General features: G+C 45.4%; 1 protein-coding gene across 2 annotated transcripts; it reads left to right on the top strand.

Moving 5' to 3' along the window:
* The first annotated feature begins 1862 nt into the window (after positions 1 to 1862).
* On the top strand, positions 1863 to 28904 carry LOC129817726 (cytoglobin-2-like). 2 transcript variants are annotated; one of them, XM_055873235.1, is made up of 5 exons: positions 1865 to 2231; positions 14850 to 14957; positions 18898 to 19018; positions 19428 to 19508; positions 25207 to 28904. In XM_055873235.1, the coding sequence occupies exons 1-5, from the start codon at positions 2071 to 2073 to the stop codon at positions 25327 to 25329; spliced, it is 594 nt and encodes a 197-aa protein (XP_055729210.1). In that variant the 5' UTR covers positions 1865 to 2070; the 3' UTR covers positions 25330 to 28904. The 2 variants fall into 2 exon arrangements, with proteins under 2 accessions (XP_055729211.1, XP_055729210.1); XM_055873236.1 differs by lacking the exon at positions 14850 to 14957 and having other exon boundaries at positions 1863 to 2231.
* The last annotated feature ends 33202 nt before the right edge of the window (positions 28905 to 62106 follow it).

Here is a 62106-nt window from a genome sequence, read left to right as displayed (position 1 = left end):
TCCTCTTATGTCCAGGCCAGTACATGAGCACCTTCACTGAATTTGGCTGCCTACCCCTCACCATGATGGTCCACAAAGTGGAAGGATGTACTGTAGTCAGGTCAGTAAAACAATTCACACCTACATGTATTTAATATTTTGCAGATTGAATTTGGTCTTATAAGCACTGATCTAGTATCAGCTTACCCTCCCCATATCCTTACCTAACCATTTGAGGGGAAAACCCCAAAACTGATCTTAGATCAGTCTCTAGGTCAACTTCATCCCACTTCTCTTGGCTGTGAGGATACTTTCTCTATCAATGTGTGTAACCCTATACAGTATGTGGAGACTCAAACGTTAAAGCTGGTAACTTTCATATAACACAGTGTTACAGTACATTGTTGTACTGTTTGAAAGTATTGTGCAGATTGTGTTGTGTAATGCATGATGGATTATTGTGAATTTGTCTATACGTGCCACATGGCAAATAAACTCAGCCTGTATAACATCCTCCTGGGCATCCAGTACCCTATGGACTTTGTCCCTCCTTCTGTAAGGGAGTCCTGCAAGAGGAGACTGGAGAGGCAGATGACTTCTTCAGTGCACTAGTCACCGGCCAAGGATCTTCCATAACGAACACCAAGAGAGTGCCTCAAATCACTGATCACATCAATGTCCGCCTTGTCTACAATCTGGCAGTGGCATTCAATGACTCCTCCATATTAAACCAAACACAGTAGGATGTAGAGATTATTTGAAACTCTAAAGTGTTAGTGGAGCAATGTGATCTGCACTACTGATATTCCAGATTGACAGTAAGATTAGAAGGGAGAGAGAGGAGTAAAAGGTTTCCCATTCCATCACTGTGTTTACTGTCACCACACGTTTCTCTGCTCTTACAGTGACTATGAAGGAAATAAAACAAGAAGGGTGACATATCGCAGTCACTTTTTTGCTCTCTTTAAAAAAAACATTCAGGCGGGTTACTCAATCCTAGGACCTTTCCATCATCTTTCATTGGGAAACACAATGATTACAATAACAGGAACTGGACATGCTGAGTAGGCTATATATGCAGTGAGTGATTGGTGATGGGAGGTGTTGAGAGGGGAGGAGATGTATACGTTTCAGGTGTGGTCTTTCCTCCTGAACTTTAGTTAGGTCACACATAACACCAGTGACAGAGATTAATTGAAATTCCAACAATAATTGAAATGGTATTTATTTAAGAGATGTTTCAGTTCTTGAATTGGAATTTGAATTCACTGAATTGAAATATAATTGATCCCAAACCTGTGAAAGCAACGCTTTTTTGCATACCTCTGTTTTTTTTATCATAAATCAATTTTGATTTTGATTTGGAAATGAAGTGCTACCATGTTATGTTAGCGTTAGAAAATATGTCAGTTAATTACTGATTAGCCTCTGCTTGCTCTGACTCGACTGCATGTGGGTTAAGTCCTTATTGTTTTTTCCATTGACATGTGCCCCAAGTCCCATGGTAGTGACATGCCAAATCTGATGTTGCACTCGCCCCAAGGCAATATTAAGGATGTGTGGCACAATTAATGATGCTGAAGCTGTGTGTGTTATACAAGACTGCGTGTGTGTGTGTGTGTCTACCATTGTACCGTTTTGAGTGATTTTGCACCTCACTACACAAATTAATAAAAATGTTTTTCAAAAGAGCTGTGTGGAACAAACAACAAAAACACGCAGCTCTCATTTACATACCTGCTTTTATGAGTTATTTGGTTCATTATATTTCAAGTTCAAGTAGGCCTGTAGTAAATGGAGGGTCTTTAGTAGGCTAAGAGTTGGATGGCGCAGCAAAAGAGTTAATGGTATTCCCTCCCTCCCATCGGCGCCAATAGTCTATAGCCTACATACATCTCCAGAACTCTTTTTGACAGTCCTGACGCGCAGATAGTCGACTCAATCCATGATCAAGGACCCTCCACGCGCAAAACATATACTTTCTGTAAAATAGTGAGGTTTCACGACTTAGTGTGATCATTTGAAAATGTGTCTACTTATTTGAATGTATTTTCACGCGTTTGTTATTGTTTAGTTGTTTTGTGGCCGGAGATGGGGTGCGCAATATCAGGCTTGGTACCGAAACAAGTCGGGGACGTGATGGACGATGTTCCCATTGTGCATCTAACTGACGAGCACAGGGAGATAATCAAAGAGACGTGGAAAGTCATCCAAGAAAACATCGCGAAAGTTGGCATTATTATGTTTGTTGGGTGAGTACATTTTAACTGTAGCCTACCGGCTGAATTGGTTTCCATAGGTTTTAAGAAATTGCACGCGTCATTCTGAATTTAAAAGCATGCCAAAATAAACGTAGCCCTATTACTACATCGAATGTCTAACATTGATTCGATTAATTCAAGTCATGAAATCTAACCCTCTTCTACTAGGTAATTGAACTGTTTGTCATGAACATAAATGGACACAGCAAATGTGTCACTTCACTGGTGATTGTATAGAACGTATAGCCTTGTCAAAATTCAATCAAGTGATTGTATATGATCGCATACAATGGAAATACAACGCCCTCCACAAACGTTTGTGTTTTGGTCACATTTTCCATGTTAGAAGCCTATAACCTATATTTATATAGCCTACATCATTTTCAACCATAGCCCTGTCTAATGAAATAAATGGATAGAGAAATAGTCTTCCATGTCCACACAACCTTTAAACGAACACAAAACTAATATTTAACTGTCTATTCCCAGTGGATTGACAATGGGACTCTGTTTAAAGTATCCTCCTTCTTAAATTAAGCCATACAGAGTTGCCTACAATTCAAATGTTATCCTCCGTAAGAGGCAGAATATATATTACAGCAAATATATGGCTAAACTCCAATGTACTGATAGAGGATACACCAATTTTGTTGCAGAGAATGTGTAACGAAAGTAGCATCTTTATGAATGACATTGTAAACAACTACCGTAAAATGATGTCACACAAGCAATTAATCAAGGTGTATGGAGAAGTAGGCGCAATACAAAATTACCAACTCATCGCCAACTCATCGCACCTCTGCCACAAAAATGGAAGAGGCAATTACTTACAAGAGAAAGAAATGAACTAGTTTGTCTGCCACCATTAACACATTTTAAATGGCTTAAAATTACCAATATTGCCTAAATCATAAAATGTATCATGTTCACTACTGTCAAAAGGTTTGACAACTAGGCCTACAGTCTTAGAAAAAAGGGTTCCAAATAGAACAAATAGTCCCCATAGTAGAACCCTTGTTGGTTCCAGGTAGAACCAAAAACGGTTCCAAAACGGTTCTTCGGCTGTCCCATAGTAGAACCTTTTTTGGTTCCAGGTAGAACCATTTTCAGTTTCATGTAGAACCCTCTGTGGAAAGGGTTCTATATAGAACCCAAAATAGTTCTACCTGAAACCAAAAGCGTTTTACCCGGAACCATAAAGGGTTATTCAAATTGTTCTCCTATGGTGACAGCCGAAGAACCCTTTTAGGTTCTAGATAGCATATTGTTTTCTAAGAGTGTATGCCGCATAAAGAGATAGTTGGGAACAGATTTTTTATGTCCCAATAACAAGGCATGATTGGCATCGGGTTTATAAACTGATATGTAAGACAACAATTGACCCTTTCATTTCTTTTAAATTTAAACTAGAATATAAAATTCTTGCTACAAAAAGAATGCTCAGTATATGGGGCATTGAACAGTCAGACCGGTGCAGACTGCCACAAGGAAACAGAATCAGTACTGTTCATCAGGGGCTTGGTTTTGGAGTCAGGTCCAGGAGTGGTTGTTATGTAAACACACACACACACATGATAATACGCACTATACCCACATGATAACATACACACTATACACACATGTAAACATGGATTTTGTGTTGTAGATATGTGGTAGTGGAGTATGGGCCTTAGGGCACACACTTAGTGTAGTGTGTTGTGAATTCTGTAATGAGTGTATTGTTATGTTTAAAAAAAATTATAAGCATAAATTTTGCCGGACCCCAAGAAGAGTAGCTGCTGCCATTAGCTGCCAAGGCTGCAGCTAATGGGGATCCATAATAAATATGAATACAAATGTCATAATATCAGGGTGCGGTTGGATCTGCAAACTGTATTGCTGGGGGATTTAAAGGACCACACACAGTCAACATGAAACCTCATTGTGCTGTTAGGTTAAATGTTTATTTATTTTTGGGGACATTTGGTCAGAAATGTTGCAGATGGGGAGGTTGAAGTCCTTCGTGACACACCATGGGAGAATGTAGGGATGTATTGGGAGAGGACATGGGAGAATGTAGGGATGTATTGGGAGAGGACATGGGAGAATGTAGGGATGTATTGGGAGAGGACATGGGAGAATGTAGGGATGTATTGGGAGAGGACATGGGAGAATGTAGGGATGTATTGCAGGAATAAATGGTAGAATGATGATGATTTACTGGGAAAGATAGGTTGATCTGTAGCTGTCTGATGGTTGCAATTAATGAATGTTGGAATAAATACATACACATCCACAGTATACATTTTTGAGGTCCATACAATCAGGGGTGAGGGTGGAGATGTGATGATTGTATGTTTTGTGTTTAGTTATGTGTGTTTTGTTTTCACGCTGTGAGCGGTGTGTGTGCTGGTTCTGGTGGTCATTGGTGCACTCGCTTCACCCTGCCAGCGTCTCGGGGCGGGTGGGGGCAAGATCAACCGCTGATGGTAGCAGCCATTCGTATTGTCGTTTTTTATTGTATTGTATTGTTGTTGTAATTAAAAAAAAATAATACTCTACATGGCCAAAAGTAAATGGACACCCCCTCAAATTAGTGGATTTGGCTATTTCAGCCACACCCGTTGCTGACAGGTGTCTAAAATCGAGCACACGGTCATGCAATCTCCATAGACAAACATTGGCAGTAGAATGGCCTTACTGAAGAGCTCAGTTATTTTCAACGTTGCACCGTCATAGGATGCCATCTTTCCAACAAGTCAGTACGTAAAATGTCTGCACTGCTAGAGCTACCCCGGTCAACTGTAAGTGCTGTTATTGTGATGTGTAATGTCTAGGAGCAACAACAGCTCAGCTACGGTAGGCTACACAAGCTCACAGAACGAGACCGCCTAGTGCTGGAGCGCGTACAAATCTTCTGTCCTAGGTTGCAACACTTACTATCGAGTTCCAAACTGCCTCTGGAAACAACGTCAGCACAAGAACTGTTCGTCGCGAGCTTCATGAAATGGGTTTCCATGGCCGAGCAGCCGCACACAAGCCTAAGATCACCATGCTCAAAGCCAAGCGTCGGCTGGAGTGTTGTAAAGCTTGCCACAATTGGACTCTGGAGCAGTGGAGATGTGTTCTCTGGAGTGATGAATCATGCATCACCATCTGGCAGTCTGACGGACCAATCTGGGTTTGGCGGATGCCAGGAGAACGCTACCTGCCCCAATGCATAGTGCCAACTGGTGGAGGAGGAACAGTGGTCTGGGGCTATTTTTCATGGTTCAGGCCCCTTAGTTCCAGTGAAGAAAAATCTTAATGCTACAGCATACAATGACATTCTAGACGATTCTGTGCTTCCAACTTTGTGGCAAGTTTAGGGAAGGCCCTTTCCTGTTTCAGCATGACAATGCCCCCGTGCACAAAGCGAGGTTCATAAACAAATGGTTTGCCGAGATCAGTGTGGAAGAACTTGACTAGCCTGCAGAGAGCCCTGACCTCAACCCCATCAAACACCTTTGGGATGAATTGAAACAGACTGCGAGACAGGCTTAATCGCCCAACATCAGTGGCTGACCTCACTAATACTCTTGTGGCTGAATGGAAGCAATTCCCTGCAGCAATGTTCCAACATCTAGTGGAAAGCCTTCACAGAAGAGTGGAGGCTGTTATAGCAGCAAAGTGGGGACCAACTCCATATTAATGCCCATGATTTTGGAATGAGATGGTCAACGAGCAGGTGTCCACATACTTTTGGTCATGTAGTGTAGATAAACAAATATATATTTTAGCTGTCACTGAGGACATTTGAAAACAGAACTTGAAGGCAACATACAATTTTATTTTTACAATGCTCCACTGCCCAGCCCCTGTCAAAATTGACCATGGTCATTGACTTCTGGCCTGGGGTCCAATGTGATATTCAGATGGTTCTAGTGTCTTGTTGTCAAAAAATCACGGTCTAACTGGTGGCATCCCATTGGTGTTAACATTTGATTTTGTTTTAAATTAAGCTATTTGTGACATGCGCTGAATACAACATGTGTAGATCTTACAGTGAAATGCTTAAAGCAATTTTTTATGCGTCCTTTACCTCTCTACCAAGACCTATGTGCCCTATGTTAAAATAGCTACCTGTTTACAATAGCTCAGGGTATGCAAATATTATCTTCAGTTATGATGAAAACATTCAAAAATATATTGTTTATTGCAGGAGCCAGGGGCAAAAAGCAAGCATCAAAATACATTCTAATCAAATAATTGGTGGCTGCCTTCTGAGTTTTCCTGGGCCCATATTCATAAAGCTTCTCAGGGTAGACTGATGATCTAGGATCCATTAGAACTTTTTGATCATAATGAATAAGATCACATGGACAGCAGGGACCTGATCCTGGATCAGCACTACTTATCTGAGATACATTATGGTTTATAAATGTTTAGCAAATCAAGTGCATTTTTTGGTTTACTGGTTTGATATTTATACAGATAAATCTCCCTTCCTTTAATCCAATTAAACAAGTAGATTTAAAATCTATATACATTCTCATTCATATTGTCCGTTTCAAAATATTTGATGACAAAGTCCAACATCACAATGCAAATCTCTAGACTGTATTACACTGTCACGTTGTCAGTGGCAACCAACCTATTATTTTAAACCACGATCTCTGTCTTCATAAAACTACCAATTTCAATCCTCAAACCGAAATCTACCTCCCTCCCTACTGAAGTACCACTAAAAATAGAACTAACCCACTCCCCCTCTTTAAAAAAAAAAAATTGATATGCAAACCTTCCCTCCCTTTTCTCTACCTTTCAGCATGTACCATAGGTCTGTCTGTATCCCAAATGGCACCCTATTCTTTATAAAGTCCTCTGGACAAAAGTAGTGCACTATGTCTGGACGAGGGTGCCATTCAGGATATAGTCTGTCTGTTCTTAATGAGTCAATCAATGCAAAAAGGGACAAGGAACGCAACCAATAAACTTCTTCTGAGGCCCATTTAAACCCCAAACACGAAGGCTGTGCTGATAAGGCTTTAACAGGCTATTTATCAGTGGCCCTCGCCATATCAGTTAGGCCTTTAATGGGCTCTGTCTGTGGACCGAGCTGTCAGCTGTGACATGGGGCCTGCCGCCACTGCCTGTTTTGGCACCAGTGTGATGTACCCATAGGTAAGTGTCATGCTATACATCACACAGCCATCCATCCAAACATTGGGGGTTGTGGTGTTTGTGTATACTGGATTCTGTAGAGGGGTAGAGGTGTACTGCAGAAGGTTGAGGGTTAGAATTGGACGTTTTATGAGGCGAGAGATTGCAGCTTGAAAGATTGGTTGGTTGGTGGGTTGCTGCTGACAAGATGCGGCACAGCAAGACTGTCATTTCGGCTACTGTCTTGATGTGGTACATTGGACAATATTATGAGTGAGAGGGCGAAGTGGAAAAAATGGCTTTGGCTTTTTTGAGAATTCCCATATCTCAAACTTTGAAAAGTACTGATATCCATTGATATCAGACAGTATAGGTGATGTATTGAAGATTCTTAATTACTTACCGTTCTAGTCTTAGATGTAATAGGAATCCAATTTAGCAACTCAAAGTGAGACTCCCAGTGTGGTTTTAAGTCAATTCTTCACAGGGACACCAAAACAGGTGTGAATAAAAAACACTGTTAAAACCTCTCTGGGATATGTGGGACGATTGCGTCCCACTTGGCCAAAAGCCAGGGAAAATACAGAGCGCCAAATTCAACTAAAATGATATAAAAATCAAACTTTCATTAAATCACACATGTAAGATACCAAATTAAAGCTACACTCGTTGTGAATCCAGCCAACATGTCAGATTTCAAAAAGGCTTTTCGGCGAAAGCATAAGATGCTATTATCTGATAATAGCACAACAGTAAACAAAGAGAGTGTAGCATATTTCAACCCTGCAGGCGCAACACAAAACGCAGAAATAAAATATAAATCATGCCTTACCTTTGACAAGCTTTTTTTGTTGGCACTCCAATATGTCCCATAAACATCACAAATGGTCCTTTTGTTCAATTAATTCCGTCCATATATATCCAAAATGTCAATTTATTTGGCGCGTTTGATCCAGAAAAAAACAGCTTCCAACGTCACTACAAAATATCTCAAAAGTAAACTTTGCCAAAACATTTCAAACTACTTTTGTAATACAACTTTAGGTATTTTAAAACGTTAATAATCGATCAAATTGAAGACGGGTCTATCTGTTTTCAATACAGGAGGAAAACAAACTAATGCTACTTTTCTAGTCTTGCGCAACTCTCAAACAGTACACATAATGTTACACTGATTCAAGATGGCCGTACTTCTTCATTTCACAAAGGAATAACCTCAACCAATTTCCAAAGACTTGTGACATCCAGTGGAAGCGGTAGGAACTGCAAACAAGTCCCTTAGAAATCTAGTATCCCAATGAAAACTCATTGAACAGACAGTGACCTCAAAAAAAAAATCTGAATGGTTATCCTCTGGGTTTTGCCTGCTACATAAGTTCTGTTATACTCATAGACATGATTTAAACAGTTTTAGAAACTTCAGAGTGTTTTCTATCCAAATCTACTAATAATATGCATATCTTATATTCTGGGGATGAGTAGAAGGAAGTTGAAATTGGGCACGCTATTTATCCAAAAGTGAAAATGCTGCCCCCTATCCTAGAGAAGTTAAAGGGAAGGTTTACCCAAAATCCAGAAAATCCCATGTGATTCAATAAATTGAAACTAGTTCAGTGGAGTTTGTCCTCTCTCCCTGTAGTGCTGTACGAAAACAGATGCAAAAACGGGTCACGTCTCACGTGACTTGTGACGTTGCTGGATGCAGGCCTCGCTCTGCTTTGTTGCCAGTGAATTTATAACCGAACGTAGCAGTCATAAGAGAAACTCCTGGGTGGAGTTCCCACATCCGGTTTTCAGCTGAAAAATAAGCTTAGTTTAAATTGCTGTATCTCTGAAATCCGGAACATTGTTGGTAATATCCTTATTTTATGTAACCGAATGCCGCAGTCGTGGAGATGGGTAATAACTGCGCATGGGCCCTCTCGGGGGAATCCCTGCTATGTAGACATGGCACGTTCTTCCCTTATTCACAGATGTCACTCTTTTTCAGCGGAGATGTGAAGACAGCGTTACCCATTAGTTATACAAAGTAAACAACAACCTACAAACATGTCTGACGACAAAAGACTCGCGAGTGATGAAGAAAACTTCGGAGCCCCTCCAGTAGTTATCGTCGAACCGTATTTATTTGAGCCTGAGTATTCAGACCAAGAATTGAGGCAAATTGAGGCCGTTCTAGGCATGGAAGCCGCAGCAGCAGCTGGACCACAGCCCCAACCCATCCCCAGGATCAACACAGACTGGTGGTGCAGCTGTGGCAGTTGCACTCCAATGCCAACAGATGAATGTTTGTGCTGCAGAGAATTCGAATACGTTACTACAATTCTTACAGAAATGGAGCAACATAATGACGAGGAGCAGTTATTTTGGTTTTGCAAGCACAGGGGATTTTTCTGCCCACATAAACTCTGGTGTCCTGAAGAATAAGAAAAATCTGTATTCCATAAACTAATTGAAGATGCAACCCTGGGCTAAATAGACAGCTATCCAATGAGTAAATAGCTAAACTTTACTTTATTGAATACATTGAGCCATAAACCTCTATGAGCATTACTGGGTTTACACTGAGTTTACGAAACATTAGGAACACCTTCCTAACATTGAGTTGCACCCCCTTTTGCCCTCAGAACAGCTTCAATTCGTCAGGGCATGGACTCTACAAGGTGTCCTTTTGGTGGTGGACCATTCTTGACATACACAGGAAACTATTGAGTGTGAAAAACTCAGAAGCATTGCAGTTCTTGACAGACTCAAACCGGTGCGCCTGGCACCTACTACCATACCCCCATTCAAAGGCACTTCAATCTTTTGAATTGCCCATTCACCCTCTGAATGGCGTACATACAGCACATAATCTCACAGGAGGTTGCTGACGGGAGAACAGCTGATAATCATTTCCGGAACGGAGCAAATGGAATGGCATCAAACACATGGAAACCACGTGTTTAATGTATTTGACACCATTCCACTGATTCCGCTCCAGCCATTACCACGAGCCCGTCCACCCCAATTAAGGTGCCACCAACCTCCTGTGCAATCCATGTCTCAATCATCACAAGGCTTAAAAATCCTTCTTTAACCTGTCTCCTCCCCTTCATCTACACTGATTGAAGTAGATTTAACAAGTGACATCAATAAGGGATCATAGCTTTCAGCTGGTTAGTCTACGTCATGGAAAGAGCAGTTGTTCCTAATGTTTTGGTCAGTGCTCACATTAGCCCAAAACACTATATATATATAGCCTATGTTTATTTATCACAATGGTTTTTGGATATTCTATTCTTCAATGTAAGGTGACACAATGTCTATTGTCTCCTCGACCCCCCTGTCATAAATAGATATGGCACATACGCTAACCTGTAGATCACTTAGGCCTATATTTCTACAAGAACAACTCGAACTTCAAGGATCAGGCTAAGCTTGCTTTGTCGCTTTCTCTTCTCAAGCACGCGCCTTTGTTTTGGCACTGTGCCAGATCCAGTCCATGGAAATACAGTAGTAACAGCTGTATCTTAACATCCAGCGCTTTTCTGTCCCCATCATTTCAGATGATCTCGTTCCTATGCATCATCACTGAAGTGCTTGCTACACACACAGGCGATGTAAGGTTGGCTGCAGGACTATATACTTATTTACCACTTTGAATTGCAACTAACCATCTATCTTATGCATCTCTCCGTATCTTTTATCGGGAGAAAACAGTGAAATTTGGTACCCTATTACCTGCAGCCAGTGACAGAATACCAGCTGCTTTTGCTGCCTTCTCTTTTTCCACTTGGCGTAACTAACTTTACCTGCGATGTGCCTAACTCTTATCAACTTTCACACTACCTCCTTCTCCTCCCCCCAAAAGTCATCTGTGAAGCCAATCAAAGATGGGTAACCAAAAGTAACATGGGCTATATGTGAAAGTCAAAGTTTCACTTAAGTCTTCCATTTACATCAATGCATGACAAAGTGAAAACTGGATATGACACTTTCTCTCAAGCTGAAAAGTGAACAATGGCAAAGTTGGGCTTTATTGTGTTAAGCTAAAAGCGGGTAAAAGAGAGGTGTTAGCCTGGATATCTACCGAAGCCAGAGTTACCAGACAGGCAGTGGAGGAAATATTGAGTACTTGCAAAGGGTTTGCGAAAATGGAAAAAGGAGGGGTTACTGGGTAATTGAGTTCCGACGTACACACAGTGTGATGCTGATCAAACAGAAGTGATGTAACAAACTCTTTGACAGTGCTGCAAACATAGAAAGAGGTCCTCAGAAATACCACGACTTAGATACAGGGTGTATGAGGGGATCAGTTAGAGCAAGGCACTAAGCTTCATCACTCATTCATGACAAGCCAAGGTCCCTGCTTCATCTATTGTCATTATATCACCAAAGACAAATGCCACCCTTAATGTAATCAATAGTTACTCTGCCTACCAAAAACTGCTGGCTGGGAAGAAAACATATACAGAAGATCAATACACTTAAATAAATAGATCTGTGGAAAAAGGTGTAAAATAGGAACTTGAAACAATCTGTTTTTACCTTAAACTGATCTTCTACCATCATCATGAGACAACTCTGGACGAGTCACGTAGGCTGCGTTCCAAATGGCGACCTATTACCTATAGGGACCAGAGCCCCATTTGTCAAAAGTAGTGCGCTATGTAGGGAATAGAGTGCCATTTGTTACGCATCCATAGAATCTTGTAACCAAACAAATGTGACTCCATGCATGCTTGGTATGAAGGACGTGCTTGGTCTGAAGGGCGTGCTTGAGTTCATTAGCAGAGGAAAGGTGGTGGTACGCCCACCATGGCCTTTACAGCTTCAGCCCTCACAGCGCAGCACAGCAGGGCTTCTCTATAATGAGAGAAGATGTACCCAAGGGCCTTTTCTTCAGCACAATCAGGCCTATTCTAGTTTAAGGAGAATGGAAAGATTGTGTAGGGTCAAGTTCATGCTGAGAAATGTCATTCAGAAGCTCCAATAATAGAAAACTACAACGGCTTAAAAAAAAAAAGAGGGAGGCATTTTGGCCCATTTGGTGTTTCAAACAACATTGTGTGCATATAGGATCACACTATTTGGAGCATTTCTTTGTTATTAAAAGAAAATGTGTTTAATATTAGATGTAGAATATAAAGACCATGAATTGCCAAATTAAATACATTTTAACTAGACTGAGGGCCAGTCTTGGACCAGGCTACATTTGAGTTTGAGCTACAATAAAAAAGTGCAGATTAATAATGAGGTTTGTGGCGGACGTTTCCTCCCAAAACCATCGACAAGTGTATCCAACCCCCTAACCCAATTTAAATTGATGTGATTAATCAATGTTATAGGGGGCGGAGGGTTACTTTGACAGTCTTGTATGACTAGTCCCTGTGCCCATGAACACTAAGGTAACCTGCATAAATGACTACCAACCCGTAGCACTCACGTCTGTAGCCATGAAGTGCTTTGAAAGGCTGGTCATGGCTCACATCAACACCATTATCCCAGAAATCCTAGACCCACTCCAATTTCCATACCGCCCCAACAGATCCACAGATGATGCAATCTCTATTGCACTCAACTCTGCCTTTCACACCTGGACAAAAGGAACACCTATGTGAGAATGCTATTCATTGACTACAGCTCAGCGTTCAATTGCATGGGTCCTCAGATCCTCAAAAGGTTCTACAGCTGCACCATCGAGAGCATCCTGACTGGTTGCATCACAGCATGGTATGGCAACTGCACGGCCTCTGAGCGCAAGGCACTACAGAGGGCAGTGCATAAGGCCCAGTACATCACTGGGGCCAAGCTTCCTGCTATTCAGGACCTATATGCCAGGCGGTGTCAGAGGAAGGCCCTAAAAATGGTCAAAGACCCGGTACCGGATCACCAAGTCTAGATCAAAGAGGCTTCTAAACAGCTTTTACCCACAAGCCATAAAACTCCTGAACAGATAATCAAAGGGCTACCCAGACCCCTCTTTTACGCTACTGCTACTCCCTGTTTATTATCTATGTATAGTCACTTCAACTATACATTTTACCTCGACTAACCGGTGCAACTGCACATTGACTCTGTACTGGTACCAAATGTATATAGCCTCGCTATTGTTACTTTACTGCTGCTGTTTAATTATTTGTCACTTTTATTATTATTTTTTACTTAACACATATTTTTCTTAACTTCTTAAAGCATTGTTGGTTAAGGGCTTGTAAGTAAGCATTTCACTGTATTCAGCACTAGCCTTTAAGGCAGAGTTGCAAAGAAAAAGCCATATCTCAGACTGGCCAATAAAAATAAAAGATGGGCAAAAGAACACAGACACTGGACAGAGGAACTCTGCCTAGAAGGCTAGCATCCCGGAGTCGCCTCTTTACTCTTGACGTTTAGACTGGTGTTTTGTGGGTACTATTTAATGAAGCTGCCAGTTGAGGACTTGTGAGGCATCTGTTTCTCAAACTAGACACTCTAATGTACTTGTCTTCTTGCTCAGTTGTGCACCGGGGCCTCCCACTCCTCTTTCTATTCTGGTTAGAGCCAGTTTGCGATCTTTTCTGAAGGGAGTAGTGCACAGTGTTGTACAAGATCTTCAGTTTCTTGGCAACTTCTCGCATAGAATAGCCTTCATTTCTCAGAACAAGAATAGACTAATAAGTTTCAGAAGAAAGTTCTTTGTTTCTGGCCCTTTTGAGCCTGTAATCAAACCCACAAATGCTGATGCTCCAGATACTCACCTGGTCTAAAGAAGACCAGTTGTATTGTTTCTTTAATCAGAACAACAGTTTTCAGCTGTGCTAACATAATTGCAAAAGGGTTTTCTATTGATCAATTAGCCTTTTAAAATGATAAACTTGGATTAGCTAACACAACGTGCCATTGGAACACAGGAGTGATGATTGCTGATAATGGTCCTCCTCCTACGCCTATGTAGATATTCCATTAAAAAAAATCACCCGTTTACAGCTACAATAGTAATTTACAACATTAACAATGTTGTACACTGTATCTCTGATCAATATGATGTTATTTTAATGGACAATAAAATGTGCTTTTCTTTCAAAAACAAGGGCATTTCTAAGTGACCCCAAACATTTGAACGGTTATCTATCTATCTATCTATCTATCTATCTATCTATCTATCTATCTATCTATCTATCTATCTATCTGTTACAGAACAATATATATATATATATACACACACACAGTATATTATTATTATTATTCACTATTATTAACCACATGATAAAACACAAATTAACCCCATAAAACATAGATTTAGCCCCATGATAAAACATAGATTAGCCCCATGATAAAAGAGATTAACCCCATGATAACATAGATTGGACAGCGCTTCCAAAGCGCAGTTGTGCATTTGAAACCCATAAAGAACAAAATCTGTATTTTCCCCACTGTGTGTTAATAGCCTACAGAGCAATGTTTGTGAATCTATTAAATCGCAACCTCGAGTGTGCTCACAAGTAGTGCCCGTTGTCATGGTAACAGGTTGTTTGAGACCCATCCAGAATGCAAAGACGTTTTCTTCCTGTTCCGAGACGTGGAAGACCTGGAGAGGCTGCGGAACAACAAGGAGCTACAAACTCATGGCCTACGGTCAGTGACACCCTTCGCCTCCTCCCTCAACCTCCTATCTCATTTCTCCCTCCTGCCATTCTACCTCCTCCTCTCACCCTCTCATCATCACCCACTTGTCAGCTCCCAGATAAACTCTGAGCACATCCAGAGACGCCAGTGCAGAAGCTGTGAGGACGGTGGGCCCCTTATTTCTTATTGTCTTGGTACACTGACAACACAGCCAACTAGATTCAGAGATGGCGTGAGTTGCACCAAGAGATGTAATTTTTTTTGTAGAGTAAATTAATAAGGTTGGGTCTAGGAAGCACAGCTGTTTGTTTGTTTATTGTGTATTGGGATCCCCATTAGTTTTTGCAGAGGCAGCAGCTATTCCTTCTGGGGTCCACAAACAACACAAAACATGACAAGCAACAAACACTGATAGACAAGGACAGTCACACACATATATAATACAACGATGTACAAACAACAATTATACAAACAATAAAACTACAAAAATGCTGTGTGTGTTAGTGCGTCTGTGTGTGTTAGTGCGTCTGTGTGTGGTAGTGCGTCTGTGTGTGTTAGTGCGTCTGTGTGTGTTAGTGCGTCTGTGTGTGGTAGTGCGTCTGTGTGTGTTAGTGCGTCTGTGTGTGTTAGTGCGTCTGTGTGTGTTAGTGCGTCTGTGTGTGTTAGTGCGTCTGTGTGTGCGTGTTTGTCAGGAGCTGGTTAGAATATGAGATGGCACTCCACAGACCACATGCACAGAATACCTTACTATGCATTCACGTGATAGCCAAGTTTACAATGTAGTATAACTAGGATAATCTCATGCAGCTTCGAGTGTCATCATCGTCAGGCATAATACGTCAGTCGGTTTCCTCATACAAATTGGTAAAATGGTGCCAACGGATGACGCCTCGAGCAGGTTTCTACTTTTTCTAGTGTTTTTTCTAGCATTTTTCCTCAAATTGTATTACTTGTTTCGTGCAATACTTCATAAACCCGGGCAGACCAATTGGAATATTAACCCCCATCGCTCCCATCTCTGAGATTTTCACTGTACCGTGTAATTACAGTACACCTGCAAACCTGTACATGTGACTATTAAACTTTTAATCTAAATCTAATTTAATATGCCTGTTCTTGAGGTGAACGTGAGTGGACTGATATCACTTGTCTTATACCTGCTGCAGCCCTGGCAAAAAGGAGACATTTAACCCAGTGTCTGTTGTCTACGTTCCCACAGTGACCCACAACACACCTCGCCTTCTAAAGCTCATGGCGCTGACCTTAAGCGAGACATCAAATGGTTGCCAATGCTAACGCTAGAGTTAATTAAGCCTCAGTGAGGGTTGTGGCTATTAATTCAGCAACAGGGTGCCTCGGAATGTGAGTTGTGACTAAACTCGAGGTCGACCGATTAATCGGAATGGACGATTAATTAGGGCCGATTTCAAGTTTTCATAACAATCGGTAATCAGCATTTTTGGACACCAATCATGGCCGAATACTTTGCACTCCACGAGGAGACTGCGTGGCAGGCTGACTACCTGTTATGCGAGTGCAGCAAGGAGCCAAGGTAAGGTGCTAGCTAGCATTAAACGTATCTTATAAAAAACAATCAATCTTAACATAATCACTAGTTAACTACACATGGTTGATGATATTACTAGTTTATCTAGCTTGTCCTGCGTTGGGTATAATCGATGCGGTGCCTGTTAATTTATCATTGAATCATGGCCTACTTCGCCAAACGGGTGATTTAACAAGCGCATTCGCGAAAAAAGCACTGTCGTTGCACCAATGTGTACCTAGCCATAAATATCAACGCCTTTCTTAAAATCAATAAACAAGTATATGTTTTTAAACCTGCATATTTAGTTAATATTGCCTGCGAACATGAATTTCTTTTAACTAGGGAAATTGTGTCACTTCTCTTGCGTTCTGTACAACAGAGTCAGGGTATATGCAGCAGTTTGGGCCGCCTTGCTCGTGCTTGTGTGAAGACTATTTATTTCTAACAAAAACACCCAACTTTGCCAAACGGGGGATGATTTAACAAAAGCGCATTTGCGAAAAAAGCACAATCGTTGTATGAATGTACCTAACCATAAACATCAATGCCTTTCTTAAAATCAATACACAGAAGTATATTTTATTAAACCTGCATATTTAGTTAAAATAAATCCAGGTTAACATGCAATATTAAACTGGAGAAATTGTGTCACTTCTCTTGTGTTCATTGCACGCAGAGTCAGGGTATATGAAACAGTTTGGGCCGCCTGGCTCGTTGCGGACTAATTTGCCAGAATTTTAAGTAATTATGACATAACATTGAAGGTTGTGCAATGTAACAGGAATATTTAGACTTATGGATGCCACCTGTTAGATAAAATACGGAACGGTTCCGTATTTCACTGAAAGAATAAACGTTTTGTTTTCGAAATGATAGTTTCCGGATTCTACCATATTAATGACCTAAGGCTCGCATTTCTGTGTGTTATAATTAAGTATATGATTTGATAGAGCAGTCTGACTGAGCGATGGTAGGCAGCAGCAGGCTCGTAAGCATTCATTCAAACAGCACTTTCGTGCGTTTGCCAGCAGCTCTTCGCTGTGCTTCAAGTATTGAGCTGTTTATGACTTCAAACCTATCAACTCCCGAGCTAGTTAGCGGGATGCGTGCTAATAGCGTTTCAATCGGTGACGTCACTCGCTCTGAGACCTTGAAGTAGTTGTTCCCCTTGCTCTGCAAGGGCCGTGGCTTTTGTGGAGCAATGGACGCTGCTTCGAGGGTAGCTGTTGTCAATGTGTTCCTGGTTCGAGCCCAGGTAGGGGCGAGGAGAGGGAACGGAAAATATACTGTTACACTGGCAATACTAAAGTGCCTATAAGAACATCCAATAGTCAAAGGTATATGAAATACAAATCGTATAGAGAGAAATAGTCCTATAATTCCTATAATAACTACAACCTAAAACTTCTTACCTGGGAATATTGAAGACTCATGTTGAAAGGAACCACCAGCTTTCATATGTTCTCATGTTCTGAGCAAGGAAATTAAACGTTAGCTTTTTTACCTGGCACATATTACATTTTTACTTTCTTCTCCAACACTTTGTTTTTGCATTATTTAAACCAAATTGAACATGTTTGATTATTTATTTGAGGCTTAATTGATTTTATTGATGTATTATATTAAGTTGTTCATTCAGTATTGTTGTAATTGTCATTATTACAAATAAATAAATAATAAATAAAAATAGTTCGATTAATCGGTATCGGCTTTTTTTGGTCCTCCAATAACCGTTATCGGCGTTGAAAAATCATAATGGGTCGACCTCTAGGCTAAACACACACTGTTGAAAGCTAGGTTTGCTACCTCCAGCGTCAACTTCAGTTGCTTCTCAGTATGACATGTTTTTAAAGGCTCTCTGGTCTCTTTCTTTGACTGAGGTAGAAAATGTCTTCTTTCCTTGACTGTCTATTCTAAAGAACTCAGACTATAACTTGGTGGAATGGATACTGAAGAGTTCCTTGAGATCTTCTGATGATGAAATATTTCTGATGGCTCGGTTAGTTGAAGCGTGGTGCTAGCATGGGGAGGGGGGGGGCATGTAACTAGCTACATTCAAGTCTTTATCCTACAACCTAGACATGTGTACTGTGTATTTACCTATTTAGTTTTAACTGCTGGAGAGCATGGTGCATCTAACCTGACCAGCATTATCATGAGGTACACTTGGTGCCTTCAGGAACACAAACACATGAGTGTCTGCGCTAGTTAATCAGTTGCTAATGCCATAAAACTAAACAGATGTCTCATTCCCCCTTCCATACATTTCCCTTTAGCTAACAACACAGAAGCTTGCTACTTTGCATTGACCGATGTCACGGTTCGACTGTGTTAGTGTCTGCCTTTCTACATCTGATCTTGTCTACCTCTGACAATGGCGTTTTGTTCCATGTCTTGAAGGATAATGCACTTCATTGAGAAAAGCGTGGCCAGACTTAATCAGATGGAACGACTGGACCAACTGATCCTAGATCTGGGCAAAAGCCACTATCGTTACAACTCCCCTCCGAAGTACTACATGGTAGGTGTTCAGTCTGTACTACTCTGTAGGTTTTCTGGCTAACGTAATCTTGTCCACGTGATCTTGTTCATTTATGATCTTATAGGCAAAACTAATCCTAGATCAGCACTCCAAAATATTTCATGACTAGAAAATACGGTTCCAGTACTACCTTTGCTTAACAACAGAGCGTGGATTTTCACAGAACAATCATCACTACAGGACTAGGGATGTGTGGAGATATCCTTGGAATCCATCCAGCTTTAATCTTCTCTGTCTAGATAATAACTGCATGATAACGTAATGGAAAATCTGGCTTGTTATTTTGCTGGATGTTGGATCATCAGATAATTCTGAGTCTATTGCTCTCTGTTTATCAAACATTTATGACCTTCCAGGGCCCTAATTATGTCCTTTGGGTTTATTCCAGTACGTGGGGGCAGAGTTTATTCGAGCCGTCCAGCCAATCCTGAAGGACAACTGGACCCCAGAAGTGGAGGAGGCTTGGAAGGTAAACAATTGATGGGAACATTCCCATCCTAGATAGCAACCATGGTGTGACCATGTCCATGAGCCGCCCGTCTGTTCCTTTATCTCTGTGGAGAAGCTATTTAACGGTTAAAACAGTGTAACACTACTTTATAAGGCCTTAAAAGGTCCATCTGGGATTTGGGACATGCAGTTTTGGACTTTTAAATTAAATACAGTTTATATAGCCATTGATTCTTGACAAAATATAACATATTCATGCCTCATAGGCTTAGTTGAACTGTCGTACCCCATCAGAATCCAAAATATAAGCTTGCTTTACTCAATTTGTAAACAATGTAATTGTGAAGACAATAGCTTTAGAATGGGTTTAAACCATAGAGATCCTATTAAATGACATGTAATTAAGTGTTTAAAACTATAATTTTGATTGCATGGATCGTCTGTCCTTGTATACATAGCTCATTTCTTCAGCTCTATCTCTTAGCCGATTACCCAAAAAAGTGGCAGGGTGGTTTGTGGTAGTTTGAGTGCCAGATTGCCCTTTTAAAAATATGAAATATTACACAATTCTTTGCTAACTATTTTTACTGGATTATGGGTAATTCAGTAGCATTGCAACAATGGTTATTGACATGTACGTAGTTGTAGAATATAGTGGTAAATGCACCCTCCCCATTTCCGCCTGTTTGCGTCCGTTTGGTTCCTAGTGAATACACCAGTAGAGGCTGCTCAGGGGAGGATGGCTCGTAATAATGGCTGGAATGGCGCAAATGGAATGGCATCAAACACATACAACCCATGTGTTTGTTACCATTCCACCCCTGCCGCTCCAGCCATTACCACGAGCCCGTCTTCCCCATTTAAGGTGCCACTAACCTCCTGTGGAATACACACCTGCTTTTCAGCACATCTGTAGGAAAAGGCTCAAAGCAATCTGTTCAATACACCCAGAAAACATTTCAAACTGGTTGATTGCTGAATACATGTGCCATCGGCCCACCATCTTACAGTGCTAAGTATATACTCTGAAGAGCTGTGGTGCTTGTTGAAAGTGCAATAGTATCATTTAATGCTGCAATGTGTAACTTTTTGAGCAACTTGACCAAATTCACATAGAATGTGAGTTATAGATCTGCCATTCTCATTGAAAGAAAGTCTAAGAAGTGGTATATGTGTTCTATGTGCTCTATTTCTGTGCTTCCCGTTCTTACATTTTGTTTTTGCATCTTTTACTTTCCATTTTGTACACCAGCTTCAAACAGCTGAAAATACAATATTTTTGGGTTATTGAAAAGAACGGTTTAGACGGTTCAATGATTCTTTACACCATTTTTGTTTTGTCGCATAAACTGAAATTGGGGGACTATAAGAATGTTTGCAACCAGAAAATGGTGGAGTTTCTGCATATTGTACTTTTAAATAGAACAGGAAAGACATACAGTATGACAGTGACCTCTAGTGGATTGACTACATACATTGTAGGCAATGTGAATTGTGAATGAGGGTTTAATATTTTCCTGAAAATCTACACATTTTCCTTCCCGAGAAGAAAATTGCAAGAAATTACCAGGCAGTATTCCTGTTCAAACCGGAAGTGCTATTTAAAAATGATACCAGCGAAAAAAATCAGACGTGAATATAGGGGGCTCCCAAGCGGCGCTGCGGTCTAAGACACTGCATCTCAGTGCTAGTGGTGTCACTACAGACTCTGGTTGTTCTGCCCCTGAACAAGGCAGTTAACCCACTGTTCCTAGGCCGTCATTGAAAATAAGAATTTGTTCTTAACTGACTTGCCTAGTAAAATAAAAGTAAAATAAAAAACACGTAAGCTAATAGTAGCAGAGATTCAGCACTGTGGATTGTGCTGGGGTTGATCAATTGCCCTTGAATCTAAACCCGCCGTGCGCTCGCTTCTGTTAGTGTAACATCATGAAACAATGTTGTAAATCCAGCTAGTTTGGAGATTTGAACATAGCCGCGGAAAGTAGGGGTGCTGAGGGTGCTGCCAACCCCCCTGAATAATTACAATAAAAAATAAACAAATGTTCTCACAAAAGTAGTGCACTGTTCCTGTATTAGTGGACCGATATAGCCGTCTGTAGCGCAAGCTAAACAAATGATCTGCTGAATCCCCCTCTCTGCACTTACCTCACTATGTTGGGGGTGTTGGCCTGCATGTCAGATCAATCCTACACCTGTCTAACCACCGGAACATGTTATTGTGCGCTTGTAGATTTTGCATTCTGCCTCGGTGGCATTTGCCATACGGCAGAAGTGTAAAGGAATGAGCGTTGATGATTAGCAGATCAGAGACGGCTGTAGTAGAGAAGCCAGATTTAAACATTACATATAATTTAACAGCTCCATTTCACGTCACACTGTTCATAGAAATAATTAATTATAATTGACCAGTTTCTCTCAATTATTTATCTCAGGAAACAGGTTTCTCCGTAGCCCGGTTCCCGCTATTAAACCCTGATGTGAATATGGTTGTAGGCCCACAGTTATCTACTTTAGCTATCTCCTTTTCTCCATATCCATTTACCAAACGCAACTCACTATGAGAAAAATGTTTCACCACTTAGACTCATAGGCATACAATGTCACCTTTGTCAGCTATTTACCAGATGTAACACACTAATAGAAAAAATGTACACCACTGTGGTCGTGTCTACACTTGACGCTTACATGCGACTTCTGCTATCAGAATACGAAGATCACATTGAAAAGACGGGTCTAGATGCACAAAAGTGTCTTTGTGGTCTGTTTGTGTTCAGGTCTATCTGACCACTTCAGGAGGTGGTCAGGGATACATTGTTTGTGAATTTATTATTTGACCCTGCTGGTCATCTATGAACATTTGAACATCTTGAAGATCGATCTGGCCTTAATGGCCATGTACTCTTATAATCTCCACCAGGCAGAAGAGGACTGGCCACCCCTCAGAGTCTGGTTCCTCTCTAGGTTTCTTCCTAGGTTCCTGCCTTTCTATGGAGTTTTTCCTAGCCACTGTGCTTCTACATCTGCATTGCTTGCTTGCAGTGGGCAGCGTCATCAGCACTCCTCGCACAAGTCTCCTAAAAACTTGTTTATTGGGACTGAACAGCACATTTTCATTATAACGTTGAAGGAAATATGTTCCTAGCGTGTGAGGAACATGTTTGCTGGCCTCATAAATGCTAGCTAATGCTGTATTTAGAAACATGTTTTTTTGATTGGCTAGAGTTAGGCTAACCCGTTTGCAATCTCTTTAGCGTTCCTTGAAAGCTTGCTGGCTAGCTACAGAGGTTAGCTGGCTAGTTAGCTACAGTAGTAAGCTACTGCCATCAGTTGTTGTGTTACTATCATATTTGGCCTATTCCACCATTTGTAGAATGCATTCTGGCATTTGAATATAGAGCGGGAAAAGAGAATTCAGACACACTATCACAAAACACCTGGGCCTGAATAGCTTTAGGCTAGGGAATGATGGATGAAATTATACAAGATCGGCATCTTCAGACATAGACCATGCATCCACATGATGCTTCTGGAATTTCAATTAGCACTTGAGACTGAATCTTGTACTGTACTTGTTCTTGTCTCAACCAATGAAATAGAGACAGAAAGACACCATTTAGTAACACAATTACACTGAACAAAAATATAAACTCAACAGGTAAAGTGTTGGTCCCATGTTTCATGAGCTGAAATAAAATATTCCAGAAATGTTCCATATGCACAAAAAAGCTTATTTCTCTCAAATGTTGTTCACAAATTTGTTTACATCCCTGTTAGTGAGCATTTCTCCTTTGCAAAGATAATCCATCCACCTGATAGGTGTGACATATCAAGAAGCCGATTAAGCAGCATGGTCATTACACAGGTGCACCTTGTGCTGGGAACAATAAAAGGATATTTTAATATGTGCAGTTTTGTCACACAACACAATGCCACAGGTGGCTGAAGTTTTGAGGGAGTGAGCAATTGGCATGGTGACTGCAGGAATGTCCACCAGAGCTGTTCCCAGAGAATTAAAATGTTAATTTCTCTACCATAAGCCACATCATTTTAGAGAATTTGACAGTACGTCCAACTGGCCTCAAAACTGCAGACCAAGTGTAACCACGCCAGCCCAGGACCTCCGCATCCAGCATCGTCTGAGAACAGCCACTCGGACAGCTGATGAAACTGTGGGTTTGAACAACTGAAGAATTTCTGCACAAACTGTCAGAAACTGTGTCAGGGATGCTCATCTGTCAGCTCATCGTCCTCACCAGGGTTTTGACCTGACTACAGTTCGGCGTCGTAACCGACTTCAATGGGAAAATGCTCACCTTCGATGGCCACTGGCACGCTGAAGAAGTGTGCTCTTCACGGATTAATCCCAGTTTCAATTGTACCGAGCAGATGGCAGACAGCGTGTATGGCATCATGTGGGTGAGCGGTTTGCTGATGTCAACGTTGTGAACAGAGTGCCCCATGGTGGTGGTGGGGTTATGATATGGGCAGGCGTATGCTACGGACAGCGAACACAATTGCATTTTATCGATGGAAATTTCAGATACCGCGATGAGATCCTGAGGCCCATTTTCGTGCCATTCATCCACCACCATCACCTCATGTTTCAGCATGATAATACACAGCCCCATGTCACAAGGATCTGTACACAATTCCTGGAAGTTGAAAATGTCCCAGTTCTTCCATGGCCTGCATACTCACCAGACATATCATCCATTGAGCATGTTTTGGATGCTCTGGATCGACGTAGACAACATTGTGTTCCAGTTCCTGCCACTATCTAGCAACTTCACATATCCATTGAAGAGTAGTGGGACAACACTCCACAATCAACAGCCTGATCATCTCTATGTGAAGGAAATGTGTTGCGCTGCATGAGGCAAATGGTCACATCAGATACTGACTGGTTTTCTGATCCACGCCCCTACCTTTTTTTAAGGTGTCTGTGACCAACAGATGCACATCTGTATTCCTAGTCATGTGAAATCCATAGATTAGGGTCTAATGAATTTATTTCAATTGACTGATTTCCTTATATGTAAAATCTTTGAAATTGTTGGATGTTGTGTTCAGTGTATACTGTAGTATCTTGAATAGGCTGAGCCCAGGCTTATATCTCCAGGATGTTTAAGGCCCTTGCCCTTGCATTTTTTTCATAGTTGCAGGCCTTTATCAGCTTGGCATTTAGCTATAAGGGCACATTTGAAATCCAGCAGAGTTGTGCTGAAAACATGTTGCCCGTATGATGTTTTATTTTTCTGTGTTATTCACTAAGTAAAAGGCTTTCTAAGCTTTTTTGTCTTCATTAACAAGAGCACCAGGAACATCCAGGGGAAAACTGTAATCCCTGAGCATATTCAATGTTGTGCTGTGCTAATGGGACAACAGAGAGATGTTCAGTTTTTGACTAAAATTCATTCAGACATCTTAAAAGGACTGCCATGTATACTGTATACCAGTTGTTCCCAACCTTTTTCAGTTACTGTACCACCAACTGAATTTTGCTCTGCCCAGAGTACACCTGAAGTACCCCCTCATGTACATTTTATCAGTAAGCCTATGTTCTCATGAGTCTTCTCATGTACCCCCTGTGGATAGGCCAAGTACCCCCAGGGTCTTAGTATCCCTGGTTGGGAGCCACTGCTGTATTTACCCTATAATAGAGCAGTAGATGTCTATTCCATGTCTTATGTGTTGACCTTCATGTTGCCCCACAGACGTTGTTCCTGTACATCACCAGTATCATGAAGCAAGGCTATGTGGAAGAGGAGAAGAACCAGAGGAACACCATGGCCAACACCAGTAGAGAGAGACCAGAGAAGAGGCTCAATGTCATCTAGGAGCAGCCTACTCTCCAGTCAATGTGTACAGGGCATTCGGAAAGTATTCAGACCCCTTGCCTTTTCCACATTGTGTTACGTTACAGCCTTATTCTACAATGGATTAAATAAATAAAAACATCTCATCAATCTGCACACAATACCCCATAAGGACAAGGCAGAAACAGGTTTAGAACTTTGTGAAAATGTATTTAGTAAAACAGAAATACCTTTACATAAGTATTCAGACCCTTTGCTATGAGACTCGAAATTGAGCTCAGGTGCATCCTGTTTCCATTGATCATCCTTGAGAGGCTTCTACAAATTGAAGTCCACCTGTGGTAAATTCAATTGATTGGACATGATTTGGAAAGACACACACCTGTCTATATAAGTTCCCACAGTTAACAGTGCATATCAGAGCGAAAACCAAGCAATGAGGTCGAAGGAATTGTCCGTAGAGCTCCAAGACAGCGCTGTCCTTAGGTACAGATCTGGGGAAGGGTACTAAAAAAGCTTTAAAGGTCCCCAAGAACACAGTGGCCTCCATCATTCTTTAATGGAAGAAGTTTGGAACCACCAAAACTCTTTGTAGAGCTGACTGCCCGGCCAAACTGAGCAATCTGGGAAGAAGGGCCTTGGTCTGGGAGGTGACCAAGAAACCCGATGGTCACTGTGACAGAGCTCCAGAGTTCCTCTATGGAGATGGGAGAACCTTCCAGAAAGACAACCATCTCTGCAGCACTCCACCAAGCAGGCCTTTCTGGTAGAGTGGCCAGACGGAAGCCACTCCTCAGTAAAAGGCACATGACAGTCTGCTGGAGTTTGCCAAAAGGCACCTAAAGGACTCTCAGACAATGAGAAACAAGATTCTCTGGTCTGACGAAACCAAGATGTGACGCTTGGCATTCAGGGCAAAGAGTTCTGTCTGGAGGAAACCAGGCACCATCCCAACTGTGAAGCATGTTGGTGACAGCATGCTGTGGTTATGTTTTTCAGCGGCAGGGACTGGAGGACTAGCCAGTATCGAGGGAAAGATGAATGGAGCAAAGTACAGAGAGATCCTTGATGAAAACCTGCTCCAGAGTGCGAAGGTTCACCTTCCAACAGGACAACAACCCTAAGCACACAGCCAAGACAACGCAGGAGTGGCTTCGGACAAGTCTCTGAATGTCCTTGAGTGGCCCAGCCAGAGCCTGGACTTTAACCCAATCGAACATCTCTGGAGAGACTTGAAAATAGCTGTGCAGCAACGTTTCCCATCCAAGCTGACAGAGCTTGAGAGGATCTGCGTAGAAGAATGGGAGAAGCTCCCCTAATACAGCTGTACCAAGGTTGTAGTGTCATAACCAAGAACAAGGGTGTAATTGCTGCCAACGGTGCTTCAACAAAGTACTGAGTAAAGGGTCTGAATACTTATGTGAATGTATTCGTTTTTTATTTTTAATAAATTTGCATAACATTCTGTGGGCTATTGTGTGTAGATTGATGAGGGTGGAAAAAACGATTTGAATCCATTTTAAAATAAAGCTGTAAAGTAACAAAATGTGGAAAAAGTCAAGAGGTCTGAATACTTTCCGAATGCACTGTATATGGGTTCATTAAGACTCAAGTAAAGCATAGACCAACACTACCAGGGTCATATTCATTAGGACATCCAATAGAAAACGTTTTGAAATGTTTCGCAATGAAAAATTAAAATTAGTGTTTCCTATTGCAATCTCTGCATATTTCAGTCCGTTTTCCATTTTCTGCCTAATGAATATTACCCAGATGTCTGATAGATGGTGCGTTCAAGACAACTGGGAATTAATAAAAAACAAACTCAGACTGGGAAAATTTGTGACGTCAGTGATCTTCAGGTTGGAGAAGTCAGAGCTGATGATAATTCCGATTCGATGCGTTGGGTGTCTGAGAGATTATAGCCTATGCTCAATAGGCTCTAATTACTTAACCATGAATGTGCACTTTTCAAAATATATCTCCAGTCAACGTTGTTGCTAGCACGTGCACCCAAAATATAGTGTACCCTCATGGTTAACTTGGTTTGAGTTTACGAAAACAGATTTAATACGACCACTAGTGTCATCCCAGATGAGGAATAAAACACTATTTCGGGGCACATGTAGCGTAATCTCACTCACTTTTGTACATCAACTTGGTCCGTACAATTGACCTTATTTTAGCTCCCCAAAAGCGTAATACTTCCAGATCAACTGTAATGTCAATACCATTGTAAAGCACAATTTCTCCCCTTTCCAACAAAATTAATGACATGACCTCCACGCTGCCTGTTTCTGCATGATTCAAGTAGGCAATGAGCCCCGTCGGGTCTTTTTAAAAATTGAGGGTGGGGAAGCGAAACTAATGCGTGATAGTGAGAAGGAGAGGAGATGTGTGTGAAAACTGCTTTTTTTCACTCGATCTGTCCAACTTATCACCTTATCGCCTCTAAAATGTAAATAAAACACTATAAAGAGTTTATATAATGTGTCATTACATACCTATTTGAAGGTTTGTGTCAAATTTGAATCGTGTTTTTAGGGCGGTGCTAAAGTGATCTTCAGAAGTAAACAGCGACTTTGAAAGTAATGATCGCTTACAGTGATGACGCAAAAAATGACTAGGTATCCCCCCCTTACCCCCGTCACTGTCCATTTCTTGTTTTTAAACGATGAGAGAAGTGCTACACCTGGTGGAGAGAGGCTTTAAGACAGAAATAGTTGCTTTATGCGTGCTGTACGTTACGGCATGACACGTCACGATGTAACGGAGGGTCAGTTTTTTCAACTTTTCTCCAATACTATAGAGCCATTACCATGCCGATCAACGCTTGAATAGAAACGTAGTTCACATCCCAGATTTTGAAGTCAACACAGTCGCTACAGTCCCATTAGTTTTCTTTGCAGCCTCGTTTGAATGTCGCGGTTGTGCACATTTGTACGGAATGGGGTGAGTTTACGTTAATGTTTGCCAAAGTACAAAGTAATTACACACGCACTCTACACACACATGGATTTTGTATTGTAGATATGTGATAGTAGAGTAGTGGCCTGAGGGCACACACTTAATGTGTTGTGAAATATGTTATGAAATGTAAATGTCATGTAATATTTGTAATTGTATAGATCTGCCTTAATGTTGCTGCACCCTAGGAAGAGTATGGGATCCTTAATAAATACAAATGACTAGTTGTTACACAGGAGTTAGCTAGTTAAAATGAAGTGTATCTTGAGGAGTAATTACTTGTAATTAATGTTTACTTACACAGTACGTTACCCGTTCTGACAACCTTGCCATAATTTTTTACGTTTCTGGAAGTGCCATCCAAGTCGGACAATAAACACACTAGTGCACCATAGAGTACATTATTTTCTTTAGAACTATAGAGGAGGAAATGTAAAAGTAGTAAACTACTGAAGTAGTACTTAAAGATTTGTATCATTTCAGCCAGTAGTTTTGAAAGTGGAGCTCATGAGCCAAAAAGTGGTTCCCGTTGTTTGTATACTACGTCATCAAATTGTGCCTACGTCATCCATGTCGTATGATATGTTACGTCCTGCAAAAAAATAAATCATAATTTTGTGTTTGTGCAATTCGTACGATATGTCATAAATCCAATTTGTGCTATACTGTATGTTACACATTTGTTGTGCTTATGATCCTGTAGTGCATTTTTAAGTACCCGGTACTTTAGTTTACACCACTGCCGATAGCATCCAAACAACATGTTGCAGCCTGCATAAACATGATCTGCGTTAGCCAACTGAGAACCGATCTCCTCATTGACACAACTCTGCTTACATCTCCAGGTAGTAAGTTAACGTTGGTTGTTTTGTTTACTAGTTTAGCTAGCTGACTAACGCTGTCGCTTCTGGCAAGTACTGAGCTAGCCTAGCTAGCTAGCTAGTTGGCTGATAATGTTAATTATACGTACCTTCGTAATCGGTTAAATAGGACGACATGTAGAATTTAAAGCCCGACTCCAATTAGCTTTTTTGGTACACGGAATCTGATTCCCAGGACCAGGTCAAGCTTTTGTTTTAAATTCATGGAAGCTTATTAGCGCAATGGCAAAAACGGCTTCACAAATGTTTCACATTTAAAAAAAATAAAAAATATGTAATTGCTAAATAATTTTCCTGTGTATTTGACATGTGTATTTGGGTCAAATGCTTTAACTATCTATTAAACATTTTTAAACATATGAATAAACTGTTATGGTTAAAATTGTGAGATTGGTTGAATAATGGTTTATAAATGCACTTAAAATGGTCATAAGACTTATTCTTCATGTAACCTTGCACTGATGAAGAATATTCTCAGTTTTGGATGTCAATCAATCAATCAATCAATTTTATTTTATATAGCCCTTCGTACATCAGATAATATCTCGAAGTGCTGTACAGAAACCCAGCCTAAAATGTGATGACATGCATTCATTCCAATACAAGGAATTAAAGCTTAATGTCTGCCCATCTGCACAACACACTTGAAATAATGATGACCTCAAACGTGTCTCTTTGTAAAAGAACAGGGTCGAGAAGGACAGTGTGCAAAATCCAGACATGATAGATTGGTGTGTAAGACAGGAAGTGTTGTAGACGACACAAAAAGGTCAAGACAGGAGAGAGAGAGAGAAAGTTTTCCATGCCGTTTGTTTAGTTTTGGGGGGGGGGAATACATTAATTCTGCTGGATGATTTAGCATAGGAAGTTAGCTATCTAGCTAGTATTTTCCAGCTACCTAGCAAAGTTCTGGCTAGCTAGTTAGCTAACTGCAAAGCCATATATTGATCTGGCTAACTGTGGTTAGCTAGCAAACGTTAGCTGGTGTTTTTTTAGGCCTACCAACTAGGCTAGCTAGCTAGCTAGTTACCATAGCACATTCTACAGAATAGACTTTCCATGCAATCTGTAGCGTTTTGTTTGTTAGCAAGCTAGCTAGGTTTCTAACATTGACTAGCTAGCTAGCTAAGTTACCTAACCTAAAGCTGGCAAATACACTACATGACCAAAAGTATGTGGATACCTGCTCGTCAAACATCTCATTCCAAAATCATGGGCATTAATAGGGAGTTGGTCCTCACTTTGGTGCCAGAACAGCCTCCACTCTTCTGGGAAGGCTTTCCACTCGATGCTGGAACATTGCTGCGGGGACTTGCTTCCTTCCATTCAGCCACAAGAGCATTAGTGAGGTCCGACACTGATGTTGGGCGATTAGGCCTGGCTCGCAGCCGGCGTTCCGATTCATCCCAAAGGTGTTCAATGGGGTTGAGGTCAGGGCTCTGTGCAGGCTAGTCAAGTTCTTCCACACTGATCTCGACAAAACATTTCTTTATGAACCTCACTTTGTGCACGGGAGAATTGTCATGCTGAAACAGGAAAGGGCCTTCCCCAAACTGTTGCCACAAAGTTGCAAGCACAGAATCGTCAAGAATGTAATTGTATTCTGTAACATTAATTTATACGTCGTACTGACATATGGTGAAGCGTGATTCATCACTCCAGAGAGCTCGGTTCCACTGCTCCAGAGTCCAATGGCGGCAAGCTTTACACCACTCCAGTCCGACGCTTGGCATTGCGCATGGTGATATCAGGCTTGTGTGCGGCTGCTCGGCCATGGAAACCCATTTCATGAAGCTCCCGACGAACAGTTCTTGTGCTGACTTTGCTTCCAGAGGCAGTTCGGAACTCAGTAATGAGTGTTGCAACCGAGGACACATGATTTTTAAGCGAAATGAGCTTCAGCACTATGCTGTTCCGTTCTGTGAGCTTGTGTGGCCTACCACTTCTTGGCTAAGCTGTTGTTGCTCCTAGACGTTTCCACTTCACAATAACAGAGCTTACAGTTAACCTGGGCAGCTGTAGCAGGGCAGAAATTTGATGAACTGACTTGTTGGAAAGGTGAAATCCTATGATGGTGCCATGTTGAAAATCACTTAGCACTTCAGTAAGGTCTTTCTACTGCCAATGTTTGTCTATTGCAAGGCTGTGTGCTCGATTGTATACACCTGTCAGTAACGGGTGTGGCTGAAATAGCCGAATCCACAATTATATATATATTTTTTAACTAGCCACGTCAGTTAAACAAATTCTTATTTACAATGACGGCCTACCAATGATGCTGGGCCAATTGTGCGCCACCCTATGGTCGCTAGCTAGCTGGGCTCACCTCTGAAGCTAGCCACCGTTTACGGTTCGCCTTCATAATAAAAGTCCCCAATTGAAAGTGACACAAATGGAGCACATCCAGCATGTTAACGTTAGTTAGCTACGTGTGTCAAGACACACTATGAGCAACATTAGTTCATTTTCAATTTAGCTAAACCAGGGGTGTCAAACTCATTTCGCATTGTGGGCCACATACGGCCTAGGGAGATGTCAAGTGGGCCGGACCATTAAAATTATACCATACTCTGCTATAAATAACCAAAATATCATGTCTTTCCTTTGTTTTGGTGTAAATAAGCACAAGAACATTAGGAAAATATTGAAATTTAATTAACTATCCTTTTACAAAACATTTCATGAAACACCTCATATTTCCTTAGAAAAATGTGCAATTTACTTTTATCATTCACAAATATGCATTGCAACTGATCCCACTGATTGTACAAAGGCACAAAACTTTAATTGGTACTGAAAAATATAGTAATGCACTTTAAGATTAAATGAGACTTTTAAAGAAATGAATTTTTAAACCACTTACACATACGCATATAAAATCTAAATGTAATCCCTGCGTACACCTTACAAACTAAGGAGAGTGATTTTAAATGTGTAATGAAGAAAGTGTTCGCCTGTCCTGTAAATCTGTAAACTTCATACATGAAACATACATACACATACAATACAGACTGAAAATTTATGGAGTTGTATGAACAGTAGAATTCCATCACACAACTTTTGTTTTGAAGCTGCTGACTAACATTAAAGTGCACATTTTTTAAATCACCACAGTAAGGATTCATCTTCACAGAGCTGTATTCTTTCAATGCAAACAGTATCTAAGGCAGCATTTTAAAGGTGTTAGTCTAGTCTGGACTTGTATTTGTTCCTGAAACTTGGCATCTTTTGGCCTGTACAAGTGCATCAACACCAGGTGTCATGTCCTGACTAGCTGTCACTTTCAGAATGTCATTTAAGTGCTTGTTTGTGAGCCTTGAACGCATTTTTGTTTTATTGATATTCATCACTGAGAAAATTTGTTCACAAAGGTAGGTTGTCCCAAACATGCACAAAATTTTAGCAGCCAGGGCTGTTAATTTGGGGTACCCTGGTAGTAGATACTGATAAAATCTGTCCAGACCTACAGAGGCAAATTTGCCCTTCAAATCTGCATCACACTGCAAATCAATTATCTCTAGCTGAATTTCGACCGGCAGATCAGAAGCTTTAACTGTGAAAGGTGAGCGAAAAACTGAAAATTCTGTCTCAAGTTCACCAAATACCTGAAAACGTTTCTCTAACTCCCGCAGTAGTCCTGCAATTTTGTCTTTGTACCGTTTCATGTCCGCATCAGGTCTGGTCACACACACATCTCTCAGACAGGGGAAATGAGCAGGGTTGCCATTTGCCAGTTGCATCTCCCACAAAGTCAGCTTCAACTTAAATGCATGTATGTTGTCAGAAAACTGTGTGACAACTTTTTTGCGGCCTTGCAACATTTTGTTCAGATTGTTCAAGTGTTCAGTAATATCAACCAAGAATGCAAGGTCCCGTAGCCATTCCTGAGATTGTAATTCCAACACCGGTTTTCCTTTTTTCTCCATGAACTGTCCGATTTCCTCTCGTAGATCAAAGAAATGCCTCAGCACAGCGCCTCGGCTTAACCATCTCACTTCAGTGTGGTATGGCAGGCTGTGGGTAATGTTGCTGTCGCTGAGAAGTTTGTCAAACTGACGATGGTTCAGACCTCTGGACCGGATGAAATTTACAGTGCGAACAACCACCTCCATGACGTGGTCCATTTTCAGCGACCTGCAACACAATGCCTCCTGGTGCAAAATACAGTGAAATGTCCAGAAACGATCTCCTCCATTAAGGGCTTGTACTTTGTCTTTGAACTTTGTCGCGACACCTGCTTTCTTTCCGACCATGGATGGCGCGCCGTCTGTAGCCAGGCTGACAGCGCGGGACCAGTCCACTCCAACTCTGTCCAATGCAGCAACGACAGAGCCGAAAATGTCCTCGGCTGTTGTGGTGTCCATCATTGGCACCAACTCAAGAAACTCTTCAGTAACAGTCAATGTCTCATCAACTCCTCGAATAAATATGGCCAGTTGGGCCACGTCTGTGATGTCAGTGCTCTCGTCAATTGCCACGGAAAATGCAATAAATGACTTGACTCTCTGTTTCAATTGACTGTCTAAATCTGCCGATAGTTCCGAAATCCTCTCTGCTATAGTATTCCTCGTCAGGCTAATATTGGCAAAAGCTTGTCGCTTCTCGGGACATACAAGTTCAGCCGCCTTCATCATGCATCGTTTAACAAAGTCACCGTCGGAATACGGCTTCGATGCTAATGCTATTTCGCTAGCAATTAGGTAGCTGGCTTTTACCGCTGCTTCACTGACTTCTCGGCTCTGGATGAAAGTTGACTGCTGTTTCCTCAGACCCGCCAGCAATTCGTTAATCTTATCTCTTCTCAGTTGTCCTTGCAAGCCGTCATATTTTTCGCTGTGATGAGTCTCGTAGTGGCGTCGAATATTATATTCCTTCAATACCGAAACTTGTTGCAAACACACCAAGCACGAAGGTTTTCCGTGCATCTCTGTAAATAAATAGGACGTGGTCCATTTTTCTTTGAAAATTCTACACTCCTTATCTACTTTTCTCCGTTTGGATAACGACATTTTGGCTAATGAGGGTGTAGCGGAGAGGTAGAGACCAAGGTATTAACAACGTCGTAACAAGCAGCAGATGGCGCATTGATACCGTCTGCTGTTTTCAGTCTGTCTCAGTGATGCGGCTTGTCTTCTACTCTGATGGAAAGAGTGCGCCCCTTAGCGGATAATCCATGAATTGCAGCGAATTAAAAATATTAATTCCATGTCTTTTATGCATTTTTTCCACTTTCAAATTATCCTGCGGGCCTGATCGAACCTCCTTGGGGGCCGGTTCCGGCCCGCGGGCCGTATGTTTGACACCCCTGAGCTAAACACTAAGTAACTTATTAGCGTTAGCACAGATAGAACAATGGTCCAGATGTTTCACCGGAAGTACACTGCTCAAAAAAATAAAGGGAACACTTAAACAACACAATGTAACTCCAAGTCAATCACACTTCTGTGAAATCAAACTGTCCACTTAGGAAGCAACACTGATTGACAATAAATTTCACATGCTGTTGTGCAAATGGAATAGACAAAAGGTGGAAATTATAGGCAATTAGCAAGACACCCCCAAAAAAAGGAGTGATTCTGCAGGTGGTGACCACAGACCACTTCTCAGTTCCTATGCTTCCTGGCTGATGTTTTGGTCACTTTTGAATGCTATCGGTGCTCTCACTCTAGTGGTAGCATGAGACGGAGTCTACAACCCACACAAGTGGCTCAGGTAGTGCAGTTCATCCAGGATGGCACATCAATGCGAGCTGTGGCAAAAAGGTTTGCTGTGTCTGTCAGCGTAGTGTCCAGAGCATGGAGGCGCTACCAGGAGACAGGCCAGTACATCAGGAGACGTGGAGGAGGCCGTAGGAGGGCAACAACCCAGCAGCAGGACCGCTACCTCCGCCTTTGTGCAAGGAGGTGCACTGCCAGAGCCCTGCAAAATGACCTCCAGCAGGCCACAAATGTGCATGTGTCAGCATATGGTCTCACAAGGGGTCTGAGGATCTCATCTCGGAACTGCACTACCTGAGCCACTTGTGTGGGTTGTAGACTCCGTCTCATGCTACCACTAGAGTGAGAGCACCGCCAGCATTCAAAAGTGACCAAAACATCAGCCAGGAAGCATAGGAACTGAGAAGTGGTCTGTGGTCACCACCTGCAGAATCACTCCTTTTTTTGGGGGTGTCTTGCTAATTGCCTATAATTTCCACCTTTTGTCTATTCCATTTGCACAACAGCATGTGAAATTTATTGTCAATCAGTGTTGCTTCCTAAGTGGACAGTTTGATTTCACAGAAGTGTGATTGACTTGGAGTTACATTGTGTTGTTTAAGTGTTCCCTTTATTTTTTTGAGCAGTGTATAAATGTAAAGCATCCGGTTGGAGTTTCCTCTCCTCACCATATGGCAGTGGGAGACGAGTGGCTGGCAGTGGGAGACGAGTGGCTGGCAGTGGGAGAGGAGTGGCTGGCAGTGGGAGAGGAGTGGCTGGCAGTGGGAGAGGAGTGGCTGGCAGTGGGAGAGTATGGAGAAGAGTGGCTGGCAGTGGGAGAAGAGTGGCTGGCAGTGGGAGAGTATGGAGAAGAGTGGCTGGCAGTGGGAGAGGAGTGGCTGGCAGTGGGAGAGTATGGAGAAGAGTGGCTGGCAGTGGGAGAGGAGTGGCTGGCAGTGGGAGAGGAGTGGCTGGCAGTGGGAGAGTATGGAGAAGAGTGGCTGGCAGTGGGAGAAGAGTGGCTGGCAGTGTGAGAAGAGTGGCTGGCAGTGGGAGAGTATGGAGAAGAGTGGCTGGCAGTGGGAGAGGAGTGGCTGGCAGTGGGAGAGTATGGAGAAGAGTGGCTGGCAGTGGGAGAGGAGTGGCTGGCAGTGGGAGAGTATGGAGAAGAATGGCTGGCAGTGGGAGAGTATGAAGAAGAGTGGCTGGCAGTGGGAGAGTATGGAGAAGAATGGCTGGCAGTGGGAGAGTATGAAGAAGAGTGGCTGGCAGTGGGAGAGGAGTGGCTGGCAGTGGGAGAGGAGTGGCTGGCAGTGGGAGAGTATGGAGAAGAGTGGCTGGCAGTGGGAGAGGAGTGGCTGGCAGTGGGAGAGTATGGAGAAGAATGGCTGGCAGTGGGAGAGTATGAAGAAGAGTGGCTGGCAGTGGGAGAGGAGTGGCTGGCAGTGGGAGAGTATGGAGAAGAATGGCTGGCAGTGGGAGAGTATGAAGAAGAGTGGCTGGCAGTGGGAGAGGAGTGGCTGGCAGTGTGAGAGTATGAAGAAGAGTGGCTGGCAGTGGGAGAGGAGTGGCTGGCAGTGGGAGAAGAGTGGCTGGCAGTGGGAGAAGAGTGGCTGGCAGTGGGAGAAGAGTGGCTGGCAGTGGGAGAAGAGTGGCTGGCAGTGGGAGAAGAGTGGCTGGCAGTAGGAGAGTATGGAGAAGAGTGGCTGGCAGTGGGAGAAGAGTGGCTGGCAGTGGGAGAGGAGTGGCTGGCAGTGGGAGAAGAGTGGCTGGCAGTGGGAGAGTGTGGAGAAGAGTGGCTGGCAGTGGGAGAGTATGAAGAAGGGTGGCTGGCAGTGGGAGAAGAGTGGCTGGCAGTGGGAGAAGAGTGGCTGGCAGTGGGAGAAGAGTGGCTGGCAGTGGGAGAAGAGTGGCTGGCAGTGGGAGAAGAGTGGCTGGCAGTGGAAGAGTATGAAGAAGAGTGGCTGGCAGTGGGAGAGTATGGAGAAGAGTGGCTGGCTGGCCACCAAGGCTGGAGAAGAGTGGCTGGCAGTAGGAGAAGAGTGGCTGGCAGTGGGAGAGTATGAAGAAGAGTGGCTGGCAGTGGGAGAGTATGGAGAAGAGTGGCTGGCAGTAGGAGAAGAGTGGCTGGCAGTAGGAGAGGAGTGGCTGGCAGTGGGAGAGGAGTGGCTGGCAGTGGGAGAGTATGAAGAAGAGTGGCTGGCAGTGGGAGAGTATGGAGAAGAGTGGCTGGCAGTGGGAGAAGAGTGGCTGGCAGTGGGAGAGGAGTGGCTGGCAGTGGGAGAGTATGAAGAAGAGTGGCTGGCAGTGGGAGAGTATGGAGAAGAGTGGCTGGCAGTGGGAGAGTATGAAGAAGAGTGGCTGGCAGTGGGAGAAGAGTGGCTGGCAGTGGGAGAGTATGAAGAAGAGTGGCTGGCAGTGGGAGAAGAGTGGCTGGCAGTGGGAGAGTATGGAGAAGAGTGGCTGGCAGTGGGAGAGTATGAAGAAGAGTGGCTGGCAGTGGGAGAAGAGTGGCTGGCAGTGGGAGAGTATGGAGAAGAGTGGCTGGCAATGGGAGAGTACGGAGAAGAGTGGCTGGCAGTGGGAGAGTATGGAGAAGAGTGGCTGGCAATGGGAGAGTACGGAGAAGAGTGGCTGGCAGTAGGAGAGTATGAATAAGAGTGGCTGGCAGTGGGAGAAGAGTGGCTGGCAGTGGGAGAAGAGTGGCTGGCAGTAGGAGAGTATGGAGAAGAGTGGCTGGCAGTGGGAGAAGAGTGGCTGGCAGTGGGAGAGGAGTGGCTGGCAGTGGGAGAAGAGTGGCTGGCAGTGGGAGAGTGTGGAGAAGAGTGGCTGGCAGTGGGAGAGTATGGAGAAGAATGGCTGGCAGTGGGAGAGTATGAAGAAGAGTGGCTGGCAGTGGGAGAGGAGTGGCTGGCAGTGGGAGAGTATGGAGAAGAATGGCTGGCAGTGGGAGAGTATGAAGAAGAGTGGCTGGCAGTGGGAGAGGAGTGGCTGGCAGTGTGAGAGTATGAAGAAGAGTGGCTGGCAGTGGGAGAGGAGTGGCTGGCAGTGGGAGAAGAGTGGCTGGCAGTGGGAGAAGAGTGGCTGGCAGTGGGAGAAGAGTGGCTGGCAGTGGGAGAAGAGTGGCTGGCAGTGGGAGAAGAGTGGCTGGCAGTAGGAGAGTATGGAGAAGAGTGGCTGGCAGTGGGAGAAGAGTGGCTGGCAGTGGGAGAGGAGTGGCTGGCAGTGGGAGAAGAGTGGCTGGCAGTGGGAGAGTGTGGAGAAGAGTGGCTGGCAGTGGGAGAGTATGAAGAAGGGTGGCTGGCAGTGGGAGAAGAGTGGCTGGCAGTGGGAGAAGAGTGGCTGGCAGTGGGAGAAGAGTGGCTGGCAGTGGGAGAAGAGTGGCTGGCAGTGGGAGAAGAGTGGCTGGCAGTGGAAGAGTATGAAGAAGAGTGGCTGGCAGTGGGAGAGTATGGAGAAGAGTGGCTGGCTGGCCACCAAGGCTGGAGAAGAGTGGCTGGCAGTAGGAGAAGAGTGGCTGGCAGTGGGAGAGTATGAAGAAGAGTGGCTGGCAGTGGGAGAGTATGGAGAAGAGTGGCTGGCAGTAGGAGAAGAGTGGCTGGCAGTAGGAGAGGAGTGGCTGGCAGTGGGAGAGGAGTGGCTGGCAGTGGGAGAGGAGTGGCTGGCAGTGGGAGAGTATGAAGAAGAGTGGCTGGCAGTGGGAGAGTATGGAGAAGAGTGGCTGGCAGTGGGAGAAGAGTGGCTGGCAGTGGGAGAGGAGTGGCTGGCAGTGGGAGAGTATGAAGAAGAGTGGCTGGCAGTGGGAGAGTATGGAGAAGAGTGGCTGGCAGTGGGAGAGTATGAAGAAGAGTGGCTGGCAGTGGGAGAAGAGTGGCTGGCAGTGGGAGAGTATGAAGAAGAGTGGCTGGCAGTGGGAGAAGAGTGGCTGGCAGTGGGAGAGTATGGAGAAGAGTGGCTGGCAGTGGGAGAGTATGAAGAAGAGTGGCTGGCAGTGGGAGAAGAGTGGCTGGCAGTGGGAGAGTATGGAGAAGAGTGGCTGGCAATGGGAGAGTACGGAGAAGAGTGGCTGGCAGTGGGAGAGTATGGAGAAGAGTGGCTGGCAATGGGAGAGTACGGAGAAGAGTGGCTGGCAGTAGGAGAGTATGAATAAGAGTGGCTGGCAGTGGGAGAAGAGTGGCTGGCAGTGGGAGAAGAGTGGCTGGCAGTAGGAGAGTATGGAGAAGAGTGGCTGGCAGTGGGAGAAGAGTGGCTGGCAGTGGGAGAGGAGTGGCTGGCAGTGGGAGAAGAGTGGCTGGCAGTGGGAGAGTGTGGAGAAGAGTGGCTGGCAGTGGGAGAGTATGAAGAAGGGTGGCTGGCAGTGGGAGAAGAGTGGCTGGCAGTGGGAGAAGAGGGGCTGGCAGTGGGAGAAGAGTGGCTGGCAGTGGGAGAAGAGTGGCTGGCAGTGGGAGAGTATGAAGAAGTGGCTGGCAGTGGGAGAAGAGTGGCTGGCAATGGGAGAGTATGGAGAAGAGTGGCTGGCTGGCCACCAAGGCTTCGTGCCAGTGGAAACGCCTTTATGCGCAAATATTGATATAATAAACATCATATCGAAGTAAAGTTGGAGTCACGCGGTGATATGTTGTGTGGTCCTCTACGGGAAAGCATATGCAGTTTAGTAGGCTAAAGATTCAATAAATGAACTTCACAGGGTGGTGAAAGTGCAAAGGTGATGAGCTTGATGCTCCTTTCCAAATAAATATCCAGGGTCTTATTCTGGTGACATGATAACCGATGCTTGGCTGACAAATACAAATAATATCGCTCGCTCTTATCCATAATAATCTCATAATGTAGGTAGCCGACCACACTTTATCTGTTGGCTGGAGCGCATGTGCCAAGATCAGAATTGGGCACATTTGCTATATAACAAAACAGTTTTTGTGACAAAACCATCAGAGTTGAAACTAGTTTTGTAACTAGTTTCACAGAATGCACTTTTTTTTTTTTTTTTACACAGTGATTTTGTATTTATTTATGCCATCTGCTTTCATTGTCAGAAATCTTATCCAATTATTTCTGTACCATGGAAAACATTTGACAGGAAAAGCCGCAACACTAGCTCATAAAAAATACAGTTTTATTAGACTTTTTGGCCTTCAATGGCCTTCTTCAGAATAATCCACGCTCACTGTTGTCCAAACCAGTTAGACCTCTTTGCCTAAGCTGTTGATGTTTGTTGTTATCCCTAGTTTTGCTTAGTCTTGTTGTTTATTTTTCAATACACAACATATTCAACATGTATTATATAGTAGTGGTTGTACATCAATTACACCTACTGTAGTAAAACAAAAGCTTGTCCAGTTTTCCAATTGTTGTTTACTGGTTTCACTTCTGTATTTCATCACTAGGTGGAGACATTGACCACAGCACATCACACCCTGAGTGCTACCCTGTATGGTCTAACACTGTCTCATTAGCACCACCAGCTGAATAATTTTTTCTCCCTAATTGTCTTCTTTATGCCCTATATGAACTTGTCCATTCCCTTTTGATTATTCTGAAGAAGACCATTGAAGACTGAAACGTCCATCTTTTAAACTTGCCTAATAAAACGTTTGAAAAATCTATGGTGAGTGAGCGTTGCTCCTTTTCCTGTCCAATGAGGTCTACACATTTTTAGATTGCTCCTTTACTCATGTTGGTTGAGCACCTTCTACTTCTGTACCGTGGAAAACATCGGATGAGAAATGATGTGGAATGTGTTGAAGTGTCAGAGAGAGGCTGAAGTGTGAGGTTGGGGCGGGATGCGTGTTTGCCACATGTTTCAACGCACTTCAATGTGAAAGTGAAACCCGATGATAAATTGTGCGAGTTCATTGAAAGTTTTTAGGCCACATGAAATCTCATTCGATAACACTTGACAATGATTGTAGCTAAGAATGGAACATTGTTTTCCCTGAGAAAATGCAATTATGTTAACTGTCCCAGTTGGAGAGATGATCAGGATTAAGCCCTACATTCAGTCAGATCAAGCATTAATCGGTGTTATGATAATGATTGTTTGTACGGTGGTGGCTAGGGGGATAACAGTTGGGGATAACAGTTGTTAGTTCTCCTAACCTGCTGCGTTAGTTATCCTAACTAAAAGCGATGCAAATGTGCAAATTGTTTTGCTAGACGTCTGGCAAAACAAAACCCATATGCATCTGGTGGACATCCGGCATTTAGCTTTGTTCACAATACCCATAATCACTCCATTAATATGTGCAAGATGTCATGCATTTTTATGTAGACTTCCACTGATAACGCACCGCCCACTTGCGGTTGAAGGCTCCTTTGCGAGACGGACACATTTTTCCTTTACCTGTGATTCCCACGGGGGGACCAGGATGAATATGTATGAACTTTCCAATTTGTAAGTCGCTCTGGATAAGAGCGTCTGCTAAATTACTTAAAATGTAAAAAATGTTTAAAAAAAATGTCTACAGAGTGTCAGGTAACACAGTCTCCTTTAAACATGATGTCTACACTGTCATGACGCTAGCCCTTTCAGTGAATTGGTTAGCAGAGATGTGAACCCCGTCATAAATTCCTTGCAGAGACTCTTGTCTCCCTGACCATGCAGTATGGGAAAGAGAGGGTGACAGTAGAACAAAGGAACTCTCCCGCCAAATTCTACTACATCCCAGAATTTGAGAATTGAACAATATTCCTATTTTGGAGAATGTGAAAACGGTCGGTGGAGAAGCCAGCTACGACCCGGTCCATTTTGTTTCATGTTTGTGACCTCATGAAAGACAATAGAGCCACATTACCCTAACTGTTTATACAGGTTCCTCAGTTATGAGACTTGCATCTAATTATTGTATAAAATGAATGAGTAAAGATTAAAATATTTGCAAAATTATGTAATATGATGTTAACCTTTAAAATTTGAAAATTGTCTTCCCTGTAAAGTTTAACTAAGTCAGTAGCCACGCCCAAGTGAATAGACATTGGTTGAAAATGATGAACCAACCACTTTCTACATTTCTTTAAAAGCCTCCGTGACGAAAAGTCACCTCAGTTCCAAATAACGGGAGGACATGTCCTCCATGCTGAAAAGGGCTAATTTTAACTGTACAGACCAGGAAACGAGAGAACTTGCTCCACACGTGAAATGGTTTGAACTCTGAACTATTGATCACTGAAGAAGTGAGTCCTAGATTTCAGTTAACACGGTCTCCTTTACACGTGATGTCTACACATGGTCAGGTAACAGTCTCCTTTACACGTGATATCTACACAGAATCAGGTAACAGTCTCCTTTACACGTGATGTCTACACAGAATCAGGTAACACATTTTCTCCTTTACACGTGATGTAAACACAGAGTCAGGTTCTGCTGCTCCCCAGCTGTCTGTAGGTGAGGCCTCTTCTCTCTGCATCTGTCTGGGTTCTGCTGCTCCCCAGCTGCCTGTGGATGAGGCCTCTTCTCTCTGCATCTGTCTGGGTTCAGCTGCACCCCAGCTGCCTGTGGATGAGGCCTCTTCTCTCTGCATCTGTCTGGGTTCAGCTGCTCCCCAGCTGCCTGTGGATGAGGCCTCTTCTCTCTGCATCTGTCTGGGTTCTGCTGCTCCCCAGCTGCCTGTGGATGAGGCCTCTTCTCTCTGCATCTGTCTGGGTTCTGTTGCTCCCCAGCTGCCTGTGGATGAGGCCTCTTCTCTCTGCATCTGTCTGGGTTCATCTGCTCCCCAGCTGCCTGTGGATGAGGCCTCTTCTCTCTGCATCTGTCTGGGTTCTGCTGCTCCCCAGCTTCCTGTGGACGAGGCCTCTTCTCTCTGCATCTGTCTGGGTTCAGCTGCTCCCCAGCTTCCTGAGGTTGAATCCATAGATTAGGGCCTAATGAATTTATTTCAATTGACTGATTTCCTCATATGAACTGTAACTCAGTAAAATGTTGCTTTTATATTTTTGTTCAGTATACTTAGCATGTAAGCTAACCTTTCCCATTTTAGCTTCCCCTTCCCATAACGTTAACCCTTTAACCTAACTCCTAAATGTAACCATAACCTTAACCCTAACCCCTAGCCTAGCTAACGTTAGCCATCTAGCTAGAATTCGTAGCATATCATACGTTTTGCAAATTTGTAACATACAGTTGAAGTCGTAAGTTTACATACACTTAGGTTGGAGTCATTAAAACTCATTTTTCAACCACTCCACAAATTTCTTGATAACAAACTAAGTCGGTTAGGACATCTATTTTATGCATGACACATAATTTTTCCAACAATTGTTTACAGACAGATTATTTCACTTAAAATTCACTGTATCACAATTCCAGTGGGTCAGAAGTTTACATACACTAAGTTGACTGTGCCTTTAAACAGCTTGGAAAATTCCAGAAAATGATGTCATGGCTTTAGAAGCTTCTGATAGGCTAATTGACATAATTTGAGTCAATTGGAGGTGTACTTGTGGATGTATTTCAAGGCCTACCTTCAAACTCAGTGCCTCTTTGCTTGACATCATGGGAAAATGAAAATAAATCAGGTAAGACCTCAGAAAATAAATTGTAGATCTCCACAAGTCTGGTTTATCCATGGGAGCAATTTCCAAATGCCTGAAGGTACCACGTTCATCTGTACAAACAATAGTACGCAAGTATAAACACCATGGGACCGCGCAGCCATCATACCGCTCAGGAAGGAGACGCGTTCTATCTCCTAGAGATGAACGTACTTTGGTGCAAAAAGTGCAAATCAATCCCAGAACAACAGCAAAGAACCTTGTGAAGATGCTGGAGGAAACGGGTACAAAAGTATCTATATCCACAGTAAAACGAGTCCTATATTAACATAACCTGAAAGGCTGCTCAGCAAGGAAGAAGCCGCTGCTCCAAAACCAATATAAAAAAGCCAGAATACGGTTTGCAAATGCACATGGGGACAAAGATCGTACTTTTGGAGAAATAACCTCTGGTCTGATAAAACAAAAATAGAACTGTTTGGCCATAATGACCATTGTTATGTTTCCCCCCCCCCTGTCCATCTCCTCCCCCCCCCCCCCTTCTCCCTCTTTTTCCCCCCCTGTCCATCTCCTCTCCCCCCCCCCCCTGTCCATCTCCTCATTGCTATCTCCAACAGTATGGCATAAGTATGACACAAAACACCACAGAACCATTGTTTTCCTCTGTCAGGCCTTGACTGTGATGGAGAGATTTCTGCCAACACGACACCTGGCACAGACACACCTGGTACAGACCTCTTTCAAACATTAGTACCTATATTTTATTTGTCCATTTGTCATAACCTAACCAGTTTAAAATAACTTTGATAAATACACATGTATAAATGCTTATCACAGGTAAAACAGTAATGGAGGACAGACCCAATAGACCCCCCCCCCCCCCCCCCCCCCCCCCCCCCCTTGACTGTGTGACTCCTGTTTGTTTAGTCTTTCTCTCCACAGTGGGAGTGCAGTATCTGTGTTCCTCCCCACATGTCTACGTGCTGCTTCTCCCCAAAACAAATGCCCAAAGCTAGATGAGTGAGAGTCATTCTAATACACGCCCTCCTGCATACTGAGTTATTCTGAAGGAAGTAAGATAGCTGGTCATTTTAGTTAAGTAAATTAGTAGGTTACAAATGAGAATTAATGCTAATAAATGTTCTATAAATCATTAGAAATGCTTATTAATTGTAATGCTTGGAAATCTATTGGTAGTATGAAATCTATTGCTAGTATGAAAACTATTTATAAACGTGTCAAAGTGCTACCTAATGTTTATCCTAATTTGAGAATAATGAGACTTAGTGGGTTGGTGGAACTTTTTACTGCATTTTTACATCTAAACAAGGTCTGCACTAAAAATACCACCTGGTTGATTTGACTGGATTTTGAATATGGACACGTACTCACAAAGTATTCACAAAGTACCTCAGAGTATGAGTGCTGATCTATAATCAGTTTAGCTTTTAAGATCAAAATGAACACAATTACATTAAAGCAGCACTCACTCTGTGAATGAGCCCTGCTTTCAGGTCATGACTCCATGGTTTTGTTTACTTGTATGAGAATTAAGCAATAAGGCCCAAAGGGGGTGTGGTATATGGCCAATATACTACACGTAAAGGCTGTTCTTATGTGCAACGCAACACAGAGTGCCTGGACACACCCTTAGCTGTGGTATATTGGCCATATATCACAAAAAACCTGAGGTGCCGTATTGCTATTATAAACTGGTTACTGTTGTAATTAGAGCAGGAAAAATACATGTTTTGTCGTACCCGTGGTATACGGTCTGATACACCACGGCTGTCAGCCAATCAGCATTCAGGGCTCGAACTATACTAGCTTTTTTAGCTATACTAGCTTTCTTTTAGTTTCTGCTAAATGACTTAAATGTAAATGTAGTTCTACCGACAAAATATAACATCTGAGTTGAATTTGTTACATTACAATTGATTTCACTGTAACATTGACTCACAGGACAGCAGAACACTACCCGGAACGGGACACCCCCTGCCAGCCCAAGAGGTAAGTTTTTTTTGGCAAAACAGCCAGACACACTTGCGTTTGTTGTTGGATATTTTTGTGCAGTAGATGCCGTGTGCCTCCTAGAGAAATGAATGGCGATTCAAAGACCATGGAGGCGCTTAATGGGACATTTCACTCATAAATGAATTTTTAGGTCAGATGTTTTCAGAGCTTGAAACTAGAGTAATGTTAAGATCAGGGATGGAAACTAGTCACCTTTCAGCGAAATTCGCCATTTTTAATTCAATAGTGTTGACCTACGTATTTCATGTAGATCCGATGGGAGGGAGAGGTCTTTGGATCACTACTGGCTGAAAGCAAACGAGTGATGGCAATACTGGCTGTATCCAAGGCTCAGCCAATTGTTCACATAACAGAATGCAGCACCCGACTGAAGAGACAACCAACTTACTAGTTACAGCATCAGCTAGCGCTCTGGAAAGGCAGCTTGTCAGTTACACCAGCGCGTCCCCTGAACGATAACGGAGAGGTAACGTTAGGTGAGAAGCCTGACCATGGAGACGGGAGTGGTGAAGGTTATGAAGCGTACCTCATGAACTGTATTTGGAAAGTTTGAGGTGAGGGAGAAAGTGTGGTGGAACAAGTATTGTTAGCATTGTTAAGTATCTTGCTAGCTGGATTGAATTCTCCATTAGCTAGCCAGTTAGCCAATTTAACTGATCAAATAATTGAGTTTATGGTGTGAAAATTAGCTGGCTAATAAAGTCAGATGGCTGACGTTGATGCGCTAACGTTAGTAACCAAACCAATTCGCTATAGTATTAACTGGTATACGATTCCTTGCCGTTGTTGTGCCTGCAACAGCTCGACTGAACATTTAGTCCACTTTTTATGGAACGTTTTCCAGGTGATATCATCGCCTGGAACTCAAGCCTAACCTCGTCCTGACAGGCAGCGCAGACATAATCATCCAATGCTTCATTCCAAGATGGCATAGCAGTCAGACGTCTTGTCGTTTCCCATGTGTGTATATATATATATATATATGTGTAGCAATTCCAGTGGTGGAAATAAGAGTCAGGTGCAGAGAGCAGGAATCTCTTCAACGAGTGGATTTTATTCCTTAAGGTAATCACCAAACAAACCGGTGACGCCACACTAAACACTGGGCGCGTAAAGAGAAATGTCCAAAGTAAATTGAATTACAAAAAAATCCACTAATACACACCACAAACACGAAACAGAAAAACAAGCCCGCACAAAAGGGAGCGGGCAAACTGGGTTTAAATAACCCCTAATCTAAACACACAACAGGTGAAACAAATTAGACAAACTAAAAGGAAAACAGAAAAGGGGATCGGTGGCAGCTAGTAGACCGGAGACGACGACCGCCGAGCGCCGCCCGAACGGGAAGAGGCACCATCCTCGGCGGGACTCGTAACAGTACCCCCCTCCCAACGCGCGGCTCCCGCAGCGCGCCGACTCCGGCCTCGAGGACGACCCGGAGGGCGAGGAGCAGGGCGCTCCGGATGGAGGCGGTGAAAGTCCCTCAAAAGGGACGGATCCAAGATGTCCCCCACTGGTACCCAGCATCTCTCCTCCGGACCGTACCCCTCCCAGTCCACGAGGTACTGCAGGCCCCTCACCCGGCGTCTTGAGTCCAGAATGGCTCTTATCCTATACGCCGGGGACCCCTCAATGTCGAGAGGGGGAGGAGGGACCTCCGGTACCTCACCTTCCTGCAGGGGACCAGCTACCACCGGCCTGAGGAGAGACACATGAAACGAGGGGTTAATACGATAGTAAGAGGGAAGTTGTAACCTATAACACCTCGTTTATCCTCCTCAGGACTTTAAATGGCCCCACACACTGCGGCCCCAGCTTCCGGCAGGGCAGGCGGAGGGGCAGGTTTCGGGCCGAGAGCCAGACCCTGTCCCCTGGTGCAAACACAGGGGCCTCACTGCGGTGGCGGTCAGCGCTCCTCTTCTGCCGTTCACTGGCCTGCTTGAGAGAGTCCTGGACCGCTCGCCAGGTCTCTCTAGAGCGCTGTACCCATTCCTCCACCGCAGGAGCCTCAGTCTGGCTCTGGTGCCACGGAGCCAGGACCGGCTGGTACCCCAGTACACACTCGAAGGGCGACATGTTCGTAGATGAGTGGCGGAGTGAGTTCTGGGCCAACTCCGCCCACGGGACGTACCTCACCCATTCTCCTGGCCGGTCCTGGCAATACGACCTCAGAAACCTACCCACCTCCTGGTTCACTCTCTCCACCTGCCCATTACTTTCGGGGTGATACCCAGAGGTGAGGCTGACCGAGACCCCCAGACGCTCCATAAACGCCCTCCATACCCGGGACGTGAACTGGGGACCTCGATCAGATACGATATCCTCCGGCACCCCATAATGCCGGAAGACGTGGGTAAATAGAGCCTCCACAGTCTGTAGGGCCGTAGGGAGACCAGGCAATGGGAGGAGACGACAGGACTTAGAGAACCGATCCACAACGACCAAAATGGTAGTGTTCCCCTGAGATGGAGGAAGATCCTTCAAAAAAATCTACTGATAGATGAGACCATGGCCGTTGTGGAACCGGAAGGGGTTGTAACTTCCCCCTTGGTAGGTGCCTAGGAGCCTTACTCTGAGCGCATACCGAGCAGGAGGAGACATAGAGTCTCACGTCCTTAGCCAAGGTGGGCCACCAGTATTTCCCTCTAAGACCACGCACTGTCCTCTCCACCCCCGGATGACCCGAAGCAGGTATTGAGTGAGCCCACCGAATCAATCGATCGCGAACACCAAGCGGTACGTACCTACGGCCAGTCGGACACTGGGACGGCGCAGGTTCTACCCTCAACGCCCGCTCGATGTCCGCGTCCACCTCCCATACCACCGGAGCCACCAGACATGAGGCGGGAAGGATGGGAGTCGGATCGATGGGCCGGTCATCCGTGTCATAGAGACGAGACAGCGCGTCGGCCTTTGTGTTGAGGGAACCTGGTCGGTAAGAGATCGTAAATCTAAAACGAGTAAAGAACATGGCCCACCTCGCCTGACGCGGATTCAATCTCCTCGCCTCTCGGATATACTCCAGATTGCGATGGTCAGTCCAGATGAGAAAAGGGTACTTAGCCCCCTCAAGCCAGTGTCTCCACACCTTCAAGGCTTTTACCATAGCTAGTAACTCCCTGTCCCCCACATCATAGTTCCGCTCCGCCGGACCCAACTTCTTAGAAAAGAAAGCACAGGGACGGAGCTTCGGTGGCGTGCCCGAGCGCTGTGATAGCACGGCTCCAACACCAGCCTCGGACGCATCCACCTCCACTATGAACGCTAATGAAGGGTCCGGATGCGCCAACACGGGAGCCTCAGTGAAACGTGCCTTCAACTGGTTAAAAGCTCCCTCAGCCTCGGCCGACCACTGTAGACGCACCGGCCCTCCCTTTAGCAGTGAGGTAATGGGGGCCGCCACTTGGCCAAAACCCCGGATAAACCTCCGGTAGTAATTGGCAAACCCTAAAAACCGCTGCACCTCCTTTACCGTGGTTGGAGTCGGCCAATTACGCACGGCGTTAACGCGATCACACTCCATAACCACCCCTGAGGTGGAAATGCGATAACCCAGGAAGGAAACGGCTTGTTTGGAAAACACACATTTCTCAGCCTTGACGTATAGGTCATGCTCCAGCAGCCTCCCAAGAACCCTGCGCACCAGGGAAACATGCGCGGCGCGTGTAGCAGAATAGATCAGGATGTCATCAATATACACTACCACACCCTGCCCGTGCATGTCCCTGAGAATCTCATCTACAAAGGATTGGAAAACGGCTGGAGCATTCTTTAACCCATACGGCATGACGAGGTACTCATAGTGGCCTGATGTGGTACTAAACGCTGTTTTCCACTCGTCTCCCTCCCGAATACGCACAAAATTATACGCGCTCCTAAGATCCAGTTTTGTGAAAAAACGTGCTCCGTGGAATGATTCCACCGCCGTAGCGATGAGAGGTAGCGGATAACTAAATCCCACTGTGATTGAATTTAGACCTCGATAATCAATGCACGGACGCAGACCTCCCTCCTTTCTCACAAAAAAGAAACTCGAGGAGACGGGTGACATGGAGGGCCGAATGAACCCCTGTCTCAGAGCTTCCGTGACATATGTCTCTATAGCCAACGTCTCCTCCTGTGACAAGGGGTACACATGACTCCTGGGAAGTGCAGCGTTCACCTGGAGGTTTATCACGCAATCCCACCGTCGATGAGGTGGTAATTTAGTCGCTTTCTTTTTACTAAAAGCGATAGCCAAATCGGCATATTCCGGGGGAATGCGCACAGTGGAAACCTGGTCTGGACTCTCCACCGAGGTGGCACCGATGGAAACTCCCACACACCTACCTGAACACTCCTCTGACCACCCCTGAAGAGCTCCCTGTCTCCAGGAAATGAGGGGATTGTGAATGGCTAGCCAAGGAACCCCCAACACCACTGGAAACCCAGGTGAATCAATAAGGTAGAAACTAATCTGCTCCCTATGATCCCCCTGTGTTACCATGTCCAGCGGAATCGTGGCCTCCCTGATCAGCCCTGACCCTAGTGGTCGGCTATCTAGGGAGTGCACGGGAAAAGGAGGGTCTATCTGCACCAACGGAATACCCAACTTACGAGCTAGACCGCGATCCATAAAACTCCCAGCTGCGCCTGAGTCTACGAGCGCCTTATGCTGGAGAGAAGGGAAAAACGCAGGGAAAAAAATAACCAAAAACATGTGACCGACAGGAAGCTCTGGGTGAGTCTTGTGCCTACTCACCTGGGGTGATCGAGGAGTATTCCGCCTGCCATCTCCACTCCCAGAGGCGCTCCTCCAACACCGGTCTGAAGTGTGTCCTCTCCTGCCACAATAGGTGCAAGAGAAGCCACCTCCTCTGGCCCCCCTAGATGCAGCCCCTCCCAACTCCATCGGGGTTGAAGCGGGAGGACTGGGAGGTGGAACTGACAGGACCCCCTCTGAACGCCCGCGGGCAGCTAGCAGGTTGTCCAGTCGAATAGACATGTCAATTAACTCATCGAGAGAGAGAGCGTAGTGTCTCGACAAGCTAGCTCCCGACGGACGTCCTCCCGAAGGCTACATCGATAATGGTCCATCAGGGCCCTGTCATTCCACCCCGCGCCAGCAGCCAAGGTCCGGAACTCCAAAGCGAAGTCTTGCGCACTCCTCGTCTCCTGTCTGAGGTGGAGCAGTCTCTCACCCACCGCTCGGCCCTCCTGAGGGTGGTCAAATACGGCCCGAAAGCGGCGAGTGAACTCTGGGTAGTTGTCTCGAACCGAGTCTGGGCCGTTCCAGACCGCATTAGCCCATTCCAGGGCTCTACCCGTCAGACAGGAGATGAGGAGGCTAACACTCTCCTCTCCAGAGGGAGTTGGACGAACAGTGGCCAAATAGAGCTCCAACTGGAGCAAAAACCCCTGGCACCCAGCCACCGCTCCATCGTACTCCCTTGGGAGCGCAAGACGCAATGCACCCGAACCTGATGCTGACGTTGATGGAGAAGGTTGCGCCGTCTGGGAAGGAGCTGGGGTTGTAGTCGGGATACCACTCCTCTCCCATCGTTCCATCCTCTCCATCATCATGTCCATTGCCGTCCCTATCCGATGGAGAACGGTGGTGTGATGATGGACACGCTCCTCTATCGATGGGAGAGAAGTGGTTGCTGCTTCTGCTGACTCCATTATTATGGTGCGGGCTTCTGTAGCAATTCCAGTGGTGGAAATAAGAGTCAGGTGCAGAGAGCAGGAATCTCTTCAACGAGTGGATTTTATTCCTTAAGGTAATCACCAAACAAACCGGTGACGCCACACTAAACACTGGGCGCGTAAAGAGAAATGTCCAAAGTAAATTGAATTACAAAAAAATCCACTAATACACACCACAAACACGAAACAGAAAAACAAGCCCGCACAAAAGGGAGCGGGCAAACTGGGTTTAAATAACCCCTAATCTAAACGCACAACAGGTGAAACAAATTAGACAAACTAAAAGGAAAACAGAAAAGGGGATCGGTGGCAGCTAGTAGACCGGAGACGACGACCGCCGAGCGCCGCCCGAACGGGAAGAGGCACCATCCTCGGCGGGACTCGTAACAATATATATATATATACACACACACATTTACATATTTTCTTCGCATATCTTTTTATACATATTTTTTTCTTCTTAAAAACTCAACTTCAAAAGACTCTCCTGCAACCCGCCTCACCAATAAAAAATAAAAAATAGTATTATTCACCTCAAATCTGAAATTCACAACAGAAGCTAGCCAGAAGCTAGCCAGAATGTTAGTATTCAGCTAACCACGGTTGGCGGTCATCGGCGTTCCTTTAGCTCGAAAAGCTATCGGCAGTTTTGTACAACGCGACTCAGACCAGAGTATACCAGACCTATTTTCTCTCCATATCCCCGGATTTCTACCGCAAGCTCTGGACATTTACACCTGGATCTTGCAGCTAGCTAGCTGCTATCCGAGTGACTATCGGCTTACGTCGGTCCCGGAGCATACATAAATTATTCCGGAGTTAGCCAGCTGAAGCGTTCCATCAGCCACTCCTGGGCTACAATCACCTATCCGGACCCGTTTTACTGCCGATGCGGAGCCCCACCGGGCCTTCACGACTGGTCTACCAACGTTATCTGCCCGAGGGAGTTATCCAACTGGCCCCTCCGTCGCGACGTAACCTGAACGCCCATCTGCGGCCCGCTAATCGTTAGCTATCTTATCGGCTGCTATCTGAATAGGTCTATCGGACAATTTTCTTGGGTCACTATAACTATATCTATTTTGCCAATTGGATTGGTACCCTCTACCACACGGAAACCCACTAATTTACCGACGGAAACGCACGAGGTGGCTAAAAACAGACCTCCATCCTCTGCCAGCTTGCTACCGATGGCCCGGCTGGCTGTCTGAATCGCCGTGACCCCAACCAACCTCACTACTCACTGGACCCTTATGATCACTCGGCTAAGCATGCCTCTCATTAATGTCAATATGCCTTGTCCATTGCTGTTCTGGTTAGTGTTTATTGGCTTATTTCACTGTAGAGCCTCTAGCCCTCCTCATTATACCTTATCCAACATTTCAGTTCCACCACCCACACATGCGATGACATCACCTGGTTTCAATTATGTTTCTAGAGACAATATCTCTCTCATCATCACTCAATGCCTAGGTTTACCTCCACTGTATTCACATCCTACCATACCTTAGTCTGTACATTATACCTTGAAGCTATTTTATCGCCCCCAGAAACCTGCTCCTTTTACTCTCTGTTCCAGATGTCCTAGACGACCAATTCTCATAGCTTTTAGCCGTACCCTTATCCTACTCCTCTGGTGATGTAGAGGTGAATTCAGGCCCTGCAGTGCCTAGCTACACTCCTATTCCCCAGGCGCTCTCTTTTGATGACTTCTGTAACCTTGGTTTCATGCATGTTAACATTAGAAGCCTCCTCCCTAAGTTTGTTTTATTCACTGCTTTAGCACACTCTGCCAACCCGGATGTCCTAGCCATGTCTGAATACTGGCTTAGGAAGACCACCAATAACTCTGAAATCTCCATCCCTAACTACAACATTTTCAGACAAGATAGAACGGCCAAAGGGGGCGGTGTTGCAATCTACTGCAGAGATGGCCTGCAGATGGCCTGCAGAGTTCTATCCTACTATCCAGGTCTGTAACCAAACAATTTGAACTTCTACTTTTCAAAATCCACCTCTCTAAATACAAGTCTCTCATCGTTGCCGCCTGCTATAGACCACCCTCTGCCCCCAGCTGTGTTCTGGACACCATATGAGAACAGATTGCCCCCATCTATCTTCAGAGCTCGTGCTGCTAGGTGACCTAAACTGGGACATGCTTAACACCCCAGCCATCCTACAATCTAAGCTTGATGCCCTCAATCTCACAAAAAATTATCAATGAACCTACCAGGTACCACCCCAAAGCCGTAAACACGGGCACCCTCATAGATATCATCCTAACCAACTTGCCCTCTAAATACACCTCTGCTGTTTTCAACCAAGATCTCAGCGATCACTGCCTTATTGCCTGCATCCGTAATGGGTCAGCGGTCAAACGACCTCCACTCATCACTATCAAACGCTCCCTGAAACACTTCAGCGAGCAGCACTTTCTAATCAAACTGGCACGGGTATCCTGGAAGGATATTGTCCTCATCCCGTCAGTAGAGGATGCCTGGTTATTTTTTTTTTTAAATGCCTTCCTCACCATCTTAAATAAGCATGCCCCATTCAAGAAATTTTGAACCAGGAACAGATATAGCCCTTGGTTCTCTCCAGGCCTGACTGCCCTTAACCAACACAAAAACATCCTATGGCGTTCTGCATTAGCATCGAACAGCCCCCATGATATGCAACACAGGCAGTTAGAAAAGCCAAGGCTAGCTTTTTCAAGCAGAAATTTGCTTCCTGCAACACAAACTCAAAAAAGTTCTGGGACACTGTAAAGTCCATGGAGAATAAGAACACCTCCTCCCAGCTGCCCACTGCACTGAGGATAGGAAACTGTGTCACCACCGATAATTCCACTATAATTGAGAATTTCAATAAGCATTTTTCTACGGCTGGCCATGCTTTCCACCTGGCTACCCCTACCCCGGTCAACAGCACTGCACCCTCCACAGCAACTCGCCCAAGCCTTCCACATTTCTCTTTCTCCTAAATCCAGTCAGCTGATGTTCTGAAAGAGCTGAAAAATCTGGACCCCTACAAATCAGCCGGGCTAGACAATCTGGACCCTTTCTTTCTAAAATGATCTGCTGAAATTGTTGCAACCCCTATTTACTAGCCTGTTCAATCTCTCTTTTGTGTCGTCTGAGATTCCCAAAGATTGGAAAGCAGCTGCGGTTATCCCCCTCTTCAAAGGGGGGGACACTCTTGACCCAAACTGCTACAGACCTATATCTATCCTACCCTGCCTTTCTAAGGTCTTTGAAAGCCAAGTCAACAAACAGATTACCGACCATTTCGAATCCCACCGCACCTTCTCCGCTATACAATCTGGTTTCAGAGCTGGTCATGGGTGCACCTCAGCCACGCTCAAGGTCCTAAATTATATCTTAACCGCCATCGATAAGAAACAATACTGTGCAGCTGTATTCATTGACCTGGCCAAGGCTTTCGACTCTGTCAGTCACCACATCCTCATCGGCAGACTCGATAGCCTTGGTTTCTCAAATGATTGCCTCGCCTGGTTCACCAACTACTTCTCCGACCGAGTTCAGTGAGTCAAATCGGAGGGCCTATTGTTCGGGCCTCTGGCAATCTCTACGGGGGTGCCACAGGGTTCAATTCTTGGGCCAACTCTCTTCTCTGTATACATCAATGATGTCGCTCTTGCTGCTGGTGAATCTCTGATCCACCTCTACGCAGACGACCTCATTCTGTACACATCTGGCCCTTCTTTGGACACTGTTTTAACAACCCTCCAGACGAGCCTCAATGCCATACAACTCTCCTTCTGTGGCCTCCAATTGCTCTTAAATACAAGTAAAACTAAATGCATGCTCTTCAACCGATCGCTGCCTGCACCTGCCCGCCCGTCCAGCATCACTACTCTGAACGGTTCTGACTTAGAATATGTGGACAGCTACAAATACCTAGGTGTCTGGTTAGACTGTGAACTCTCCTTCCAGACTCACATCAAACATCTCCAATCCAAAGTTAACTCTAGAATCGGCTTCCTATTTCGCAACAAAGCATCCTTCACTTATGCTGCCAAACATACCCTCGTAAAACTGACCATCCTACCGATCCTCGACTTCGGCGATGTCATTTACAAAATAGCCTCCAACACCCTACTCAACAAATTGGATGCAGTCTATTACAGTGCCATCCGTTTTGTCACCAAAGCCCAATATTCCACCCACTACTGCGACCTGTACGCTCTCGTTGGCTGGCCCTCGCTTCATACTCGTCGCCAAACCCACTGTCTCCAGGTCATCTACAAGACCCTGCTGGGTAAAGTTCCCCCCTTATCTCAGCTCACTGGTCACGATAACAGCACCCACCTGTAGCACGCGCTTCAGCAGATACATCTCTCTGGTCACCCCCAAAGCCAATTCCTACTTTGGCCGCCTCTCCTTCCAGTTCTCTGCTGCCAATGACTGGAACGAACTACAAAAATCTCTGAAACTGGAAACACTTATCTCCCTCACTAGCTTTAAACACCAGCTGTCAGAGCAGCTCACAGATTACTGCACCTGTAACGAACCTCTACTTCCTCCTCCTCCTCGGATGAGGAGAGGAGAGAAGGATCGGTGGACCAATACGCAGCGAGGTATGTTGACATAATGAATTTATTGAAAAAAACGAAGACTGACACGAACTATACTTGACTTATACAAAATAACAAACAAACAATGTAGACAGACCTGATCATGGAACTTACATAAAACACGCAGAACCCACGAACAGGCAAAACGAACGAGACAGTACCGTGTGGTGCAATAAACACAGACACAGCGACAACCACCCACACCAAACAATGTGAAACAACCTCCCTATGTATGTCTCTCAATCAGAGGAAAATGAAAACACCTGTCTCTGATTGAGAGCCATACAAGGTCAATTAACCCTGACACTTAACAAGGAACAAACACAGAGAATGCCCAACCAGCTCACGTCCTGACCAACAAAACAAAGCTATACAAAAGGAAAACAAGGTCAGGAACGTGACAGCACCTGTACATAGCCCATCTATAATTTAGTCCAAACTACCTCTTCCCCTACTGTATTTATTTATTTATTTTGCTCCTTTGCACCCCATTATTTCTATCTCTACTTTGCACATTCTTCCACTGCAAATCTACCATTCCAGTGTTTTACTTGCTATATTGTATTTACTTCGCCACCATGGCCTTTTTTTGCCTTTACCTCCCTTATCTCACCTCATTTGCTCACATTGTATATAGACTTATTGTTCTACTGTATTATTGACTGTATGTTTGTTTTACTCCATGTGTTGTTGTATTGTATACTCTCATGCTGACTTTGAAGGCAAAGACCCCACAAGAAGTAACATCTTGTTGGCATGAGTGAGGAAGGGCACCACACGCCCATCTGGAGATATTACACCCCTTCTCTCTCTGGAATGATATGAACACATATGTTAATAAAAGTACAGCATTTTGAAACACTTTATTTATTACAATAGAGATTAAGAACAGTATAGCATTTCAAAGACTTTATTGATTCCATTGTAATCTATTTTATTAAAAGCAGTTTTTACCTTGTCACTCCCTGGCATCTTTTGATCTTTCTGGATCTTTCCCACATTGGGTTGAGGAACAGAGCCTTACTGGGTCGAGGAACAGAGCCTTACTGCCCCACTGGGTCGAGGAACAGAGCCTTACTGCCCCACTGGGTCGAGGAACAGAGCTTTACTGCCCCATTGGGTCGAGGAACAGAGCCTTACTTCCCCACTGGGTCGAGGAACATAGCCTTACTGCCCCACTGGGTCGAGGAACAGAGCCTTTCTGCCCCATTGGGTCGAGGAACAGAGCCTTACTGCCCCATTGGGTCGAGGAACAGAGCCTTACTGGGTCGAGGAACAGAGCCTTACTGCCCCATTGGGTCGAGGAACAGAGCCTTACTGCCCCACTGGGTCGAGGAACAGAGCCTTACTGCCCCATTGGGTCGAGGAACAGAGCCTGACTGCCCCATTGGGTTGAGGAACAGAGCCTTACTGCCCCACTGGGTCGAGGAACAGAGCCTTACTGGGTCGAGGAACAGAGCTTTACTGGGTCGAGGAACAGAGCCTTACTGCCCCATTGGGTCGAGGAACAGAGCCTTACTGGGTCGAGGAACAGAGCCTTACTGGGTCGAGGAACAGAGCCTTATTGCCCCATTGGGTTGAGGAACAGAGCCTTACTGGGTCGAGGAACAGAGCCTTACTGCCCCATTGGGTTGAGGAACAGAGCCTTACTGGGTCGAGGAACAGAGCCTTACTGCCCCATTGGGTCGAGGAACAGAGCCTTACTGCCCCACTGGGTCGAGGAACAGAGCCTTACTGGGTCGAGGAACAGAGCCTTACTGCCCCATTGGGTCGAGGAACAGAGCCTTACTGCCCCACTGGGTCGAGGAACAGAGCCTTACTGCCCCACTGGGTTGATGAACAGAGCCTTACTGCCCCATTGGGTCGAGGAACAGAGCCTTACTGGGTCGAGGAACAGAGCCTTACTGGGTCGAGGAACAGAGCCTTACTTCCCCACTGGGTCGAGGAACATAGCCTTACTGCCCCACTGGGTCGAGGAACAGAGCCTTACTGCCCCATTGGGTCGAGGAAACAGAGCCTTACTGCCCCATTGGGTCGAGGAACAGAGCCTTACTGGGTCGAGGAACAGAGCCTTACTGCCCCACTGGGTCGAGGAACAGAGCCTTACTGCCCCATTGGGTCGAGGAACAGAGCCTTACTGGGTCGAGGAACAGAGCCTTACTGGGTCGAGGAACAGAGCCTTACTGCCCCATTGGGTCGAGGAACAGAGCCTTACTGGGTCGAGGAACAGAGCCTTACTGCCCCATTGGGTCGAGGAACAGAGCCTTACTGGGTCGAGGAACAGAGCCTTACTGCCCCACTGGGTCGAGGAACAGAGCCTTACTGGGTCGAGGAACAGAGCCTTACTGGGTCGAGGAACAGAGCCTTACTGCCCCATTGGGTCGAGGAACAGAGCCTTACTGGGTCGAGGAACAGAGCGTTACTGCCCCACTGGGTCGAGGAACAGAGCCTTACTGGGTCGAGGAACAGAGCCTTACTGCCCCATTGGGCCGAGGAACAGAGCCTTACTGGGTCGAGGAACAGAGCCTTACTGCCCCACTGGGTCGAGGAACAGAGCCTTACTGGGTCGAGGAACAGAGCCTTACTGCCCCATTGGGTCGAGGAACAGAGCCTTACTGGGTCGAGGAACAGAGCCTTACTGGGTCGAGGAACAGAGCCTTACTGGGTCGAGGAACAGAGCCTTACTGGGTCGAGGAACAGAGCCTTACTGGGTCGAGGAACAGAGCCTTACTGCCCCATTGGGTCGAGGAACAGAGCCTTACTGCCCCACTGGGTCGAGGAACAGAGCCTTACTGCCCCATTGGGTCGAGGAACAGAGCCTTACTGGGTCGAGGAACAGAGCCTTACTGCCCCATTGGGTCGAGGAACAGAGCCTTACTGCCCCATTGGGTTGAGGAACAGAGCCTTACTGGGTCGAGGAACAGAGCCTTACTGCCCCACTGGGTCGAGGAACAGAGCCTTACTGCCCCACTGGGTCGAGGAACAGAGCTTTACTGCCCCATTGGGTCGAGGAACAGAGCCTTACTTCCCCACTGGGTCGAGGAACATAGCCTTACTGCCCCACTGGGTCGAGGAACAGAGCCTTTCTGCCCCATTGGGTCGAGGAACAGAGCCTTACTGCCCCATTGGGTCGAGGAACAGAGCCTTACTGGGTCGAGGAACAGAGCCTTACTGGGTCGAGGAACAGAGCCTTACTGCCCCACTGGGTCGAGGAACAGAGCCTTACTGCCCCACTGGGTCGAGGAACAGAGCCTTACTGCCCCATTGGGTCGAGGAACAGAGCCTTACTGCCCCACTGGGTCGAGGAACAGAGCCTTACTGGGTCGAGGAACAGAGCTTTACTGGGTCGAGGAACAGAGCCTTACTGCCCCATTGGGTCGAGGAACAGAGCCTTACTGGGTCGAGGAACAGAGCCTTACTGGGTCGAGGAACAGAGCCTTATTGCCCCATTGGGTTGAGGAACAGAGCCTTACTGGGTCGAGGAACAGAGCCTTACTGCCCCATTGGGTTGAGGAACAGAGCCTTACTGGGTCGAGGAACAGAGCCTTACTGCCCCATTGGGTCGAGGAACAGAGCCTTACTGCCCCACTGGGTCGAGGAACAGAGCCTTACTGGGTCGAGGAACAGAGCCTTACTGCCCCATTGGGTCGAGGAACAGAGCCTTACTGCCCCACTGGGTCGAGGAACAGAGCCTTACTGCCCCACTGGGTTGATGAACAGAGCCTTACTGCCCCATTGGGTCGAGGAACAGAGCCTTACTGGGTCGAGGAACAGAGCCTTACTGGGTCGAGGAACAGAGCCTTACTTCCCCACTGGGTCGAGGAACATAGCCTTACTGCCCCACTGGGTCGAGGAACAGAGCCTTACTGCCCCATTGGGTCGAGGAACAGAGCCTTACTGCCCCATTGGGTCGAGGAACAGAGCCTTACTGGGTCGAGGAACAGAGCCTTACTGCCCCACTGGGTCGAGGAACAGAGCCTTACTGCCCCATTGGGTCGAGGAACAGAGCCTTACTGGGTCGAGGAACAGAGCCTTACTGGGTCGAGGAACAGAGCCTTACTGCCCCATTGGGTCGAGGAACAGAGCCTTACTGGGTCGAGGAACAGAGCCTTACTGCCCCATTGGGTCGAGGAACAGAGCCTTACTGGGTCGAGGAACAGAGCCTTACTGCCCCACTGGGTCGAGGAACAGAGCCTTACTGGGTCGAGGAACAGAGCCTTACTGGGTCGAGGAACAGAGCCTTACTGCCCCATTGGGTCGAGGAACAGAGCCTTACTGGGTCGAGGAACAGAGCGTTACTGCCCCACTGGGTCGAGGAACAGAGCCTTACTGGGTCGAGGAACAGAGCCTTACTGCCCCATTGGGTCGAGGAACAGAGCCTTACTGGGTCGAGGAACAGAGCCTTACTGCCCCACTGGGTCGAGGAACAGAGCCTTACTGGGTCGAGGAACAGAGCCTTACTGCCCCATTGGGTCGAGGAACAGAGCCTTACTGGGTCGAGGAACAGAGCCTTACTGGGTCGAGGAACAGAGCCTTACTGGGTCGAGGAACAGAGCCTTACTGGGTCGAGGAACAGAGCCTTACTGGGTCGAGGAACAGAGCCTTACTGCCCCATTGGGTCGAGGAACAGAGCCTTACTGCCCCACTGGGTCGAGGAACAGAGCCTTACTGCCCCATTGGGTCGAGGAACAGAGCCTTACTGGGTCGAGGAACAGAGCCTTACTGCCCCATTGGGTCGAGGAACAGAGCCTTACTGCCCCATTGGGTTGAGGAACAGAGCCTTACTGGGTCGAGGAACAGAGCCTTACTGCCCCACTGGGTCGAGGAACAGAGCCTTACTGCCCCACTGGGTCGAGGAACAGAGCCTTACTGCCCCATTGGGTCGAGGAACAGAGCCTTACTGCCCCATTGGGTCGAGGAACAGACCCTTACTGCCCCATTGGGTCGAGGAACAGAGCCTTACTGGGTCGAGGAACAGAGCCTTACTGGGTCGAGGAACAGAGCCTTACTGGGTCGAGGAACAGAGCCTTACTGGGTCGAGGAACAGAGCCTTTCTGCCCCATTGGGTCGAGGAACAGAGGCTTACTGGGTCGAGGAACAGAGCCTTACTGCCCCACTGGGTCGAGGAACAGAGCCTTACTGCCCCACTGGGTTGAGGAACAGAGCCTTACTGCCCCACTGGGTCGAGGAACAGAGCCTTACTGCCCCACTGGGTCGAGGAACAGAGCCTTACTGCCCCACTGGGTCGAGGAACAGAGCCTTACTGCCCCATTGGGTCGAGGAACAGAGCCTTACTGCCCCATTGGGTCGAGGAACAGAGCCTTACTGCCCCACTGGGTTGAGGAACAGAGCCTTACTGCCCCACTGGGTCGAGGAACAGAGCCTTACTGCCCCATTGGGTCGAGGAACAGAGCCTTACTGCCCCATTGGGTTGAGGAACAGAGCCTTACTGCCCCACTGGGTCGAGGAACAGAGCCTTACTGGGTCGAGGAACAGAGCCTTACTGGGTCGAGGAACAGAGCCTTACTGCCCCATTGGGTCGAGGAACAGAGCCTTACTGGGTCGAGGAACAGAGCCTTACTGGGTCGAGGAACAGAGCCTTACTGCCCCACTGGGTCGAGGAACAGAGCCTTACTGCCCAATTGGGTCGAGGAACAGAGCCTTACTGGGTCGAGGAACAGAGCGTTACTGCCCCACTGGGTCGAGGAACAGAGCCTTACTGGGTCGAGGAACAGAGCCTTACTGGGTCGAGGAACAGAGCCTTACTGCCCCACTGGGTCGAGGAACAGAGCCTTACTGGGTCGAGGAACAGAGCCTTACTGCCCCATTGGGTCGAGGAACAGAGCCTTACTGGGTCGAGGAACAGAGCCTTACTGCCCCACTGGGTTGAGGAACAGAGCCTTACTGGGTCGAGGAACAGAGCCTTACTGCCCCATTGGGTCGAGGAACAGAGCCTTACTGGGTCGAGGAACAGAGCCTTACTGGGTCGAGGAACAGAGCCTTACTGGGTCGAGGAACAGAGCCTTACTGCCCCACTGGGTCGAGGAACAGAGCCTTACTGCCCCATTGGGTCGAGGAACAGAGCCTTACTGGGTCGAGGAACAGAGCCTTACTGCCCCACTGGGTCGAGGAACAGAGCCTTACTGCCCCATTGGGTCGAGGAACAGAGCCTTACTGCCCCACTGGGTCGAGGAACAGAGCCTTACTGGGTCAAGGAACAGAGCCTTACTGGGTCGAGGAACAGATTCTTACTGCCCCATTGGGTCGAGGAACAGAGCCTTACTGCCCCACTGGGTTGAGGAACAGAGCCTTACTGGGTCGAGGAACAGAGCCTTACTGCCCCATTGGGTCGAGGAACAGAGCCTTACTGTGTCGAGGAACAGAGCCTTACTGGGTCGAGGAACCGAGCCTTACTGGGTCGAGGAACAGAGCCTTACTGCCCCAC

Source organism: Salvelinus fontinalis, chromosome 20 (assembly GCF_029448725.1).
Source record: "Salvelinus fontinalis isolate EN_2023a chromosome 20, ASM2944872v1, whole genome shotgun sequence".
Taxonomy (NCBI): Eukaryota; Metazoa; Chordata; class Actinopteri; order Salmoniformes; family Salmonidae; genus Salvelinus; species Salvelinus fontinalis.
The sequence above is the reverse complement of the archived record's forward strand: the minus strand, read 5'-3'. Positions and strand labels throughout refer to the sequence as shown.

Coding starts and splice junctions, on each gene's coding strand:
- LOC129817726 (XM_055873235.1), top strand. CDS start 2,071: ATGGGGTGCGCAATATCAGGCTTGGTACCGAAACAAGTCGGGGACGTG. Junction 2,232..14,849: donor GGCATTATTATGTTTGTTGG/GTGAGTACATTT, acceptor TCATGGTAACAG/GTTGTTTGAGACCCATCCAG. Junction 19,019..19,427: donor CCCCTCCGAAGTACTACATG/GTAGGTGTTCAG, acceptor GGTTTATTCCAG/TACGTGGGGGCAGAGTTTAT.